This window comes from Acipenser ruthenus, chromosome 56 (genome assembly GCF_902713425.1).
Source record: "Acipenser ruthenus chromosome 56, fAciRut3.2 maternal haplotype, whole genome shotgun sequence".
NCBI lineage: Eukaryota > Metazoa > Chordata > Actinopteri > Acipenseriformes > Acipenseridae > Acipenser > Acipenser ruthenus.
In genome coordinates this window covers 3,422,793-3,494,881 of record NC_081244.1, presented here as the reverse complement: position 1 = coordinate 3,494,881, position 72,089 = coordinate 3,422,793, and the positions used below count along the sequence as shown (strand labels likewise).

Below are 72,089 nucleotides of genomic sequence, written 5' to 3'. Positions count from 1 at the left end.
GAACCAAACTCCTCTCCTCTCCTCCTTCTCCTCTACTAAATGTACTTATTTCCAATCTGTAATCCAAGCCTCCACTAACAACCCACGTAAACGATTCTCTACCTTCTCCCCGTCTCCTCCTCTGATGACTTTGCCTCTTCTCTTCTAAAATCTCAGATATCCGCAAACATCTCTCCCTTCCCCTCACCCCCTCCCGCTCCAACCCCTACACCCACTGCATCCCCTACTAACTCACCCTCCTTCTCCACCTTCTCTCCCCTCTCAGTCTCTGAACTTTCCACCTTCAGGGTCACAAACCCACCACGTGTGCCCTGGAACCCCTCCCCACTCACCTCTTTCAAGCTGCTGCTCCTGCTCTACTTCCCTTCATCTCCTCCCTTCTCAACACCTCTCTCCTTTCTGGTCTCTTTCCCTCTGCCTTCAAACAAGCCTCTATCACTCCCCACCTCAAAAAACCTACGCTCAACCCCACCTCCCTCCAGAGCTACTGTCCTGTCTCCCTCATACCCTTCCTCTCAAAAACCCTCGAGCGGGTTGTACACTGCCTGCTCTCTGCTTTCCTGTCCAACCACTCTCTGCTCGACCCTCTCCAATCTGGCTTCCGCTCTGCTCACTCCACTGAAACCGGCCTCCTGCCTGTCACCAACTCACTAAACTCTGCCCGAGCTGCCTCTCTCTCCTCTGTCCTAATTCTCCTCGACCTCACTGCTGCCTTTGACACTGTCAATCACTCTATTCTACTATCCTCTCTCGCTGACCTGGGAATCTCTGGCACTGCTCTGGCCTGGTTCTCCTCCTACCTCTCCAACCGCACTTACCAGGTAACCTGGCGTGGAGCAACCTCCACACCTCGCCCTCTCTCAACAGGAGTCCCCCAAGGGTCAGTCTTGGGTCCTCTCCTGTTCTCTCTATAAACCCGCTCCCTGGGCCCCCTCATCGCATCCTATGTTTTCTCATACCATTTCTATGCTGATGATGCTGAAATTTTCCTCTCCTTCCCCACCTCTGACTCCCCCACCCCCTCCCTTATCTCTACCTGTCTGTCTCCTCCTGGATGCACTCGCATCACCTCAAACTCAACCTCTCTAAATCTGACCTCCTTTTCTTTCCCTCCTCCTCCCCCTTATCTGATCTCTCTATCTCCATTCCTCTGGAATCTACCACACTCTCTCCCTCCTCCTCTACAGCTAAGAACCTCAGAGTCACCCTGGACCTGTCCTTCTCTTATTCCCAGCAAATCTCCACTCTGGCACGCACTTGCCGATTCTTCCTGAGCAACATACGAAGAATCCGACCCTTCCTCACAAACTACGCCACTCAGCTCCTGGTCCAGGTCTTGGTACTCTCCCGCCTAGACTACTGCAACTCCTTCCTGGCTGGCCTCCCTGCGTCCGCCACCCGTCCATTCCAGCTCATCCAGAACTCCGCTGCTCGCCTGGTGTTCTCTCTGCCTCGCTTATCCCAAGCAACTCCACTGCTCCGCTCACTCCACTGGCTCCCGATCACCGCTCGCATCCAGTTCAAAGACTCTTGTACTAGCCTACAGATGCCTTGACCAGACTGCACCGAGCTACCTCCAGACCCTCATATCTCCCTACACCCCCTCTCGACCTCTCCGCTCCTCCTGCACTAGAAGACTGGCTCTACCTCCTCTACTATCCCCTGCCTCCAGAGCCCGCTCCTTCTCCACCCTCGCCCCCGCAGTGGTGGAATGTCCTTCCTACAGATGTCACGACTGCCCAGTCCCTGACCATCTTCCGGCGCATCCTCAAGACTCACCTCTTCAGACAGCACCTGTAGAACTCTTCTTTCCCCTCTGGACACTTTATCACTCTTCCTTAATGCGCTTTGCTTACACTTATCTGCTCCCTATTTTACTGCATTTAATCCTGTTAATCTGTCACAAGTGTTATTTAATCTGTAGTATTTTGTATTTAATTACATCCTGATGTAACTATCACTGACACTGTTATCTGCTGTGTTATTGAATCGTATTTTGTCATACTTGCACTTGCTAGAACCAAAGTCATTGTATTTTTATCTTGTACTTAATTGTATTATTACTTGTACTGTGATTCTTGAAATGTATTTTTGTTTATGACTGTAAGTCGCCCTGGATAAGGGTGTCTGCTAAGAAATAAATAATAATAATAATAATAATAATAATAATAATAATAATAATAATAATAATAATAATAATAATAATAATAATAATATAAGTACTCTCTGCTTCCTGTGTTTAAACTAATTTTGTATCCACTTGCATGTACTCCCTTGTGTTCCCACAGATTGCAGCTTTAGGATTAGCCTTTCAAACAACACTTTGACAGAGACTTTTTGGTAGCCTGAATATATGATGTCATAGGCTCTTTTTGTGTCCATCCTTTAAGTGACTTCTTCAAAGGAGTCTAAGAGGTTTGTCAGGTAGAAATCATTATACACAGTGAAGCGTGCTGGTAGAGAAAGAGCACACTAGGAGGCAAAGGTCTTGTTTTAGGAACCTGTGGCTTATTACAACAAGCCGCACATGCTGAAGAAACGGTCCTGGTAACGAACTAACACAAATAACAAAATGTTTTCAAATCACAAGTGGTAATGTCTAAACTATTATGCATACATAAAAAAAAACTTCTACATATGTAGACAGTAGACCCTTTTACAGTAGAGCACCGTCTAAACGTCTAAAATCATGAGTCACACCAGTCTACACTGTAGTCGTGTTTGAAAATGTAACCCCTATAGTGTGTAGATACATCCTCAACGACAGGTACAATCAACTCAAACCACATCATGTGTGCAAATTTAACAACCGGTTTAAAACTCTGAAGTTGGCCATTGATACTCTATCATCAGACATCTGACATCATAAAATCTATTCAAATACAGTTACATCACATTATACTGAGTCATTACACTGTGTAGCTTGTAAAGATATGTGTGCAAATGTTAACAATAAAACACAGTCCTTTTGCCAAAATGATAGCAGGAATTTGAATAGCGAGTAGCATATATACCTGGGTGTGGATGGTGAGTGGATACAGAACCTGAGACCCTTCTAAGCACCAGGATGAAGCCTCTCTGCATGCTCCTCCTCATCGCCGCAGCTATGCTGATTGCCTCAGGTAACAGCTCTTTCCTACATGTGTTTGGTGCCTGTCTGTCGGCTGTCTGTCTGTCTGTTGCTAAATGTTGTAATTTTCTATAGGTTTTGTTAATCGTTCCCTTTAAGATGATGTCATTATTTTGCTTAATGGCAGTTTAAACAGGATAATGCGCTGTTGTACATATTCCAAAAATAAAATGCTCCAGTGCAAAGTTCACCCCACTTTCTTCTAAGTGAGATAAAACATAGGCATATATTATCCCAATCCGTTGGTCTACAGCAATCAAACAGGCAGACCAATCAGATGTTATATCTTTGTAAATCAATGACGCTGCTGCAGTCTGGTAACAGCTAATGGTAGCATGTGTTCGCCCCACTTGTGGAATAGCATACAAGTGTATAGAAGACATTGCTCCAGGGTTCAATAGCTTGACAATAACCAACAATTACAGCAGAAGAGGAGACTGGCCAGGAGGAATGGAGAACACCCATTGATCTTGGTCCTCCTGTTTGTTACAGCAGTGAGCTGGAAGAAAACAGGTGTAATTGAACTACCTGGGCACTCTGCATGTAATCAATAAAACTATGCGTGGTTTACTACAGGAACCCCCCAATCAGTGCAGGAAATGACCCCCTTCCTTCTTGTCTCTTCCAGAAGCGAGAAGCAGCATGGATGAAACTCTATCCAAAAGGGAGGCTGTGAAGATGCTGTCAGAGTTCAAGAGAGAACTGGGTGAGTTCACTTTATCTGAATTCAACAAATACAAAGCTTACTGGGGCTATAAAATAGGACAATAAACAGGTCGTTAAAGGAAAATGGTATAATCTACATTTTCACAATATTTCATGTTACCTGTTTAATATCCTATTATGTCTGTTCTCTGTCATTCTTTTTAGTCATTCCCTTTTCTTTCAGTAGGTTTGAAATAAAACAGGAAAAAAACATGTTAAAAGCATGAAATACCACCTTTACCTCTCCTCTACACTTTATAGAGTTCCAGGCTATGATAATAAGACAGCATCTTCTAACTAGGCTAGTAACACAAGCACATTTTTAACAATATTTCTAAAATGATATGTTAATGTAGACGTGCAATTTACCATGACCAAAAAAAGTGTGGAAAATGTTCAGTAACATAGAAATGTTGCCACGTGGCTACAAGCTGGATCTCCAAACCATAGAACAAATTCTATGAAATAAGATGACATTCATTTTGGGCAATATTCTCACATCACATGGTCTTCGTTTTTTGGGGTTGTTTGTTTTCAATATCATAGGTCTTGTTGCTTACATATTGTCAAATTAACTTTGTCTACATTTTTTTTGGTATCTCCCATTCAAAATATAGAGCAGAAATAAAATATTCTTTAAAAATCTTGACAAAAAGGAACTTGAGCCTGGTCAGGTGCACTGTGAAGTACGCATATATCTATAGAAAAAAATCAACAGCCATTCTTTGTATAAAAAATAAGTTTGTTAATAGCGAACGGGAATGTCATTGAGTCAGTATACAATTGAAACTGGGGACCCATTATACAGAACTGTCAAGTGCTTACCGCTAGCTGACATGGTTTGTACATGTGTATTGCACTACAGTCAGGGGAGGAGGCTCATGATAAAGTGTTAAAACATGTGTTACAGATGACCAGGCTGAGATGGACTCTGCTCAGAAGGAAGAGCTCGTCAGGGAGCTTGGTAAATGGAGGAAATCTCAAGTTTACTTTTTATTTTTGAATTGTTTCTCGTACTGTTTATTTTACATTGCATGACTGTTGTCTTGGTGATTTGGAATTAGATGAAAGAGAATGTTAGTAGGTGTAAGATGTATTGCTACAATCAAGGCTTACTGGAATATACAGTAAACCACAGTGCAGGATTACAGAGGTACTGTAAAATCTAACACTGTCCCTAAACAAAAAAGTATAATAGGCAAACTATCTGAACACTTACAAATATATTACAGTGCATAAAGCATAAGTACTGTCTAGGAATACCCTCGAATTCAAGGATTGTATCGATTTAATGTTACTTTCTTCATAATGTAAAAAGTATTTTATTGCAGATGAAGCAAACCTGCATGACAAAGACTTACAAATATGGATCCAGGAATAGACAGGTTCTGGATTGTAGAGGGGTCACGCCATTGATTTCAATAGAGATTTGATCGAGACCCAAAAATGATGTGAATTTATAAATAATGCCGGTTTGCAGAGGGGCTGGATTAGACAGGCTTGAATGTATTTCAGAAATTAAGATACAGTTCAGGATTGTCTTTGAATATATTTAGTGTGAGTTAAACTTGAACATTGCATACTTTCTGTAAAGCACTTTGAGATACCATGATATGAAAGGCGCTATACAAATACAATAAATAAAATAAATAATTAAAATAGATCCTTTTAGATTTCTGGAGTGGCTGAAAATGTGTCAACCACGCCCCATATTTTGTGACTACTGCCCATTTTACAAGCTAGTTACCTATCCTCCAATCCTACTGGTGTAGAAAAGAAAGAGCAGGGGTTCAAGCACTGTTCCCTGAGTAAATGCCTCCAACTGGAAGTGTCTCCACACAGCCCTCTGCTTCATTAGCCTCATCATGTTTTAACCAGTTCTGTAGACACTTTCATGCACTTCTATATATTCACATCTCAATTTAAGGCTATGAATATTACTGATATACAGTTTTAATTGCAGGGCAGTTTATTGAAGATATCGGGAATCAAGAACCTCGTAAGTTAATATAATAAATAAATATTGAATTGATATATGTTTACTGTTGTACACACTTTAATACAAGCTATTATTATTTTTTTCCCAGTTTCCAAAAGATGTAAGTATTTCATTTTCCAAATATGTTTTGTGAATAAATCAATGAGAAATGTATAAGCTAAATACAGGTATATAACGTGTATGCATTTCTTTTCTTTCCTCTAGTTTTTGGAGATTTTTGGCAAAAATTAGGTAAACACATATTTTTTTTTATTGATTCAGGATTCTTTTTTAGTTTTCTCTCATATCCCAGTACTGACTGGCTTTATATTCCTCAGAACACTGCTAAACTGAATTAGCTGTCTGTCAGCTCCCCGTTACAGAGTTCTGTGGATTATATTTGCTGACTCTAGTATTTTCGCCAACAAGTTCTGCAAGGTTTTATCCACCAGAAAGTACATCTAGTAAGATTCCCCACAACTGCATGTTGACTTACTCCAGAAGAGTAGTACTGTACAGTATGTCTTTATATAAAAAGCAGTCATCCAAATCCACCACAGCTCCAGAATTTGAAACCAATGACATATCAGTACAGTTTACGCTCTGCACTCTTTGAGTAGATATTCATGTTTTCATTCACCACAACGTCTGCATCCACATTAAAGCAATTTCAATGTGCTGTTCTGTTTATCACTCAATCAATCAGAACAGATTCTCATTTTCAATGGCTCACAAATCTGCAGCAGTTTACATACAAATTACAAACAGATGTGACAAGACAGAATCCAACATCACAGACACATGTTACATTATGACAGGCATGCAGGTGTCCACCAACAGCAGTCTATATTTTGGCTGAAAAGATCCACAGATACAAAAGCAGTATGTTTCAACCTCCTTTGAAGGGTGTTATTTAAGGCTGCTGAGATTCCAGAAGTCGATTTACTGGATTGCAAATTCAACCAGATCACTGACGTTTATTTTTAAGAAAATGCACAACCAAGGCCTTACAGCCCATGTGATCAGGTCCTAGTAGATGATTGATCTCAAAACTTTGTGAAGTCTTAAAGTATTCCAGTGATTCAGCATCTATAACATGGCTAGCTAATCCATTCCATACCCTCAGCACTCTGTATGAACAAGTCTCTGTTATCCTCTGTCCTTAATCAAGTTAAAGTTGAGTGCAGATTATATTTGTGAGGCAACTGCAGGTTTACAAAACAACAACAGGGTTGGTTACCAGGTGTTTTACTGTGTAGAGAAGTAAATGTAGTTACTGGGGAATTTACTGTATAGAAAACCTGTTTTAAAAATGATGGTAGATAATGTTGACAAAGTTGTTTACCTCAATATTCAATAATCTTGCTTTACTAATATCAGTTTCATTTGTTTTTGTTTCACAAAGTCAATTGACATGATTTCACAAAGTTCCCAATTTGTGTGCAGGGCAAACTCACCTTGTTTAAATGTTATCCATTTGACTGAATACAATCTATTTCTTCCTAACACAGCAACAGTCGTTGGCCACGGTGGTGAGTTGTCTTTCCATTCTATTACTAGCAGCACTTTTAAAAACTTGCAAACTCAAGTTTCGGATCCAGTGGTACACTAGCACTGTATGCATATGAATGCAAAATGACTGTCGTATATGTATTTCACTGTACCAGACCCCCTACTCGCCCCCCCTGCCCTTACCCCCTGCCCCCCGCCCCCACTGAACATCTTGGTGTCTCTCATGCAAAGCAATTCAGAACTTGTTTGTGACCTAATGCATTCTTTTTATTTTCTGACAGCAAAACATGTCATTAACGCAGGTATGTTTTGTTTTTATTTTGTATCTATCCTTACTTAATCATTTGCACAGATTTGTGCCTGATCATAGATATATAAGTGGGTGATAGGGGCATGCCTGAACTCTATACTGAAACAAAAATTATCACAAAAAAGAGGGTTTGTAGTTTCTGATCAGTACCTGAATGGTGTAGAAATATTGTTGGATATTAACAAAGCCTGTCTGATATACATATCACTGTATTGAGCAAGTTTCCTAATAATTTAGCATTAACACAGTGGATTGGTGACCCACCCCATACAACACTAGAGTTTACTAACTCCACCACTTGTCACTCCTTGACTGCAAATGGCTGTTGCCTCCCTCTCTCACTGGGGACCAATTTAATGATCTAGAGTTGTCTAACCTTCCTATCAGGGAGTTACTATCTAGCCATAAAGATTTCAGCAAAAGAAAACAAAGTTTACTTCAGTAAAAAACTGAATAGTAGCAGCTACACTAAGACACTGCTTCAGCAGCCTCCAGCTCAGAAACACGTTGCATCTATCTCCAGTATTTTGACTGTACTTTGCTTCTAAGACTACAGATTGTCATTGCAGTCTTGATAAATCCATTGATTACCTGTTGAACAGCTGATTTAAACAGTAATAGAAACTGTCAGGTCCACTTGTGTTCTGCAATTGACAAAATGGCTCAAAATATAGAGCAAAATGCTCTTTCCACCTCCCTTAAAAAGAAGAACATTTCTTGTGTGGTTCTACTTTATAAAATTATAAATTTTATTTATTGTGGTTTTTTTTCAGTTGTGCCTGATAAATAGAAAGCCAGTCAGTACTGGGGGTCGGGAAAGGTAAGGAGGATTTTTTTTTATTTACTTTTTATTATTATTTATTTCTTAGCAGACGCCCTCACACTTGAATATCTTAATATATATATATATATATAATGTTTAATACTTTTTGTTTTCTGCAGCAGTGAAGAATAATGACTGCGGCACTTCTACAAAAAAAAGTCCAGCTTCAGCTTTCAGCAGCAAACCTGCCTTCTCTCTTCTGAACCACACTTTAGCTTCCAAATCGAAAGCACTACACTGTTGTACTTACTGTAGTATGATTTCATTTGCTTAATAAATGCTTATATTCAATCAATCTGTCCATTTCATTTGAGAAAAACTGTGTGCATGTGACAGAGAGAGAGAGAGATTGGCATGACTGTTGGGGTGGATGGGATGGTTTACATGCAGACACACACATAATGGAAGTGTGCAGTGCAGTGGTATAGTTCAGATCTGCACAGATTACAATTAGGTGTGTTTGCGTGTCAGTATACTGTATGAACTACAAAGACTGTGGACCATACACTTAAATCCCAGGTGATTAATTCTGCAACTGCTGCTAAGCTTTCTGATGTATTGAGCTCATTACCACTCTCTGAGTCCTCATCAGTAGATGAGTGGGTTAATACCTACAACACCACCTTGACTGGTATCTTAGATACTGTAGCACCAATCAAAACTCAGAGAGTGTCTTTTAAAAAAAGCTCACTGTAGTTCAATGATACAACTCATACGATGAAATATGAGGGTCGTAAAATACAACAGAAATGGCGGGAATCTGAACTGCATGTTCATTACATCGCATGGAAGGACCACCTGGTTAAATATAGGAAGGCTCTGGTGTTGGCTAGATCATCATATTATTCCAATTTAATTGAAATAAAAATAATCCTACATTCCTTTTTGCTACCCTAGAGAAATGAATCCTTCCCCTAATAGTCCTACCCTTGACATTGACTACTCTCTCATTAATGACTTCTTATATTTCTTTAAAAATAAAATACTGCACATCAGAAATCAGATTCCACAGACCCCTTCTATTAAAAAGGACTCCAGCACAAATTCACCAACTACACCTATTAAGTCTGCTATGGGGTCTTTTTGGTTAATTACCTCACAGGAACTGACAGAGCTAGTTCAACATATGAGAGCTACTACATGCTCTCTTTATCCTATTCCTACAATAAAACAATTAAATACGTTCTTGGTGTTATTAATACACACATTAAAAAATATATATAAATGGTTCACTTTCCTCAGGTATAGTTCCCTCAGCACTTAAGGTAGCTGTGGTAAAGCCTATGCTTAAGAAATAGAATTTGGACCCTAAAGTCTGCAAAAACTATAGGCCAATCTCCAACCTACCATTCTTAGATAAGGTTCTAGAGAGAGTTTTTGCAATTTAATTATAAAACATGTCTAACTCTTAATGGTATATTTGAGAAGTTTCAGTCCGGGTTTCGTGCTGCAAATAGCACCGATACGGCCCTTATCAGAGTTGTGAATGATCTGCTGATAAGCTCTGACTCAGGCTTTCCATCAGTTTTAATTCTTTTAGATCTGTTAAGCAGTCCTACTGTGCTTTTGAGACAATTCATTAGAATGGAATGGTCTACAGTAAGTGCTGCCTTTGATACTGTAGACCATTCCATCCTACTGAATTGTCTTGAAAGCACAGTAGGACTGTCTGGCCTTGTCCGATCCTGGTTCAAATCTTATCTTTCTGATAGGTTTCAGCTTGTCACTATTGGGGAGGTAAAATCGGCATTATTGGAAGTTGTCTGTGGTGTGCCTCAGAGCTCCATTCTAGGTTCCCTAGTTGTTTTCATTATGTATGCTACCGTTCGGTGACATTATCCGACGACACGGTGTCACAGAAAATAAGTTAGCTGGGAAATAACTTAGCATTTGCCTTTTTGCGCCTTTCTACACATGTGCAAATCTTAGAACTTAAAGGCAAGGTTAAGCCGCGCCATTTTCTGTCTGTGAACTTTAATTCAAAACAGATTGTTATTGCAATCTTTCCAATGTGTCTAGTAAATTGTTTTAAAAATGTTGTCAGGATCATTATTTAAAGCTACATTATACATGGTAAAAATCGAAAAAAACTGGTAATATTAATAACATGTTTTTCATATTATTATTTAATAATAGGTTAATTTTAGGCTACGTAGTTTACAAAGATTACATTTAAGTGCTGGATACTTTATATTATAGGTTTTCTTCATACATGTACTTGCAATATATTTGCAAATATTAGTGAAAGAGAAATAAATACAATACATGCATGTAACAGGGAGAGATCTGGACTGGCTGTCTGACGCATGCACGAGGCTGCATGAAGGGGGGCGGCAGTCCCGTGGGATCTGCCTGCCAGTCATGGCGGTGACACAGACAGGTGGGGAAGAGGGTGTGTGCGCTTTCCCCCTCTTTCAGTGGCTGGGAGGTGGGTTTTAGTGGGATTGCTGATCCTATAAATGAATACTCTGCTGTTTCCTCAGATCTGCCCTTTTAGACCTGAACAATGAGCAAGTGATCTCGCTGCTCGGCAAGACCACAGACAGACAGGAGAAAAGACCAGAAAGAAACTCAAAGAGAAGAAATTAAAGAAATAGAGAGAAAGTGGGGAATCCTTGGGCAGACACCGATATTGTTTTAGAATTAGCTGAGGAAACAGCATGGAGTAGCTCGGAGGCCCGGGTCGTACGGGTAGCGGCGACTGGGGAAAATCACGCTGCGAAGTGCAGCACATTTATTTTGTAGTTTTCATTACTGTGTTTTATTTTCCCTGTTTCTTTTTGCCTTTTTGTTTTTCATTATTTTGAGCACCTGCGAGTGCACCTGAACTGTTCTGAGTACCCTGCCATGGTATTCCCCGTAGGTTCCGGCTACCATAGATGGTAGCCAGACCACGGACAACAGCGCCCTCTGCGGGCTAAAACAAATCAGTGCAACTCACAAGAGTAAAACAAAATAAAACCGAACACCTGTGTGGTGTTTCAATTAAAACCTCTGTCTCCCGTGTCAGTGAATACCCACACCCTTCCACACTGCATTATTTTATATATGGGTTATGACATAAGCAGAAATAATTTATCATTTATTTTTATGTGCAATTATATTTGTGTTTAAAATGCATTTTTGTTTTGTTTTGTTTTGTTTATGATTTATTTTTTAATTCCTCTTCTTCCAAACCTGATATCCTGGTGATCCATGCTGGAGGCAATGATTTAGGTAAATTGACAAGTGTGGAATTAGATAGAAAAATGAAAAGATGATTTAACAAATTTGCATGAGCTATTTCTAAATACAAAAATTATTAAGCGACATCTTTGGAAAGATGTAAAGGCATCTCCAAAAATAAACAGAGCATGTAACTGGGTGAACCATGTAATTGTGGATTTTGTAAGGGGTTTAGGGGGGGATTCAATTCGACACCCCAAAATTAAATATGATCAGGTTGAGCTTTTTAGGGGGGATGGTGTCCATATGAATGACACTGGTAGTGATATATTCCTAAAAACCTCCAGCATGGAATTAAACCACACCTTCTGTAAATATATCCTTCCCTTCCCATACCCACCCTCACACCTTTGTTTTTATTGTATATATTGTTTTGTTGGTATATTTTGATTTGTGTACATGTATTGTGTATATTGTTTTGTTTTAATAAAAGTGCATTTTTAAAATATCTTTGTTACTGGTAAAATGTATATAGACATACGTATTACTGTATGGTATGCAAATTTGTTAAAGTGAGCCTAAACATTTATTAAACACTTATTTGCTGACGCCACAGTATATGATATGTCCACGAACAACATTTTTGAAAGGAATTTGGCAAGTAGTGATTTTAACTATGCATAGACATGAATTATACCGACAAAATAATGTTTTTAAAATATTTATGTTAAAAAAAACTAAAATACAGTTAGCAATTTCCTGAAGATAAAATGTATTTATAATAAAAATTAAACGTAAATACACATTAAGATAAAAGTCACCTTTTTAAACAAAACCTTGCTTTAAAGTTCTAAAATTCACACCTGTGTAGAAAGGCTCAAAAAGGCAAATGCTAACTTATTTCCCAGCTAACTTATTTCCTGTGACAACGGAATGAACTTCCATTGCTATGATAGCCAGCTATATTTGTGCCTAACGCCATGAATTTCTTCTGCCTGGGTGTTATTAGCTTTGCCGTACACACATCAAACATTTGATGTCACAGAATTTTCTAATGTTGAATTCAAAAGAAAACATGGGATTACATGAGCTCGACCCTTGCAGTCTCTTATCAACACTTAAACTAGAAGTTAAGAGTTTGGGTGTCATCTTTGATCCTGATCACTCATTTGAGACTCATATTAGGGAAGTTACTAAATTATCTTTTTACCATTTGAGAAATATAGCCAAACTTAGACCAATTATTTCTGTATCTGATGCTGAGATTAATGCATGTGGCATCCCGCTTGTGGCTTGTTGAGAATACCGCCGCGAGAATTCTGACTAAAACCAGGAAAAGTGAACATATTACCTCTGTTTTGGCCTCTTTACACTCCCTGTGCAGCATAGAATTGATTTTAAGATGTTGCTGTTATCTTACAAGGCCCTGAATGGATTAGCACCTAGTTATTTGCAGGAGTTACTGACCCCTTATCTTCCAAACCGCACTCTGAGATCACAGGATGCGGGTCTGCTGGTTATTCCTAAGGTCAACAAAAGCAACATGGGAGGCAGGGCTTTTTCTTGTAGCGCTCCTAAATTATGGAATGCTCTGCAACAAAGAAAGAAAGTGAAAAAAATAACCAGAAACAATTAATGTATTTTATAACTATTTGAGAACTGCAAAAAATAAAAAAAACAAAAGAAAGTGAACAAATCTGAACCAACAACAATTATAGAACAAATATAACTATTTACATGCTATTCACTGATTTATCTGTAAATATACTTCAATGGAAAGATTCCACGAATTCTAAATACGGTTGAGCTAGAGGGATATAATCCTTGATATATGCCCTTAGAATCTTTGTTACCGCATCACAAAAACAAATCAAACAAGATCACTCCATCAGATATTAACAACATCTTGTTCAACGTAAATTTCAACCTTTTTATTAAGATCTCAATTAAGCAATGGCTAAATCAAAACATCCTGGAAAATACGAACACCTCTACAGTTGCTATAATTAATAGAGAGAGAAGTACTGTCGGACAAACTGAAAAACCTACCATCAGTACTACAAGTAGTGCAAGACATGGGAGTGTTACCCAACAGCCACTTGGTTGAATTGAAATAGAAAGAACTGAAAAAAAATAGAAAACAAACAGCTTGGGCAATTAATGTTTTTCAAAACTGGTTAAAGGGAATGAAGAGAATTTTATGCAACCGTCAAAAGTCAAGAGGAACAACAGTCCGGTACCTCCGTACCGCAATCAAATAAATATACAACACTGCAGTTTTGCATCTGCCAATAATGTCTTTAACTCGACAACAAAACAACTCAGGAGACAGTGTAAGGATGAGAGCATACATCGCCCAGCCATTAATGGATCAGATCTGACAAAAGGAAAGTTTTCTAATGTTTTAAATATGAACACTCCACCTTCATTCGCCACCTTCATCAAGCTCTTCCGAAGGTCACGCTGCTTCTGTTGTCCAAATACAAGGCAACTTTCCTGGAAGCATTTTTAATAGCTGCTCGATATCTGGAAATATTCAAATCAATTACCAGGGAATTCATTATTATTATTATTATTATTATTATTATTATTATTATTATTATTATTGATGGAATTTATAATTAAAGTTCGGGAGGAGGGTCAGACACCAACCTCCGCGTCACCAAACTGAATCATTCAATTTACACATTAGCTAATTAAGATTGTTAGCACTAATAATACCTTCTTCACTTCCCTCTCAGTTGTGTTTCGATATCATCGTAAATGCTCGCATCATGGTCAACAGTCTGGATTATTCCGTTTCGGTGGATGATGATCTGTTTGCCGTTTCCCCAGAGTCGAGATCCACTCAACCAGTTCAAACAGCCCTTCCCGGGCCAACTCCACAACAAATTCGGTCGGCGGTATTACCACTCCAAACTTCTCTGCCCAGATGTCTGCTTCTCCTGTCTGCTGTGGCTCCCGCCTGGCCACTCGTTCCTCAGCAACTCCTGACATCAGAGACTGGACGATCTCCCGGCTCCAGCATTATCTTTGTTGCAACAACATCCCATTCAAATCTACAGCACATAAGGAGAATTTGTTTACTTTATTAGAGAATTTGTTTACTCTATTTCTCTCCACTCTGCAGCACCCTTCCCGTCGCAGGCGCTATGGCGTCAGCACAGATCGTTGCTATACAGCTCGCCCCTAGTCAAAGCGCGTCAACATCTGGAAATCTCCAAAGGCGGGACCACAGCCCCTGGCAATCAAAGGCTCAATCAGCAGTTCCTGAGCTTTCTGGCTCCAACTATAACCTTTCCGGTTACCTCCCCTCACTGCAGGCGTCCAGCAGGCCCCTACAGTGACCTCGCTGGCCACTATGGGCGTCCAGCTGGCCCTCCATAGTGATCCTTTCTCTGTGAAATGCTTTTCTTTCGGATCATCAGCAGTTTTGAGCATTTGTATCCAGAGTCTGTGTTTTACAGTTAGGAGCAGCTGCTCCCGCGATCCATCCCGTGGTTTCGACACCCGCCACTGTTGTCACCATGCAACTGTAGCTTTTCTGGTTACACTCCCTCGTCACTGCAGGCGTCCAGCAGGCCCCTACATTGACCTCTCTGGCCACTATGGGCGTCCATCAGGCCCCCATAGTAGTCCCTTCTCTGTCAAATGGTTTTCTTCCAGCTGCGGGCTTCAACAGGGCCCTGCAGCCCCCTTCTATTCTTTATCTCAAACGGTTGCCCAGCAGGGCCCTGCTTTTCCGTTCACCCTTCTGCCCTTCCCAGTGGTCCTCCAAACGTAACCTTTTAGGTTACACTTCCCTCACTGCAGGCGTCCAGCAGGCCCCTGCAGTGACCTCCCTGGCCACTATGAGTGTCCAGCAAGCCACTGTAGTGGTCGCTCCAACCCCCCCTCCCTCACTGCAGGCCCCTGCAGTTTCCTCCCCGGCCAATATGACCGCTGGCGCGAGTTGGATAATTGTATGGCGATCATTTTAGACTACTCAGTTAGAGGTTCCCGAGGTTCGAGGTTCTCATTTCTTTGAATACTACAAAGCCTTCTCTGCCAAAGCCGCTGCCCGTCTCCAACAATGGAACCAGAGGATCTACTGGGGTACACTGGACCAATCCATATTCTGGTTTTCTGCAACATGGCCTGATCACTCCTCATCATTGTACAAAATGTATCCAGTTCCTGTAGCTGCATTACTTTTGGGGATTTAAAAATTCCCATTACATTCAACATTCCCTTCCCTTCATTTTCAATGCCCGTAGTATCATCCTATATTATGTCACTTAAGAATAGAGTTAGAAGAGTTTCCTCCATCAAAATTTCAATTTCCTGCATCCGTTTTTCTGCAAACTCATTTTCGGCATCCCAGCTCTACACTCAGCAACTCACAAATTTCACTAATCCTGAAAAAGCTTCAATGATTAGAATTTCTTTCTCCCCCTGCTTGCCTACCTATCACCATCAACATACTTTCTTAAGCGTTAGTAGCCTGCCTGGAGGAAGGGCAATCAAATCAGCCATGGATTCCCAGAGGTTTATTTCCCAAAAATGGGTTTTGTTTTCCTCTCCTGCGTGCTGATGATCATTTGTTAAAGGTTGACCAAACCTTCAAGTGGGCTATATTCAATACTAATCGCGGCTTTGAGACCGGCTTGTTCTTTTGGGGGGTCTCAGCCTCGTCCAGTCAGCCAGGCAGCGAACCCTCAAACCAAATTAGGTTTGATGCCAAATTAATGTGTATATACAACATACTTCTCTGTAAAATCGCAAACTCTGCATTCTCCACAATAAATATTTTGTGATTGGTGTTTGTTCCGAACTACTGAACTTTGTCCTCAGTTTATTTTCACAGAAGCATTTTTTAATAACTGCACACTAATAATAATAATAATAATAATAATAATAATAATAATAATAATAATAATAATAATAATAATAATAATACATTTTTTCATAATCTTTTGTTCTCTGTTTGTTCAAATAAAAGTGTACAGTTTTAAAAATATCGTTTTTATGTAGGACTATATTTATAGAACGCTTATTTCAGAGCGCTTATGTGGAAGTATACGTTAAAAATAAAAAGGAAAGACCTGAATAAATTCAGTTAAAATCAAAAACAATTACAGTTAATTGTGCTGTAACACTGAAGTATATAATAGCGCCATTAACCGAACGGTTGTATAATGGCTGGTAATGCCCTCTGTGTCGGGTCTTATTGCTTACGTATTCAGTGTGTGATACTTTTCAAAGCAGACATCTATCTATCACAAAACTATTGGCGCTTACAGGCATTTTTTGAAATAAATACATATATATATATATATATATATATATATATATATATATATATATATGAATAAACTAACTAATAGTTTTACCAGCAAAAGGCAATAAACTCCGAGAGTCCTGTTTCTATACATGCACACACTGAAAGACCTTCATTGTTATTTTCCTTGTTCTGGAAAGTGCAGAGTTCCTCGAATGATAAAGTATTTGCCTGATAATCAAGATTTCCATGAACATAATCAAGACTTCCATGTACATGGTGTGGTTTATGAAAATTAATTTCATGCAAAATACTGCCCTGCGTCAAGTGCAATGTCCCAGTTTGAGTGGGTTGACTTAGATTGGGGGATAACTAGCAAACGTGTCAAATTTGCAAACGACAAAGAGCTTGGAGGAATGACCAAGATACTTACAGCCACCCAGGCAACCCAACAAGATTGATACCACTACAGAACTGGGTAGAAACGTGGCAAATTATATTCAATGTTAACAAATGCAAAGTTTTACAAACAGCAGGGATCAAAGCATGGAGCCCTGAGGCACCCCACTGAGTACATGGCCCCAGCTAGAGGTTTCTCATGTTATACCAGTGTCTGAGGCAGATAGGTAAGTTTCTGCTTCAAGTAATTTTAAACTAACTACATTAAGTAACATTGTAAGGTGGTGTTTGAATTAGGTAAGGTAGCGCGTGATTAGTACCAGGTGAGTGTGGTTAAATTGAATAGAGGTTGATTTGCTATTTGATTGGTTTCCACACAATTTAATTTTTTTTCCCACCCAGTTGTTATATTAGTCAGGCAGGCTATTTGTGTGCCGGCACGAAGCGCCAGCCAACCGAAGAGCCTCAACAAAAGAGCCGGGAGTCTAGCTGTGGGAGTCCAGCGAGGGGAGGCCTGCGCCGAGATTCTGTTGGAATGGATCCAAACCTAACAGCACTCTGGAAGATGCCATCTACTAGTCAGGTCTGTACCCTCCACCCACTCCCACTCCCGCTGTGCCTATTTGTCTCGCCTGTCCTGCTATGTCTCTCACATCCCTGTTCTGTTCTCTCGCCCTCGTCCTCATCCTCTGCCCTCTCTCTGCTGCTGCTCCTCCAACCCCTCTAACCTCATCCTTCTGCCTCTCCCCCCCTCCCACTCTCTCTGGTGCACTCTGGAACTGTCACTCTTCTGCTAACAAAGCTGATTTCATCTCTGCCTTTGCCTCTCACCTCTCTCTCGATTTCCTTGCTCTCACTGAAACCTGGCTGTCCCCTGATAACACTGTAACTCCTGCCGCCCTGTCCTCTATCTACTTCCTGTCCCATACCCCGCGTCTCACTGGACAGGGAGGTGGGACTGGTCTTCTCCTCTCTCCCTCCTTACTCTTTTCTGTCCCCTCCTACCTCTCCTCACTCTCTGCTAACACCTTTGAATTTTATGCTGTCCATCTAACCTCTCCCTGTCAACTCCTGCTAATTGTACTGTACCATCTCCCTGGACCTCTTGCTCACTTTCTCGATGAACTCGACTATCTACTCTCCTCCCTCCCCTCTCTGTCTACGATTGTCCTGTTAGGTGACTTCAATATCCATCTCTCCAACCCCAGCCACTCTGCCGGATTCCTCCCTCTCCTTCGCTCCTTCGACTTCTGTCTCTCTCCATCCCCCCTACCCACAAAGCTGGCAGTCAACTGGACCTCACCTTCTCCAGGGTCTGCTGCCCCTCCACCCTCTCTGTCACCCCCTGGAACTCTCTGATCACTATTTAATCTCTTTTTCTTTGTCTCTCCCCTCTCTCCCTGCTCCTCCTACCCCCACTGTCACCTCTCGTCATAACCTCCGCTCTCTCTCCCCCTCTGTCCTTGCTTCCACTGCTCTCTCTCACCTCCCTCCTATTGACTCCTTCTCTCAATTCTCTGTAGACTCTGCTACCTCTACCCTCTTCTCCTCCCTCGACTCCCTCTGTCCCCTCACCTCCCGACCTGCTCGCCCCTCCCCTCCCCATCCCTGGCTTTCCTCTGCGCTCCACTCAGCAAGAACCACACTGCGATCTGCTGAAAAGAAATAGAAGAGAACCAAACTCCTCTCCTCTCCTCCTTCTCCTCTACTAAATGTACTTATTTCCAATCTGTAATCCAAGCCTCCACTAACAACCCACGTAAACGATTCTCTACCTTCTCCCCGTCTCCTCCTCTGATGACTTTGCCTCTTCTCTTCTAAAATCTCAGATATCTGCAAACATCTCTCCCTTCCCCTCACCCCCTCCCGCTCCAACCCCTACACCCACTGCATCCCCTACTAACTCACCCTCCTTCTCCACCTTCTCTCCCCTCTCAGTCTCTGAACGTTCCACCTTCAGGGTCACAAACCCACCACGTGTGCCCTGGAACCCCTCCCCACTCACCTCTTTCAAGCTGCTGCTCCTGCTCTACTTCCCTTCATCTCCTCCCTTCTCAACACCTCTCTCCTTTCTGGTCTCTTTCCCTCTGCCTTCAAACAAGCCTCTATCACTCCCCACCTCAAAAAACCTACGCTCAACCCCACCTCCCTCCAGAGCTACTGTCCTGTCTCCCTCATACCCTTCCTCTCAAAAACCCTCGAGCGGGCTGTACACTGCCTGCTCTCTGCTTTCCTGTCCAACCACTCTCTGCTCGACCCTCCCCAATCTGGCTTCCGCTCTGCTCACTCCACTGAAACCGCCCTCCTGCCTGTCACCAACTCACTAAACTCTGCCCGAGCTGCCTCTCTCTCCACTGTCCTAATTCTCCTCGACCTCTCTGCTGCCTTTGACACTGTCGATCACTCTATTCTACTATCCTCTCTCGCTGACCTGGGAATCTCTGGCACTGCTCTGGCCTGGTTCTCCTCCTACCTCTCCAACCGCACTTACCAGGTAACCTGGCGTGGAGCAACCTCCACACCTCGCCCTCTCTCAACAGGAGTCCCCCAAGGGTCAGTCTTGGGTCCTCTCCTGTTCTCTCTATAAACCCGCTCCCTGGGCCCCCTTATCGCATCCTATGTTTTCTCATACCATTTCTATGCTGATGATGCTGAAATTTTCCTCTCCTTCCCCTCCCGTATCTCTACCTGTCTGTCTCCTCCTGGATGCACTCGCATCACCTCAAACTCAACCTCTCTAAATCTGACCTCCTTTTCTTTCCCTCCTCCTCCCCCTTATCTGATCTCTCTATCTCCATTCCTCTGGAATCTACCACACTCTCTCCCTCCTCTACAGCTCAGAACCTCAGAGTCACCCTGGACCTGTCCTTCTCTTATTCCCAGCAAATCTCCACTCTGGCACGCACTTGCCGATTCTTCCTGAGCAACATACGAAGAATCCGACCCTTCCTCACAAACTACGCCACTCAGCTCCTGGTCCAGGTCCTGGTACTCTCCCGCCTAGACTACTGCAACTCCTTCCTGGCTGGCCTCCCTGCGTCCGCCACCCGTCCATTCCAGCTCATCCAGAACTCCGCTGCTCGCCTGGTGTTCTCTCTGCCTCGCTTATCCCAAGCAACTCCACTGCTCCGCTCACTCCACTGGCTCCCGATCACCGCTCGCATCCAGTTCAAAGACTCTTGTACTAGCCTACAGATGCCTTGACCAGACTGCACCGAGCTACCTCCAGACCCTCATCTCTCCCTACACCCCCTCTCGACCTCTCCGCTCCTCCTGCACTAGAAGACTGGCTCTACCTCCTCTACTATCCCCTGCCTCCAGAGCCCGCTCCTTCTCCACCCTTGCCCCCGCAGTGGTGGAATGTCCTTCCTACAGATGTCACGACTGCCCAGTCCCTGACCATCTTCCGGCGCATCCTCAAGACTCACCTCTTCAGACAGCACCTGTAGAACTCTTCTTTCCCCTCTGGACAATTTATCACTCTTCCTTAATGCGCTTTACTTACACTTATCTGCTCCCTATTTTGCTGCATTTAATCCTGTTAATCTGTCACAAGTGTTATTTAATCTGTAGTATTTTGTATTTAATTACATCCTGATGTAACTATCACTGACACTGTTATCTGCTGTGTTATTGAATCGTATTTTGTCATACTTGCACTCGCTAGAACCAAAGTCATTGTATTTTTATCTTGTACTTAATTGTATTATTACTTGTACTGTGATTCTTGAAATGTATTTTTGTTTATGACTGTAAGTCACCCTGGATAAGGGTGTCTGCTAAGAAATAAATAATAATAATAATAATAATAATAATAATAATAATAATAATAATAATAATATAAGTACTCTCTGCTTCCTGTGTTTAAACTAGTTTTGTATCCACTTGCATGTACTCCCTTGTGTTCCCACAGATTGCAGCTTTAGGATTAGCCTTTCAAACAACACTTTGACAGAGATTTTTTAGGCTGAGTATATGATGTCATAGGCTCTTTTTGTGTCCATCCTTTAAGTGACTTCTTCAAAGGAGTCTAAGAGGTTTGTCAGGTTTGTCAATCATTATACACAGTGAAGCGTGCTGGTAGAGAAAGAGCACACTAGGAGGCAAAGGTCTCGTTTTAGGAACCTGTGGCTTATTACAACAAGCCGCACATGCTGAAGAAATAGTCCTGGTAAAGAACGAACACAAATAACAAAATGTTTTCAAATCACAAGTGGTAATGTCTAAACTATTATGCATACATAAAAAAAACTTCTACATATGTAGACAGTAGACCCTTTTACAGTAGAGCACCGTCTAAACGTCTAAAATCATGAGTCACACCAGTCTACACTGTAGTCGTGTTTGAAAATGTAACCCCTATAGTGTGTAGATACATCCTCAACGACAGGTACAATCAACTCAAACCACATCATGTGTGCAAATTTAACAACCGGTTTAAAACTCTGAAGTTGGCCATTGATAATCTATCATCAGACATCTGACATCATAAAGTCTATTCAAATACAGTTACATCACATTATACTGAGTCATTACACTGTGTAGCTTGTAAAGATATGTGTGCAAATGTTAACAATAAAACACAGTCCTCTTGCCACAATGATAGCAGGAATTTGAATAGCGAGTAGCATATATACCCGGGTGTGGATGGTGAGTGGATACAGAACCTGAGACCCTTCTAAGCACCAGGATGAAGCCTCTCTGCATGCTCCTCCTCATCGCCGCAGCTATGCTGATTGCCTCAGGTAACAGCTCTTTCCTACATGTGTTTGGTGCCTGTCTGTCGGCTGTCTGTCTGTCTGTTGCTAAATGTTGTAATTTTCTATAGGTTTTGTTAATCGTTCCCTTTAAGATGATGTCATTATTTTGCTTAATGGCAGTTTAAACAGGATAATGCGCTGTTGTACATATTCCAAAAATAAAATGCTCCAGTGCAAAGTTCACCCCACTTTCTTCTAAGTGAGATAAAACATAGGCATATATTATCCCAATCCGTTGGTCTACAGCAATCAAACAGGCAGACCAATCAGATGTTATATCTTTGTAAATCAATGACGCTGCTGCAGTCTGGTAACAGCTAATGGTAGCATGTGTTCGCCCCACTTGTGGACTAGCATACAAGTGTATAGAAGACATTGCTCCAGGGTTCAATAGCTTGACAATAACCAACAATTACAGCAGAAGAGGAGACTGGCCAGGAGGAATGGAGAACACCCATTGATCTTGGTCCTCCTGTTTGTTACAGCAGTGAGCTGGAAGAAAACAGGTGTAATTGAACTACCTGGGCACTCTGCATGTAATCAATAAAACTATGCGTGGTTTACTACAGGAACCCCCCAATCAGTGCAGGAAATGACCCCCTTCCTTCTTGTCTCTTCCAGAAGCGAGAAGCAGCATGGATGAAACTCTATCCAAAAGGGAGGCTGTGAAGATGCTGTCAGAGTTCAAGAGAGAACTGGGTGAGTTCACTTTATCTGAATTCAACAAATACAAAGCTTACTGGGGCTATAAAATAGGACAATAAACAGGTTGTTAAAGGAAAATGGTATAATCTACATTTTCACAATATTTCATGTTACCTGTTTAATATCCTATTATGTTTGTTCTCTGTCATTCTTTTTAGTCATTCCCTTTTCTTTCAGTAAGTTTGAAATAAAACAGGAAGAAACATGTTAAAAGCATGAAATACCACCTTTACCTCTCCTCTACACTTTATAGAGTTCCAGGCTATGATAATAAGACAGCATCTTCTAACTAGGCTAGTAACACAAGCACATTTTTAACAATATTTCTAAAATGATATGTTAATGTAGACGTGCAATTTACCATGACCAAAAAAAGTGTGGAAAATGTTCAGTAACATAGAAATGTTGCCACGTGGCTACAAGCTGGATCTCCAAACCTTAGAACAAATTCTATAAAATAAGATGGCATTCATTTTGGGCAATATTCTCGCATCACATGGTCTTCGTTTTTTGGGGTTGTTTGTTTTCAATATCATAGGTCTTGTTGCTTACATATTGTCAAATTAACTTTGTCTACATTTTTTTTGGTATCTCCCATTCAAAATATAGAGCAGAAATAAAATATTATTTAAAAATCTTCACAAAAAGGAACTTGAGTTTGGTCAGGTGCACTGTGAAGTACGCATATCATGTCATTGAGTCAGTATACAATTGAAACTGGGGACCCATTATACAGAACTGTCAAGTGCTTACCGCTAGCTGACATGGTTTGTACATGTGTATTGCACTACAGTCAGGGGAGGAGGCTCATGATAAAGTGTTAAAACATGTGTTACAGATGACCAGGCTGAGATGGACTCTGCTCAGAAGGAAGAGCTCGTCAGGGAGCTTGGTAAATGGAGGAAATCTCAAGTTTACTTTTTATTTTTGAATTGTTTCTCGTACTGTTTATTTTACATTGCATGACTGTTGTCTTGGTGATTTGGAATTAGATGAAAGAGAATGTTAGTAGGTGTAAGATGTATTGCTACAATCAAGGCTTACTGGAATATACAGTAAACCACAGTGCAGGATTACAGAGGTACTGTAAAATCTAACACTGTCCCTAAACAAAAAAGTATAATAGACAAACTATCTGAACACTTACAAATATATTACAGTGCATAAAGCATAAGTACTGTCCAGGAATACCCTCGAATTCAAGGATTGTATCGATTTAATGTTACTTTCTTCATAATGTAAAAAGTATTTTATTGCAGATGAAGCAAACCTGCATGACAAAGACTTACAAATATGGATCCAGGAATAGACAGGTTCTGGATTGTAGAGGGGTCACGCCATTGATTTCAATAGAGATTTGATCGAGACCCAAAAATGATGTGAATTTATAAATAATGCCGGTTTGCAGAGGGGCTGGATTAGACAGGCTTGAATGTATTTCAGAAATTAAGATACAGTTCAGGATTGTCTTTGAATATATTTAGTGTGAGTTAAACTTGAACATTGCATACTTTCTGTAAAGCACTTTGAGATACCATGATATGAAAGGCGCTATACAAATACAATAAATAAAATAAATAATTAAAATAGATCCTTTTAGATTTCTGGAGAGGCTGAAAATGTGTCAACCACGCCCCATATTTTGTGACTACTGCCCATTTCACAAGCTAGTTACCTATCCTCCAATCCTATTGGTGTAGAAAAGAAAGAGCAGGGGTTCAAGCACTGTTCCCTGAGTAAATGCCTCCAACTGGAAGTGTCTCCACACAGCCCTCTGCTTCATTAGCCTCATCATGTTTTAACCAGTTCTGTAGACACTTTCATGTACTTCTATATATTCACATCTCAATTTAAGGCTATGAATATTACTGATATACAGTTTTAATTGCAGAGCAGTTTATTGAAGATATCGGGAATCAAGAACCTCGTAAGTTAATATAATAAATAAATATTGAATTGATATATGTTTACTGTTGTACACACTTTAATACAAGCTATTGTTATTTTTTTCCCAGTTTCAAAAAGATGTAAGTATTTCATTTTCCAAATATGTTTTGTGAATAAATCAATGAGAAATGTATAAGCTAAATACAGGTATATAACGTGTATGCATTTCTTTTCTTTCCTCTAGTTTTTGGAGATTTTTGGCAAAAATTAGGTAAACACATATTTTTTTTTATTGATTCAGGATTCTTTTTTAGTTTTCTCTCATATCCCAGTACTGACTGGCTTTATATTCCTCAGAACACTGCTAAACTGAATTAGCTGTCTGTCAGCTCCCCGTTACAGAGTTCTGTGGATTATATTTGCTGGCTCTAGTATTTTCGCCAACAAGTTCTGCAAGGTTTTATCCACCAGAAAGTACATCTAGTAAGATTCCCCACAACTGCATGTTGACTTACTCCAGAAGAGTAGTACTGTACAGTATGTCTTTATATAAAAAGCAGTCATCCAAATCCACCACAGCTCCAGAATTTGAAACCAATGACATATCAGTACAGTTTACACTCTGCACTCTTTGAGTAGATATTCATGTTTTCATTCACCACAACGTCTGCATCCACATTAAAGCAATTTCAATGTGCTGTTCTGTTTATCACTCAATCAATCAGAACAGATTCTCATTTTCAATGGCTCACAAATCTGCAGCAGTTTACATACAAATTACAAACAGATGTGACAAGACAGAATCCAACATCACAGACACATGTTACATTATGACAGGCATGCAAGTGTCCACCAACAGCAGTCTGTATTTTGGCTGAAAAGATCCACAGATACAAAAGCAGTATGTTTCAACCTCCTTTGAAGGGTGTTATTTAAGGCTGCTGAGATTCCAGAAGTCGATTTACTGGATTGCAAATTCAACCACATCACTGACGTTTATTTTTAAGAAAATGCACAACCAAGGCCTTACAGCCCATGTGATCAGGTCCTAGTAGATGATTGATCTCAAAACTTTGTGAAGTTTTAAAGTATTCCAGTGATTCAGCATCTATAACATGGCTAGCTAATCCATTCCATACCCTCAGCACTCTGTATGAACAAGTCTCTGTTATCCTCTGTCCTTAATCAAGTTAAAGTTGAGTGCAGATTATATTTGTGAGGCAACTGCAGGTTTACAAAACAACAACAGGGTTGGTTACCAGGTGTTTTACTGTGTAGAGAAGTAAATGTAGTTACTGGGGAATTTACTGTATAGAAAACCTGTTTTAAAAATGATGGTAGATAATGTTGACAAAGTTGTTTACCTCAATATTCAACAATCTTGCTTTACTAATATCAGTTTCATTTGTTTTTGTTTCACAAAGTCAATTGACATGATTTCACAAAGTTCTCAATTTGTGTGCAGGGCAAACTCACCTTGTTTAAATGTTATCCATTTGACTGAATACAATCTATTTCTTCCTAACACAGCAAAAGCCGTTGGCCACGGTGGTGAGTTGTCTTTCCATTCTATTACTAGCAGCACTTTTAAAAACTTGCAAACTCAAGTTTCGGATCCAGTGGTACACTAGCACTGTATGCATATGAATGCAAAATGACTGCCATATATGTATTTCACTGTACCAGCCCCCTGCCCCCCGCCCCCACTAAACATCTTGGTGTCTCTCATGCAAAGCAATTCAGAACTTGTTTGTGACCTAATGCATTATTTTTATTTTCTGACAGCAAAACATATCATTAACGAAGGTATGTTTTGTTTTTATTCTGTATCTATCCTTACTTAATCATTTGCACAGATTTGTGCCTGATCATAGATATATAAGTGGGTGATAGGGGCATGCCTGAACTCTATACTGAAACAAAAAATATCACAAAAAAGTGGGTTTCTAGTTTCTGATCAGTACCTGAATGGTGTAGAAATATTGTTGGAAATTAACAAAGCTTGTCTGATATACATATCACTGTATTGAGCAAGTTTCCTAATAATTTAGCATTAACACAGTGGATTGGTGACCCACCCCATACAACACTAGAGTTTACTAACTCCACCACTTGTCACTCCTTGACTGCAAATGGCTGCTGCCTCCCTATCTCACTGGGGACCAATTTAATGATCTAGAGTTGTCTAACCTTCCTATCAGGGAGTTACTATCTAGCCATAAAGATTTCAGCAAAAGAAAACAAAGTTTACTTCAGTAAAAAACTGAATAGTAGCAGCTACACTAAGACACTGCTTCAGCAGCCTCCAGCTCTATCTCCAGTATTTTGACTGTACTTTGCTTCTAAGACTACAGATTGTCATTGCAGTCTTGATAAATCCATTGATTACCTGTTGAACAGCTGATTTAAACGGTAATAGAAACTGTCAGGTCCACTTGTGTTCCGCAATTGAGAAAATGGCTCAAAATATAGAGCAAAATGCTCTTTCCACCTCCCTTAAAAAGAAGAACATTTCTCGTGTGGTTCTACTTTATAAAATTATAAATTTTATTTATTGTGGGGTTTTTTTCAGTTGTGCCTGATAAATAGAAAGCCAGTCAGTACTGGGGGTCGAGAAAGGTAAGGAGGATTTTTTTATTTACTTTTTATTACGATTTATTTCTTAGCAGACGCCCTCACACTTGAATATCTTAATATATATATATATATAATGTTTAATACTTTTTTTGTTTTCTGCAGCAGTGAAGAATAATGACTGCGGCACTTCTACAAAAAAAAGTCCAGCTTCAACTTTCAGCAGCAAACCTGCCTTCTCTCTTCTGAACCACACTTTAGCTTCCAAATCGAAAGCACTACACTGTTGTACTTACTGTAGTATGATTTCATTTGCTTAATAAATGCTTATATTCAATCAATCTGTCCATTTCATTTGAGAAAAACTGTGTGCATGTGACAGAGAGAGAGAGAGATTGGCATGACTGTTGGGGTGGATGGGATGGTTTACATGCAGACACACACATAATGGAAGTGTGCAGTGCAGTGGTATAGTTCAGATCTGCACAGATTACAATTAGGTGTGTTTGCGTGTCAGTGTACTGTATGAACTACAAAGACTGTGGACCATTCACTTAAATCGCGGGTGATTAATTCTGCAACTGCTGCTAAGCTTTCTGATGTCTTGAGCTCATCATTACCACTCTCTGAGTCCTCATCAGTAGATGAGCTGGTTAATACCTACAACACCACCCTGACTGGTATCTTAGATACTGTAGCGCCAATCAAAACTCTGAGAGTGTCTTTTAAAAAAAGCTCACTGTGGTTTAATGATACAACTTGTAAGATAAAATATGAGGGTCATAAAATAGAATGAAGATGGAGGGAATCTAAATTGCATGTTCATTACCATCACCTACCATGCAATGTACTTGGAACTGCAAACACAAGTCAAAAATGAAGTTAGAAAGGCCAAGACAGAGATAGAAATGAGCATTGCTAAGGGGACTAAAACCAATTCCAAAAAGTTTTTCCAATATTATAACAGCAAGAGAACATTAAAAGGAGGTCAAATGTCTAAGAGTACGTAATACCAATCCACAAAATGGGAGACAAAACTGAACCAGGTAACTACGACCAATAAGCCTGACTTCTATTACATGTACAGTTATGGAAACTATAATAAGATCCAAAATGGAAAATTACCTATATGGGAACAATATCCTGTGAGACGGTCACCATGATTTTAAGAAAGGGAGATCGTGTCTAACTTAACTAACCTGCTTGATTTTTTTTCAGGAGGCACCATCGACAATGGATAATTGCAAAGCATATGACATGGCTTATTTAGTTTTCCAGAAAGCTTTTGACAAAGTCCCGCATAAAAGATTAATTCTCAAACTGTAGAAAACAGAAAGTACTGATTAGATGAGAAACCTCAAAATGGAGCGAGGTAACCAGTGCTGTAGCACAGGGATCAGTATTAGGCCCTCTGCTATTCCTAATGTACATTAATGATTTAGATTCTGGTATAGTAAGCAAACTTGTTAAATTTGCAGACCACACAAAAATAGGAGGAGAGGCAAACACTGTTGCAGCAGCAAAGGTCATTCAAAATGATCTAGACAGCATTCAGAACTGGGCAGACACATGGCAAATGACATTTAATAGAGAAAACTGTAAGGTACTGCACGCAGGCAATAAAAATGTGCATTATAAATATCATATGGGAGATACTGAAATTGAAGAAGGAATCTATGAAAAAGACCTAGGAGTTTATGTTGACTCAGAAATGTCTTCATCTAGACTATGGGAAGGTATAAAAAATGCCAACAAGATGTGCGGATATAGAGTGAAAAGTGTTGAATTTAAATCAAGGGAAGTAATGTTAAAACTTTACAATGTATTAGTAAGACCTCATCTCGAATATTGTGTTGTTCTGGTCACCTCGTTACAAAAACAATATTGCTGCTCTAGAAAGAGTGCAAAGAAGAGAAACCAGAATTATCCCGGGTGTAAAAGGCATATCGTATGCAGACAGGCTAAATGAATTGAATCTACTCAGGACCGGAATTGCCCACCCCTGTACAAAGCAGTGATTTATTATAATATCAAATAAAGCTCATTCTAACACAGCTACAGCAAGCGTCTTCTTCCTGTTAAAAAAAAGAAAAATGTTAAAGATTATTAATGATAATGATTATATATATATATATATATATATATATATATATATATATATATATATATATATATATATAAGATACAAGAAGATTTCCAAGCATCTGAGTAACCCAATTTCAACTATTGTTTCTATTATCAAGAAGTACAAGACTAATGGTACTGTCACAACGCTCCCTCGGTCTGGAAGAAAGAATGTTCTTTCACCAAGAACACGTAGAAGAATTGTGAGGAAGGTTAATAACAATCCGAGATTGACTGCCAAAGATATTCAAAGTGAATTGGCTGCAAGTGGGACTGGGGTTTCCATTTCAACCATAGGTCGAGTATTGCATTCCACTCTTAGGAAAACGTCACAAAGATAATCGCTTAAAGTTTGCAAAACAGCATTTAAATGATGGATATGAGTTCTGGTCAAAGGTCAAAGGTTTTGTGGAAGAATCAAGCTATTTGGTCACGCTGGTAGTCGTTATGTTTGGAGAAAGTCAGGTGAGCCGTACAAAGAAAAGAACATGATGCCTACTGTCAAGCATGGAGGTGGTAATATCCTTCTATGGGGCTATTTTCCTCTAATGGCAGAGGAAATTTAGTTCCAATGCATGTGTAACAGGGCGAGCAGCCCTGTACATTGATTTGTTTATTTTATTTTAGAACAGAGTCCCCCTCCGCCCCTGTGCAGTGTGTTTTGTATTTGTTTTGTTTTACGATTTATTATTGTATGTAAATATGACGGCGAAACGCTGTGCGGTTTTGTTTATTTTTAAAACGTTTTTCTGGCAGAGGCGAGATTGGTGCTCGTCCTCTGCCAGGAATAATTAATAAAATCGTGCAGAAGGTGGCCATCTCCTGAATTAATTAAGTGATTAATTTTGTTGCTAATCGGGAGATGGTCACCTTTTATAAAAGCCTGCAGCTCGCTGCACTCTGTGTGGGTGTTTTAGGAGCGGAGAGAGCGAGAGAAACAAGAGAGAGTGAAAACGAAACTTAAAAATAACTCCAGGATCAGTGAAAGCTACTGCCCAGCCTGACCTGGATCATTTATTGTTTATTTTGTGTGCGTGACTTGTTTTTGTTTACTGATTTATTTTTGCTCTGTGAGCAGTGTTTTTGTTTAAATATTTATTTTATTTTTGTTATTTAAAAATAAAAAGACGCGCCGCGTCATTTACTTTAACTGCAGTACTTGCCTGGTGTGTGTTTACCTTCCTCCTTCTGGCCTGAAGTCAGACGACTCAGCTACCCTGCCACAACATGGTAAAATGGATTCCATAGCATACAAAAAGATATTGGCCAATCATCTGAAACCCTCCGCTACAAACTTGGTTTAAAGTGCAAATGGACATTCCAACACGACAACGATTCAAAGCACACATCAAAATCTACTTCAGAATGGTTAAAGAAGAATAAAATCAATGTTCTGGAATGGCCTAGTCAAAGTCCCGATCTAAATCCAATTGAGAATCTGTGGACAAGAGAAGTTCTCTGAATTTGAATGAACTGGAACAATTTTGCGTTGAAGAATGGTCAAAATCACTAAAGAATCATGCTGTAGCAGGGCGGTAGTAAGCCCTGCTGATTAAATGTATTGATTTATTTTTAGAACAGGGTTTTCCCTGTTTTACCTCTTATTTAGAGAGGGCATTAAACTTAAATTTGATTACTAGAAATCAAGCAGAATGAACCATCTTTTGACAGAGTAGGTAGTAGGGTGTTAACTAATGCTTAAGTCTGAGTTTATTTTCTTTGCCTATGTGATGTGTGATTTACGGATACAAACCCAGGGTACTATCAAAAACTTGGAAAACTATGGAAAACTTTCATTGATTCTAGGGTTCAGTTTTATTATTATTTTTTAATATTCTAAACCAGACCTAAATACTGCTGCAATTTATTGACTGACCTACTGACATTACAAACAACATTTAAACAAACACCAACAGACCAGGTCCTCTGATAGTCAGGTTTATCAATCTGAGGGCAGTAATGTTCATATCCCTGTTAATATTAATGGTATTGTTAAGCAACAATTTCAGACCCTCCCCCCTTTAATAATGTTATGATCTTGTTGCAACTTCAGTAAAAACTGGGACCACTGTTTATGTTCGTGGGCTTCCAGTAAGAAGACAAGTGAGATAAAAAAAAATACAATACCTGTGAAAGAGGTCTAGAGCTCTGTCTTTCCAGCTGTTAACAAATTGAGAAAAGAAGTGAATGTAAAACAAATCCACAGCACAAGCCTTTACAGTGAATTACCTGAGTGCCAAATACAGTTAATGATATTGAGAAATAAAATAGTTTTTCTGTCATGCTATTGAAAGGTGTATGCACTTAATTATGTACTGGTACAGTTTACTGTTTCTGATTCATCACACTTAACAATGTATTTGGTAAGATATTTCAAATAAAAACGTGTTTCACGGTGAGCTTGTCTAATTCGTTATTCTTATTTGTACTAGTAATAGTAATAATGGTGTGTGCACATACCTGTGATGATATTCCTGATTGCTTTCTCCATCTTCCCCTCTTTGACTTTGCAGATGTAATGCTGGTGAAGATCACTGGCTCTCAGAACAGACCTCACTCTGTACACTCCACCCTTCTGCTCTGCTGGTGCTGTCTCTGACAGCTCAGTCAGGTTCTCTCCTTTCTCATTGGTCCACTGGACCTCAGGCTCACGATACCAGCCAGTCGAAATACAGGTAAAGATGCTGGTCTCTGGGTCGAAGACCACTTGGGGTACCTCAGGCTCTGATTGGGTAAGAGGGGGAGAAGTATTTTGTTATTTACAGAAAACAAACCAAGCATGAAAATGTACAAAAAAAGGAAATCATAGGAGCCAGGTGCTTACTACTTACTATAGTAGCACTGGAATATAATGGTATAATGGTATAATGATGGTATGAAAAAGCAGGTTGGGTACAATGTAATTGCTAGGGCTGTGCGGTTATGGAAATTTCAGTTCAGTTTCGGTTCGGTTTCACTTTTAAAAGCTCGGTTGTCGGTTCGGTTCTTGGTTTAACAAGACAACAAAGAGGTTATATTTTTCTTAACATTTTTAACGAAAATAATCAAATGCAACTGCAAGTTTTGATCATATACAAATAGTTGTAATAAAATGAATTATACAAAAATTATTTGCATAACTTAGAACAAATCAGTCACAGACACTAACAATACAATAAACACATCCTTCAATGACTAAAAGACTCATCATTTAAAATAAAAAAAAATGTCACTGTTTTGGGCAACAATTTGACACCGACATATCTGTCACTGTTCAACCTGAACATTTCCCTGCTAATCATTTAAAAAAAAAACTTTATCTTTATTTAAAAACAATCTTATTGCTGGTATTGCTGGAAAGCTGAGATTCTAAGCTTTCCGACGAGATCGCCCCATTCAGTGTAGCTGCTACATGACTGAGCAGTCGACTCAAAATGAAACCTAAGCTGTGAACTCTGTCATATGATGAGAGGCTTAACTTCAGGCGATCGTAGTTCCGGCTAGGAGTACCGCACACACGCACTGAATACGTCTTTGGAAAGTCCCAGGTCTGTACTTAAACAAGCTTTTACAGTGCCCGAGTAATATGTGCGTAACCTCCGGCACCCCGAAATGAATGGGCCAGTCACATAGGTCAGTTTTTTGACAGTGAATTAAAATAAAATGTGCTTTCAATTCCTCTTCCGATCACACCAGAAAAAATTGATCAGCTGTTCATTCAGTCAGTACATTGTTTGTAATGCACTGCAACAATATACCAATATACCAAAATTCATCTTGGCAAATGTTATTAATATTGTACATATTGCAATTGGTATTCATCCAGTATACTTTTAGGTCTAGATCTGGAGTTGTACGATAGTTACCTGTGGAGTGGTCTGTGGCACGTCTTCTTCGACTTCAACGTTTCGCTTTTCTTCGTTACACAGGGTTTCAAATTCTGTTTTGTGTCAAGCTTGTAAATATCTTTTTAAGTTACTTGTATTTCTGTAATTTCTGTATTTTGCAAGTGAACAATTGTTTATCAACCTGTATTAAATATTTGAAAACTAAACCTATGTTTAGCTGCGGGAGGGGTGCTGCTAGCATTGTCAGACATTTTCGGGTATGGTAAAAAATGTCGGGAAACAGACACGGTTTTAATGCTCCAACTCGGTTTCGTTTTTTCTCAAAAATTTAAACCGAACCGACAAAATCGGGTTAACCGCACAGCCTTAGTAATTGCATTACTTAACTTAGATACATTTCTTAAAACTCACAATTCCTTGGAGTGCCATTATCAAAGCATAAACCATGTTGTGTCGCATTGATTTCTTTATTTGATTTTTAATCTCAAATAGCTTTTATTGCCACCATGGTCAGTAACTGCTGCTTGATTAGCCATTGCATAGTTTAAAAGTTGAATTCTGGAATAAAGGAGACAGACCGGGAGACAGTACAGACTCACCCTCGACAGACAGCTTGACAACGCCCTCCCATTTCCTGGAGCGTGTGGCGACTGTGCAATGATAGGAGCCCTGGTCTGCGTAATCAACATCTTTGAGGTGCAGAGATACGTCTCCTTTCTGAAGCTCTTCCTCAATGAGCTCTGCTCTTGGATCTCCTGCTACTTCTCGCTTCCACCTTTGTTTCCCCGAGACAGCCTGAAGACAAAAGATACATTAGCAACTGACCTTCTGGTCAGATCTCAGGTAGCTCAGTTCATAGTATTCATTAATGATCAAATTCAGAATGGCAAGGAAGATAAGGCCTATTGTCCTCTGATCAGATTTCAGGACAGGTTCACTTCTTTTTAGGTAGATATCTGGTAAGTTCAAACTCTAAACATGGTAAACTGGGTTGGTACATAGCATTGTGATATGGACCTATTTCAGAGTGATAACTCAGGGCTTCACAACAGGGTCAGACTTGGGTTTGGACGATAATTAAATTTTCAGATATCGATTATCATCTGTAAATTATCATGATAATCGTAATTATCGGCTGAATAAATAATAATTATTGTAATTTATACTTGAGCAGCATGACCACCACCAGTCTAAGGCCCTGTCCACACTACATAACCGATCTGGAGAACGGTACTCGAAACCGTTCTAATTAATCCAGCTCAAAGCGTCCACACTGAAGTACCGTTTCATGCTTAGTCGGTTACAGTTCCTAGCAGCGTAATGAACCGTGGAAATGAATACGACAGTGTGCCACCATGCACTGTAATTTATTTTACAATAATGCCCCATATTAACAGAAGTCCATATTGCTAAAAAGAAATAAAGTGTGCCAACAGTGTCTGCTAAGAAATTAATACAGTGCCTTGCGAAAGTATTCGGCCCCCTTGAAATTTGTGACCTTTTGCCACATTTCAGGCTTCAAACATAAAGATATGAAACTGTAATTTTTTGTGAAGAATCAACAACAAGTGGGACACAATCATGAAGTGGAACGAAATTTATTGGATATTTCAAACTTTAACAAATAAAAAACTGAAAAATTGGGCGTGCAAAATTATTCAGCCCCTTTACTTTCAGTGCAGCAAACTCTTTCCAGAAGTTCAGTGAGGATCTCTGAATGATCCAATGTTGACCTAAATGACTAATGATGATAAATAGAATCCACCTGTGTGTAATCAAGTCTCCGTATAAATGCACCTGCACTGTGATAGTCTCAGAGGTCCGTTTAAAGCGCAGAGAGCATCATGAAGAACAAGGAACACACCAGGCAGGTCCGAGATACTGTTGTGGAGAAGTTTAAAGCCGGATTTGGATACAAAAAGATTTCCCAAGCTTTAAACATCCCAAGGAGCACTGTGCAAGCGATAATATTGAAATGGAAGGAGTATCAGACCACTGCAAATCTACCAAGACCTGGCCGTCCCTCTAAACTTTCAGCTCATACAAGGAGAAGACTGATCAGAGATGCAGCCAAGAGGCCCATGATCACTCTGGATGAACTGCAGAGATCTACAGCTGAGGTGGGAGACTCTGTCCATAGGACAACAATCAGTCGTATACTGCACAAATCTGGCCTTTATGGAAGAGTGGCAAGAAGAAAGCCATTTCTTAAAGATATCCATAAAAAGTGTAATTTACAGTTTGCCACAAGCCACCTGGGAGACACACCAAACATGTGGAAGAAGGTGCTCTGGTCAGATGAAACCAAAATCGAACTTTTTGGCAACAATGCAAAACGTTATGTTTGGCGTAAAAGCAACACAGCTCATCACCCTGAACACACCATCCCCACTGTCAAACATGGTGGTGGCAGCATCATGGTTTGGGCCTGCTTTTCTTCAGCAGGGACAGGGAAGATGGTTAAAATTGATGGGAAGATGGATGGAGCCAAATACAGGACCATTCTGGAAGAAAACCTGATGGAGTCTGCAAAAGACCTGAGACTGGGACGGAGATTTGTCTTCCAACAAGACAATGATCCAAAACATAAAGCAAAATCTACAATGGAATGGTTCACAAATAAACATATCCAGGTGTTAGAATGGCCAAGTCAAAGTCCAGACCTGAATCCAATCGAGAATCTGTGGAAAGAACTGAAAACTGCTGTTCACAAATGCTCTCCATCCAACCTCACTGAGCTCGAGCTGTTTTGCAAGGAGGAATGGGCAAAAATTTCAGTCTCTCGATGTGCAAAACTGATAGAGACATACCCCAAGCGACTTACAGCTGTAATCGCAGCAAAAGGTGGCGCTACAAAGTATTAACTTAAGGGGGCTGAATAATTTTGCACGCCCAATTTTTCAGTTTTTTATTTGTTAAAAAAGTTTGAAATATCCAATGAATTTCGTTCCACTTCATGATTGTGTCCCACTTGTTGTTGATTCTTCACAAAAAATTACAGTTTCATATCTTTGTGTTTGAAGCCTGAAATGTGGCAAAAGGTCGCAAAGTTCAAGGGGGCCGAATACTTTCGCAAGGCACTGTATATACACACATACACGAGGGTGCTGAGCTCCCACTGCTTTTTCCCCATGCGGTGCAAAGGATGCAGTACAGTACTCATGTCTTTACTGTAGTTTAAAATAAAGAAGCAACACAGTTGTTAGGGCTATATTATAGGTGTGCCATATGGTTGTTTTATTTTTGCAATGTTTAACAGTCAAAAGATCCACTTTTCTACATAATTTTACAGTGAGCTAGCTTATTATTTATTTTTTTACAAACAACATTTGTGTTTTTTATGTTAGAAAACCAGTCATGCTTTACCAGTGTACAACAATTATCAAAATGAAACCATGACAAAGTTAAAAGCCAAAGCATATTGTTTAAAATCAATACTTCACTTCCCAATGTATGCAGTGCTCAATGTTTTGCGCCTCACACAAACAGTTCAGTGCCGCTTACTGCTCAATGCAGAAGCCCCTTCCTGCTTCATTGGGTCATGGACAATAATTATGATTATCAATAATTTTTCGACGCGATAAAATTATTGCTGCAAAAAAATGATCATGATTATCGATATTAACAATTACTGTTCTAATCCAAGTCAGACTTAGCCTTAACCTGGTCCTGTCTCAAAGATGCAGGACGCATGGTCAAGCTTGGAAAGTATTTTTTCATGTACTGTAATCGAGTCAGACCCCAGGAAGAATTAGAAAGGTAACCAATGTGATGAGGCCAGCTCAGTACCTGTTTGTTTATGCTCAGTCTCCAATGATGAATCTCAAGATGTCTGTCACATACTCATAAATTAGGCATCCCATGGCTCACTGGCAACAGTTCAATAACATCTAGTCACTCAATGAAACTTCCCAGCACTTTAGACTATGAAATCCGGTAAACATGATCTGTTGTTTCAATGTGACCAATATTGGTGACCTAGCAGCACCAATATAATGGCCTGCAGGTGGACACACTTGGAAGGGGGTTTTAGAACTGTGATTGGATGAAATCCAACAGAGTGTGGGCAGTACAGTGGGCTGCTGTTTTACCTGAGCAACAATGTCATCGCCTTTCTTCCAGGTCACAGCAACGATATCTTGGGGACGGCCCCCGCCCAGGTGACAGGTGAAGGTGACAGTGCTGTACGGTTTCCCCTCCACATTCCTCTCACAGAGCAAACTGGACTCTAATGAGAACAAAACAAGGATCAACAGTATATTCAGAGGAGTATAGAGTAAGAAATGGCAACGAAGAGTCACCGACAGTAGATGTCATTGGGTAAGCATAGTAAAGTAAAAAAAAGAACTGATGGAAAAACCTCTTATGTTGTCAAGATACATGTAAAAATAAATTTGACATAGATGGAGGATGTGCAGTCAGAGACATTGATATATCTCCATAATCTGATACTCGCAGTAACTTCTGCTGAATAATGTGAACGTTGATTTCCATCACAATATAATAAGCATTTCGATGTATATCCAAACATTGAAGTGTGTGTGACCGAGACAGAAGGGATCTGAACTGTCAATCTCCCTCCCGGACAGAATTAGAGAAGCAGTTTTCCTCATATACAAACCCTCCTCAACTACATCTCTGTTGTGAGGGATTTCATACTCAAATTGCACACAGTCATGTACTCAGGCACTCAAATGGGCTGATTTGGGGTTTAAGTAAACAACACACTGATTTGCAGACTATCACAAATCCATAGCAAGGAAACTCAATTTTCCACTTAAAAGTTGTGTGAACCTCCAAATTCAGCACAATATGTAGTTCTGGAGGAGCTTTAAAATGCGTTCAAAGAAAATAACTACAGATCCAAGCATGCAATGGACAAAGTAGCATTTAGGTGTACGAGAATAAATAAATAAATTTAAAAAAAAAACATTATTACTGGATTCATTTTACAGCCACTACATCAAAGTGTATTAAAAAAAAAATACAATAAATAAAAATTAGATTTTAGTTTACCATACATTTACTGTTTAGGTAACTAAAGTGATGCGCTACATTAATACATTACAGTTTATCATTCCACTGTAGTATCAGGGCCAACAATTGTATTGTATTTAATCAATTATTTAGTTTATTTATCATACTATTACCAATTTTAAGAGCTTCTCATGATTTGTGTAAAACTTTAAACATATTAAAAGTTAAACTATACACTCAAATTCAATAACACACACACACACACATGCACACGCATTCATTCAGAAGTGCCTGGCACACTGCAGATTTAACACCAATAGGTACATACCTGCTGCACCACACAGTAAAAATGCAACAAACAGCTGTCTCAATTGTGCCATGATCTAGAAAACAAACACAAAGTTGTAAGTGAAATGTTTGGCTAAGGCATCAAAATACATGTTTTTAATAAATGCTTTAAAGTGTCTTTAAGCTTGCCTAAGTTCTTCTTGACTGAACTGACAAGTGTTGTGTAAAGAGTGAATGTCACCTTTGTGTCTCCAGGTAAACGTTTGTTTTCTTTAGTTGGCAAATCCCTTTCAATGTAATCGACATCAACAGAAAAGGCAAGGCAGCTTTTAAATGATTGGCGATTATAGGGTGCTATTATATTGGAGCCCTCCACAATGTATTTATTTAAGACATCGCGGTCACTATCAGAGTTCATCCAATTCCCCTAGATAGAAACCTGCATAATACTGTTCTCTCCAGCAACCGCTAATAGACGGACATGAACGTACTGTACACGTGATCGGAGGTTTCTTATACTTGACTGTTTGCTTTTACTTTCTTTCAAGGTGTACATTACAGTTGCACACCTACACAACATTGCCTACCTAGCAACCACTGAGGAAACAATCGATCTTAAACATGACTGGAGAGTTTTTATATTTGTGCTCAGTTCAATAGCAGGGAGGAGCTTGTGTGCTGAACCATTCACGAAACAAAATGGAATATCAAGGCCTGTTGTATTAATGGTGGCCAAAGATTGGTAAAAAGGATGTAGGGCTACAATGCTGTTCTTTTTATATTGTTAATAATATTGGTATGGTATGATGCTGCCCTAGTAGATCAACACTTCAGTCTGTCTACTGGGTAAAATAAATAAGTAGACAACATCTCTATTGTAACCAATTACTAAATTATTATAAATACTATTTTCAGAACAGAAAATAGATGTTTTTTAGTAATTTATTTTATTTATCTATTTTTTAAATTCATTTTTTGTTTGTTCTTCCATTCATTTCCATATTACTATATTATTTCTACATTACCACTTTGACTTTTACGTTTAAAAAACAAAGTGTTCATTTAAAAGTGTGGCAATTAATGTACATATAGATAAAAAAAAAATACATTACATAACTGTATTAATGAAGAAATAAATAAATAGACATTAGTTAATACCGTCAATAAATATTAAGGCACGACCCATTATAGCCAAACTACACCACACATTTCCAAAAGAAAAGAAACACATGACTTGTAAGTTAAAGTTTTTTTGTGTGTGTGTTAGTAGTTTTTAAATTAACTTTATATCTACAAACAACCTGACATTATCTAACGTCTAAAAATCAAGTACTAAGAAACTGCTCGTTTGTTCATCATTTCAAGTATCGTGTAGTAAAACCAACGACACCAACCTGCTCAGCACAGTTCTCCCTAGCAACAGATGACTCTGGGATAATTCTAAAATGTAATTCGTGTTTTGGTAAATTTTCATACAGGCACCAATAAAAACGTGTTTCAGGAATATATATAATAGACCTTCACTGTATCTTAAAAAACGTATTTGCATTACCGCTTGCAGTAGGCTACACAAACACCGACTTTATTACAATTTAAAGTGTTCACATACACAGGCTACACATTTAGAAACAATGCAGTTATATCATATTATGTGTGCTTATTTATTCAGACATTTGTAATTTTGTCGTAATTTATTTTAATTGTAACTGTAAGACATTCAGGCTTCGATGTTGTAGTAAGTACACTGCGAAGCAACTGCCACACAATATTTATAACGTCGCCTACTTCCTTATTTCTTAAACATAATCACCTTGTTATTACTGTACGTTGTTTTAAATTTTAAAACACAAAACCCGTTTCTGCAGTATTAACATACCTTTAGCTCAAACCTATAACACAAATAGGTTATTTAATCCAGATTTCCGTACTCCGAGCCTTCCAACGCTGCTCAGGTTGCTGTTCACAGAACACTAAGCTTTTCTAAAAAACGAAACTGAAAGCATAGGAATGAAAACTTTATCCCACACTTTCATTTCTCTAATGTTGAAATGAAACGAGGACATTTTTTTGCCATAAATAAATAAAATATAAATATAAATACATGAAATAATACATGAATAAATCTTTATTAATTAACCATTTAATTTATTTCCACGTTACCACATTTGCATTTCATATTCCACATTTTCAGCTGTTACATTTCAACAGTGCCTTTTACATGTTGCTCCGGCATTCCAGTTGTGTTAAAGTCAAAAGATGTAAAAAAAACTGACGTGGAACTGTAAAAATAAATATAGGAGTGTGGAAATGACATAGAATATTGAAATACATTTTTTTTAAAAAATTAGAAGTAGATGAATACATAAACTGATTGTTTATTCACTAATCGTTTTCAACATGTATTAATTAATTAGATTATTCGACAGTGAAATGAACACAGTGTGCTATTAAAAGACCTGATTCACGTGTGGAATTCCCCCTTCGATCAAAACTGTTCAGATTACATCATAAAATTGTGGAACTGTATCCAACACACATCCGATACACACTAAAAGGGCAATCCCAAAGGGTCTAGGAATAAGAATACGAAGAATTTGCTCAAAAGAAAGTGACTATGTAAAACAAAGAAATGTATTAAAAACAAATCTTAAAAAAAGAGGATACAAAGAAAGAATTATAGAGACGGAGTTAAGAAAAGTGGATAAACTAAAAAGAGATGATCTACTAGATTATAAAAATAGAGATAAAAAGGTCAAAAGAGTCCCATTAATAATGACTTACTCTAAACTTTTGCCCAATATTTCTAAAATAGTTTGGAAACACTTGCGGATTCTACATAATTCAGAAAAATTAAAAAAAAAGTATTTCTTAAGGCCCCAGTTGTAGCATTCAAAAGAGAAGCTAATTTAGGTGATATTTTAGTTCACAGTAAACATAAAAGAATAATTGACAAAATAGGTTATACGAACATATGCACTAGTAGATGTAAAGTGTGTAAATACATAGACAAAAGTAAAAATATAATTAAACACAAGAACACCACATATCCACTAAAAACTAATACCTACTGTAAAAATAGCAATGTTGTTTATGGAATAGCCTGTGAAAAATGTGATGAAATCAAATATGTTGGAGAGACTGGAACTACTTTATATAAAAGAATTCAGAACCACCTTTCATTAATTAGAAATAAATAAAAAAATGAATGAACCAATAGTACAGCACTTCACCAGTCAGGGACATGACATAAATGATGTAAAGTTTGTAGTATTAGAACAGCTCAAATTAGACAATGTGACATATAGAAGAATAAAAGAAAGTAAATGGATAAATAGACTGAACACGATTATGCCAGCGGGACTCAACAGAAAAGAATGAACTAATTAACTTCAATAAATATATAACATTTAAATAAACAAAATTCATTCAAAAGTTGTGCATACTGATGCGCTGAGGAGGCCAAATCTAGACAGATCCTCAGAGCCAGCATTGCATGATATAATAAAAATATAAGTTTATATAAAGTAGTGTTACTTAGAATTAATACAGATTCAAAGATAGAAGTAAAAATGATGTCACAATATATAGAACACCATTACATCATGTAAGAATAAATCATGAATTTGAATGTAAACAATAACAAGTAGTTGTCATGCCGTCAAAAACCTATAAATACCTCCAATGTTTTGATTCAAACACAGGCTCCCTTGAGAAAGATATGTACAACATATCGAAACGTTGGGCAGCTGGCTCTTTGAGCTAATATATACACACTTCAATAATAATAATAATAATAATAATAATAGTAATAATAATAATCCCAGAATCAAAAACAAGGTTAAACAATACACCAGGAAGGATAACTAATATTATGAAGGCTCAATGGATTAAAAGATGATTCTGTGGTTGAAGAGTGTGTGGTTTCTATAGGGAAACCACATCCCATGATTGTTTAATTCCCCATGTTAATGTGATAAACTACAAAGGTTTGGGGTATCATTTAATTTGTGCTATATGTGTTATTTCAGAAACATAAATGGATCTGTGAAATGGGGAAAAACAAGGGGAATACATGGGCTTTTTTTAAAAAAAAAAAAAAAGAAAAAAACTTTAGAAAAATAAAAAGTTTGAAAACATGGTGCGACAAGGTGACGTCAGACAGAAACAGGAACGTAAATAAACTTACACCAATACTGCAGTTTCAAAAAGAAAGACGCGGCTGGCCGCCGTTTTATTTAAATTAAAAAAATAACAAAGGTTTGAACGAAAAGAAACTTGCTCACAGAGCAAAAATAAATATTTTAAATAAAACAAATCACGCACAGAAAATATAAATAACACAGGTCAGGCTGGGCAGATTGCCTTCACTGTTCCTATGCCTATTATAAATTTAAGTTTCGTTCCGTCTCGTTCCTCTCGCTCTCTCCAATCTCTCATACACCCCACCCCGAGCTGGAGAGCTGCAGGCTTTTTATACAGGTGACCATCTCCCGATTAGCAACAAATTAAATCACCTAATTAATTCGGGAGATGGCCACCTTCTGCACGAGCTTTCTAATTACTGTGTGGGGGCTTCCCAGCCACGCTACTTAATACAAAAACAAACAAACAAACAAACGGCTACGCCGTCATCTATAAATACAATAAACAATAACAAAACCCGCGGCGCTTCGCCGTCTTTATTATTATTTATTTCTTAGCAGACGCCCTTATCCAGGGCGACTTACAATTGTTACAAGATATCACATTATACATTTTTTCACATTATACAGATATCACATTATTTTTACATACAATTACCCATTTATACAGTTGGGTTTTTACTGGAGCAATCTAGGTAAAGTACCTTGCTCAAGGGTACAACAGCAGTGTCCCCCACTGGGGATTGAACCCACAACCCTCCGGTCAAGAGTCCAGAGCCCTAACCACTACTCCACACTGCTGCCCACCTTCTGCACGAGCTTTCTAAATAATAATAATAATAATAATAATAATAATAATAATAATAATAATAATAATAATAATAATAATAATAATAATAATAATAATAATAATAATAATAATAATAATAATAATAATAATAATAATAAAAAATACACAACAAATACAAAAAAAAAAAAAAAATACAGGGGCGGAGGGGGTAAACCTCGTTGTAAAAATAAATAAATCCGTACAGGGCTGCTCGTCCTGTTACAGATGGGTATACAATTTATGTTCTTTATTTCAGAAAAATAAAAATTAGTAAAATGGGAAAAACAAAAATATACAAAGTGTTGACAAATTAAAGGAGCAGTAAAATAAAATGGTTGAAAAACGTTAAACAGGTACACAGTTTGTTTTGTTCTATTTATTTTATGAAAAATAAAATGAGCAGTAAAATGGGTGAAAACAAAAAGAGTATAAAGTGCTGAAAAAAGAAACTAGCTTGAAATTGAGGGAAAACAAAATGTATAGTGTTGAAAAATAAAGCAAGCTTGAAAATGGTAAAAACAAATTAAACTGCAAAAAAATTTGAAATTAAAATTAGTAAAAATATGTAAAGTTCTGAAAAAATAAAGCAAGCTTGAAAACGAAGACAGTGTTTTAAAATTAACAAGGAACAGATGTTAGTAGCTTATTGATCCCAGAATCTCATCAAGCAGCTTCTTGAAGTATCCCAGGGTGTCAGCTTCAACAACATTACTGGGGAGTTGGTTCCAGACCCTCAATTCTCTGTGTAAAAAAGTGACTCCTGTTTTCTGTTCTGAATGCCCCTTTATCTAATCTCCACTTGTGACCCCTGGTCCTTGTTTCTTTAAGGTTGAAAAAGTCCCCTAGCTCGACATTGTCAAAACATTTTAGAATTTTCAATGCTTGAATCAGAACGCCGCGTAGTCTTCTTTGTTCAAGACTGACTAGATTCAATTCTTTTAGCCTGTATGCATATGACATGCACTCTTTATAGAGCAGCAATATCCTTTTTGTAGCGAGGTGACCAGAACTGAACACAATATTCTAGATGAGGTCTTACTAATGCATTGTACAGGGTTTTTTTTTGTTTTTTTTTTTTTTTAATTTAGTCGTTGCCAATTAGTTTTTATTATTTTCTCCCCAATTTGAAATGCCCAATTTGTTTTTTTTAGGCTCAGCTCACCGCTACCACCCCTGCGCTGACTAGGGAGGGGCGAAGATGAACACACGCTGTCCTGCGAACTCACCGTGCAGCCGCCTCAGAGCTACAGCGCCGGAGGACAACGCAGCTCTGGGCAGCTTACAGGCAAGCCCGCAGGCGCCCGGCCAGACTACAGGGGTCGCTGGTGCGCTGAGGACACCCTTGCCGACCTAACCCTCCCTCCCCCTGGGCGACGCTCGGCCAATTGAGCGCTGCCCCCTGGAAGCTCCCGTCCACGGTCGGCTGTGGAATAGCCTGGACTCGAACTCGCGACGTCCATGCTATAGAGCGCATCCTGCACTCTAGAGAGTGCTTTTACTGGATGTGCCACTCGGGAGCCCGCATTGTACAGTTTTAACATTACTTCCCTTGATTTCAAATAGGAGGCACTTTTTTTACACAGAGAATTGTGAGGGTCTGGAACCAACACTTTTCATAATATATCCGAGCATCTTGTTGGCCTATTTTATAGCTTCCCATTGTTTAGATGAAGACATTTCTGAGTCAACATAAACTCCTAGGTCTTTTTCATAGATTCCTTCTTCAATTTCAGTATCTCCCATATGGTATTTGTAACACTTTCACTATTAAATGTAATTTCCCATGTGTCTGTCCAGTTCTGAATGTTCTTCATTTTGAATGACCTTTGCTGTTGCAAGTGTTTACCACTCCTTCTATTTTTGTGTCATCTGCAAATTTAACAAGTTTGATTACTATACTAGAATCAAAGTCATTAATATAGATTAGGAATAGCAGAGGACCTAATACTGATTCCTGTGGTACACCACTGGTTACCTCGCTCCATTTTGAGGTTTCTCCTCTAATCAGCACTTTGTTTTCTACATTTTAACCACTCCCTAATCCATGTGCATGGATTTCCTTGAATCCCTACTCCCTTCAGTTTACGAATTCATCTTTTATGTAGGACTTCGTCAAAAGCTTTCTGGAAATCTAAATAAACCATGTCATATGCTTTGCAATTATCCATTGTCGATGTTGCATCCTCAAAGAAAACTCAAGCAGGTTAGTTAGACACGATCTCCCTTTCCTAAAACCATGCTGACTGTCTCCTAAGATACTGTTACCATGTAGGTAATTTTCCATTTTGGATCTTATTATAGTTTCCATATAATAGAAGTCAGGTATGTTTGTTCGAAGGCAAGAAACGGGTCGTGTGACACAACCAATGGCGAATCGTTGCAGTAAATGGTAAAAATAAGGTTGCAATGCAGTTACTTAAAATGAAAAACAAATTTGAAAAAAAGGGAGGAATGTGAATTGTTAACACATGTAAAGGCTACATGTCCAGATGTATATAGCCCCGATACAGAAGGAAGCAACACAGGATGGCTTTAAACAGAGACGTGTGTATATTTAAAAGACAAAGTGTTTTAAAATTAACAAAGAACAGATCAGAAGTAAAGCAACACAGACTGGTCTTAAACAGAGAAGCGTGTCTGTTGAAAAAAGACAATGTTAAAAATAAGGAACAACCTGTTTAAGAAATGTAAATACTTAACCCAACACATAAATAAATAAACAAACAAATACACAAATAAAATGTGAGAACCTGTATACATTGTTAAGTTAACATTTTAAAAAGCCTTATTGCATTTATTTATTTTACACAGCTTGAGAGCCAAGCACATGTAAAGGCAACACACAGAGCTTCTGAAATGTCCCTAAAAGTGTCTTGAGTTTAAAACATTAAAAAGTCCAATAAAAAAGAAATAAAAAAAATACAAACCTTGACTATCGGCAGTCGTATTTTAGTCAACTCCCAACTTCGTTAAAACGTATTTGCTTAAAGAAAAAAACTTAAAATAAAATGCTACAAACCTTAAATGTGTCTGAGGCAAACAGAACACTGTTGTACACTAAACTGTACCTCGCATGGAGCTAAGGGCGTTGCTCGAAGATAAGAACCCCCCCCCCCCCCCCCCCCCCGAGCACTGACTAACAGCATCGCTGGTACGTTTGTTCGAAGGTAAGAAACGGGTCATGTGACAGAACCAATGGCGAATCGTTGCAGTAAATGGTAAAAAATAAGGTTGCAATGCAGTTACTTAAAAATGAAAAACAATTTTAAAAAAAAGGAGGAATGTGAATTGTTAACACATGTAAAGGCTGCATGTCCAGCGCTATATTGCCCCGACACAAATAAAAATAAAGTAATATGAGACTCTGTATACATTTGTAAGTTAGCATTTTAAAAACATTATTGCATTATTTACATGTGTAAAACAGCATGGCCTGCTTTTGAAATGTCCGTACCAAGTGTCTAGCGTTTAAAACATTAAAATGTCCAATAAATAAAATAAAAAAAATAAAATAAAAAAAAGAATACAAAGCTTGACTATTGGCTGCTGCTATGTTAGACTTGTTACAATGTATGAACTTAAACTGAAGAAAAACGCTTCAAAATAAAATGCTACAAACATTTTCAATGTCAGTGCTTGTCTGTGACTGAACAAACAGAAAGAATTGCGAGTGTGGCTGGCAGCAGTGGTTAGGGCTCTGGACTCTTGACCAGAGGGTCGTGGGTTCAATCCCAGGTGGGGGACACTGCTGCTGTACCCTTTAGCAAGGTACTTTACATAGATTGCTCTAGTAAAAACCCAACTGTATAAATGGGTAATTGTATGTAAAAATAATGTGATATCTTGTAACAAGTGTAAATTGCCCTGGATAAGGGTGTCTGCTAAGAAATAAATAATAATAACACTGGAAGTGCCACTACCTCTTCCTGTCACATGTTTGTAGTTTTTACAGAAGTTTTACCTCAGTTCAGGGCCATGTGTGTCGTTTTAAAGCAACAGATTTAAAGATTGTAGTTTCAAGATAATTTTGATCTTAAGAAAACGAATTGCAACAGTAAAACGGTAAATAAAACGAAAGTATAGAGTTGTTATTATAGAAGTACATGAATACAGACTGAAGGATTATCAACGGAACTAAACAGTCTTTATGGACGTATTTAAACACTTTGCAATGAGGCGTTTCTGCGGAAATGAACAGATCAGGAATGTCTAGTTAAATGTATTTAGTTTCAAGCATAAAAACGTCAACAAAAAAAATATGCTCCAAACATTGTCTGTCAGCAGCCGTATTGTAGACAATGTCCAACTTTGTTACAACGTATTTAAAACGAAACAGTTTTAAAACAAAATGCGACAAACATAAGCTGTGTACTTGTGTGTGAGCATGACAAACAGAGACAACTGTACCCCCCCCCCCCCCTCCCCCTCCCCCTCCCCCTCCATTCCTGTATGCGCTGGAATCCACACAAAAACCACATACAAGAGAATTAACCTCCCTCCCTGCTGTGTAACAGTAGCTGACATTTTATTTTTTACTTTATCTAACATTAACTCCAGCAGTTTCTCATTTGAGCCTCTGTTTTACACACTACCAACAAATCACCTCCCTGCATTTTCTTTGCCTTTTCAATGTTCTCAACCGTACTTTTAATCCACTTAGCAATTTTGAGCGGATTTATCTCTCCAATTGGTTTTTCTTCCTCTAAAGCTTTCATAATAACTACATATTCTTTAACATTACTTTCAGCATTCCTCCTACTTTCCTTCATTTCATCTTCAGTCTCACTTTCTGTACCACTTTTCTTTAACTGATTCTTTTTTTTCTTTGTTTCCTTTTCCCCCACCTTCTCCTGCATATTTTTATCCTCACTTATGTTTGTTTCTGCCCACAATGACGTTTACTTTTAATGTTGTTTTCCCTAAACACGTCTCCAGCTCCTTCCGTGACTGCTCTTGCAACCAGCAAAATGTCGTCTTTCTTCCTCTTCCTCTTCCTCTTCCTCTTCCTCTTCCTCTTCCTCTTCCTCTTCCTCTTCCTCTTCCTCCTCCATTACGTCTGTCCGACCTGCCGTCTGTAATCACGCCTCTGTGGTTGTGTTTTTTCCCTGTGCAGGCAACACACCTTTTATAGACAGTTAGTAACGGAATGAGGTAATGGGTAACAGGTGATGCAATTAGGTTCCTCACAATATCAATCAGTTCCACCATTTGGTCACCAGTGTACTAATAATAAATACAACAAAATAGCAAAACACACTAAGCAAAAACTGAACATAGTAAGTAATACAAAATGAAACAACCAAATAAATAAGCACAGCAAAATTATAACAAACAGTGCAAATCGATCAATCAGTGAAAACTGAAAAAGTGCAGTGCTCAATTTCGTCACTTCTGACAGCTTTTCATGCAGTTTTATTTAAATGCATAATAACCATATGTATGGAAAAAACCTTTAAGCGGTTAGTGACATGCTGTGTAATGAGAAGTCTATGTTATTGAGAGGGGTTATCTATACGTTAAAGGACGGGCTTTATGTATTTAACAAACACCCACAAAGCCAGTTGTTGTTTTACTTAATTTACAAATGGTTTATGATTCCCTTCTTTGAAACTGTTCTCATTCTACCTAAATGAATTACAGCAAACTCTTGAACAGCGTCTCAAAATAAAACACAACCAGGCACTTATCACCTATAGCCTATCTGCACAGGCCAGTGTAATCCCCAGCCCCTTGGACATGAGGGAGGGGGGCTGTCGCTTGTACAATTGTCTCTCAGTTTTTCATGCTTACACAAGAATAGACACAGCCTATGTTTGTCACATTTTGTTTTAAAACTGTTTTTTGTTTTAAGTAAATACGTTGTAACAAAGTTGGACATTGTCTACAATACGGCCAATAATAGTCAATGTTTGGAGCATATTATTTTTTTTGATGTTTTTAAGCTTGAAACTAAATAAGCTTAACTAGACATTCCTGATCTGTGTGTTTCAGCAGAAACGCCTGATTTCAGTGTTTAAATACGTGCCTAAAGACTGTTTAGTTCAGTTGATAATCCTTCAGTCTGTACTTTTGAAAACTTTTGTATTCATGTACTTCTGCATAAGCTTACAGGCTGCTCCAGCATCGCCAAGAGAGACCCAAACTGGTGTCTTCCCACACGGCTGGGTCAACATATGCCTTATTTTATTTGTATTATTTAAAAAAAAATACAACAACTCTATACTTTAGTTTTATTTACCGTTTTTCTGTAACAAATAGTTTTCTTAAGATCAAAATTGACTTGAAACTACAATCTATAAAACTACACACGTGGCCCTTAAGTGAGGTAAAACTGAAAGGTAAAATTGTAGCGTTTTATTTTAAAACTTTTTTTTCTTCAGTTTAAGTTCATACATTGTAACAAGCCTAACATAGCAGCAGCCAATAGTCAAGCTTTGTATTCTTTTTTTATTGGACATTTTAATGTTTTAAACTCTAGACACTTGGTACGGACATTTCAGAAGCAGACCGTGCTGTTTTACTCGGGGCGTTTCTTTACAATATTTGCCAGAAGCCCCGCCGACTATTGAGACCCAGCGTTTACTATGTAACATCACTAACATCTTCAAATACTTCAGATGCAATCATGGAGAAGCCACTAACATACAACCTTATAGCATTAACATAACTAAATTGCAACATTCCAGCAACATCGTTAAAAGGTTGTGTGAGTGAATGAGTAACAGTTTTATTTTATAACACAATGCCATTGTATTGTACAAAAATATAAAGAAAAAGTAAACAAGGATATGCAAAACGTTTGAAAATGTACAAGCAGAAGAACGAATCCGCATTGAAAAACTGAATTGCATCGACCACTGTTAATAATAATAAAAACAATCAAATCCACTATAAAGACCACATCTAGTATATGACGTGCATTGTATTATTATTCATAACTCGCCGTTTAAAAAAGACTCGGTGATTATTGGAATTTGTAGGTGACAGAAAAAAAAACATAATACAGGAAAAGTAAAGGCATATAAAAAACATTGTGCAAACAGAAGTTAAAAAATTGGACAGGCAAGTTTAAAAAAGTATGTTTTGAGACGGCTTTTAAAAATAGTCAAAGACTCAGATTCCCAATCACTTGGGAATGGAAAATGCGAGGCGGCTTTTTATTGGATTGTTTAGTACACATACTAATTTCTTTAAATTCATTGGCTCATATTTCATTTCTAAAGAACGGATTGGCCCACATTTTTATGTGTAGCTAACAAAATAGAATGCGTAGTGTATTGCATGTGAAGTATTTGAAGATGTTAGTAATACATAATGAACGCTGGGTCTCCATAGTTGGCGGGGCTTCTGGCAAATATTGTAAAGAAACGCCCCCGGCGCTATACAAAATATTTTTTTATATAATAATAATAATAATAATAATAATAATAATAATAATAATAATAATAATAATAATAATAATAATAATAGATTGTGAAGACCCTTACTGTTTTTGATGGTAAAGCAGGAGACTGAGAGATAACAATTATTTACAAATGTATTATATTTGATAATGAACAAGGCCCCTTATTCCTTATTTTATATTGATGTCTTCTTGTCTAAATTGATACACCAAAGGTTATTGGCTACTGTGGCCAATTACATTGTGCATAAGAAGCAATTACAAATTTCAAGAATCACAGTACAAGTAATAATACAATTAAGAGCAAGATAAATACTAATATAAAATGACTAGACACCAACATAGGAAATAAGTAGCTTGTGTCATTTTTTTTTTTAGAAAACGTGCCAATTAAAGTTGGTACATGTAGTAATTTCTGTGCTCTTATTGGTCCAAATGAGTATGTGTAGCGAATATTTGAAATTTTGTGGTCCAGTGGTTAAAGAAAATGGCTTATTAGGCTGGGAAGCCTAATAATAATAATCAGCCTGTCAGTGACATCTCCTCTCTGCATCAACAGATCCCTATATAAACTACAAGTCCCGTCATCCCTCCCTGTTGCTGCCAATGCAGAGGTATGCTGGGAGCTGTAGTTTCCATTTGGATTATTTTAGTCATGATCATTTCAATAGGAGCACTTTGTGCCGTAGTGGTGGGCGGTCAAGGCTGGTCAGCGGCAAAAGTAGCACACCTCAGACACAGAATTGCAGTTTTAAGCACTTCCATGCACTTTATTAATTCACAAATAAAATATTTAAACAAAACTCTTACATCAAACAAACTATTCTCACCAACAGCTGTCCTAGTGCAGGGTGACATGCACAACCCACTTCTCTCAGCCCTGCTGTCAATCCTGCTCTCAACCCTGCTCTCAGTCCTGTTCTCTCCATGTGCTGTCAGCCCTGCTGTCAGCCCTGCTCTCAACCCTGCTCTCAGTCCTGATCTCAGCCCTGCTCTCAACCCTGCTCTCAGTCCTGCTCTCTCCATGTGCTGTCAGCCCTGCTGTCAGCCCTGCTGTCAATCCTGCTATCAGCCCTGCTCTCAGCCCTGGTCTCAACCCTGCTTTCTCCATGTGCTCTCAGCCCTGCTCTCAACCCTGCTCTCAGTCCTGCTCTCTCCATGTGCTGTCAGCCCTGCTCTCAGCCCTGCTCTCAACCCTGCTTTCTCCATGTGCTCTCAGCCCTGCTCTCAACCCTGATCTCAGTCCTGTTCTCTCCATGTGCTCTCAACCCTGCTCTCAGTCCTGCTCTCTCCATGTGCTGTCAGCCCTGCTGTCAGCCCTGCTGTCAATCCTGCTATCAGCCCTGCTCTCAGCCCTGGTCTCAACCCTGCTTTCTCCATGTGCTCTCAGCCCTGCTCTCAACCCTGCTCTCAGTCCTGCTCTCTCCATGTGCTGTCAGCCCTGCTGTCAGCCCTGCTCTCAATCCTGCTCTCAGCCCTGCTCTCAGCCCTGGTCTCAGTCCTGCTCTCTCGATGTGCTGTCAGCCCTGCTGTCAGCCCTGCTCTCAATCCTGCTCTCTCCATGTGCTCTCAGCCATGCTCTCAATCCTTCTCTCAGCCCTTCTCTCAGCCCTGCTCTCAACCCTGCTCTCTCCATGTGCTCTCAGCCCTGCTCTCAGCTCTGCTCTCTCCATGTGCTCTCAGCTCTGATCTCAGCCCTGATCTCAGCCCTGCTCTCTCCATGTGCTCTCAGTCTGTTCTCAGCTCTGCTCTCAGCCCTTCTCTCAACCCTGCAGTCAGCTCTGCTCTCAGCCCTGCTCTATTCATGTGCTCTCTACCCTGCTCTCAGCCCTGCTCTCAACCCTGCTTTCTCCATGTGCTCTCAGCCCTGCTCTCAATCCTGCTCTCAGTCCTGCTCTCTCCATGTGCTCTCAGCCCTGCTCTCAATCCTGCTCTCAGCCCTTCTCTCAGCCCTGCTCTCAGCTCTGCTCTCTCCATGTGCTCTCAGCTCTGATCTCAGCCCTGATCTCAGCTCTGCTCTCTCCATGTGCTCTCAGCCCTGCTCTCAACCCTGCTCTCAGTCCTGCTCTCTCCATGTGCTCTCAGCCCTGCTCTCAATCCTGCTCTCAGCCCTCTCAACCCTGCTCTCAGCTCTGCTCTCTCCATGTGCTCTCAGCTCTGATCTCAGCCCTGATCTCAGCCCTGCTCTCTCCATGTGCTCTCAGCCCTGCTCTCAACCCTGCTCTCAGCTCTGATCTCAACCCTGCTCTCAGCTCTGATCTCAGCCCTGATCTCAGCCCTGCTCTCTCCATGTGCTCTCAGTCTGTTCTCAGCTCTGCTCTCAGCCCTTCTCTCAACCCTGCAGTCAGCTCTGCTCTCAGCCCTGCTCTATTCATGTGCTCTCTACCCTGCTCTCAGCCCTGATCTCAGCCCTGCTCTCAGCTATGCTCTCTCCATGTGCTCTCAGCCCTGCTCTCAGCCCAGCTCTCAACCCTGCTCTCAGCCCTGCTCTCTCCATGTGCTCTCAACCCTGCTCTCAGTCCTGATCTCAGCCCTGCTCTCAATCCTGCTCTCAGTCCTGCTCTCTCCATGTGCTGTCAGCCCTACTCTCAACCCTGCTCTCAGCCCTGCTCTCTCCATGTGCTTTCAGTCCTGCTCTCAGTCCTGATCTCAGCCCTGCTCTCTCCATGGGCTCTCCACATGCACACATTTAATTTACTTTTATATAGGGTGTGGCCAGGGGTGATTGGACAAGCAATAAATCAATCACCACCTGGCCACATTACACACTTTTCAATGATCTGATAAAACAACTGAACAATCATACAATTAAACTTGTAATCAACAAACACATATTTTGCTTGTGCGGTGCCTCTGCCCTGTCACACACATATTCAGTTGCCTGGATATGAAGAATTACAGTTTTTTTTTATACTACAGATACAGACAGACAGGCAGACAGAGAGACAGAGAGAGTCCCACAATATTGTTAAGTTTGACACTACAATATAATTGCTTGTTCTTGGTGCCTGTGTTAGTTTACTACATTCTGAAAAGAGTTTAGAATACAATAAAAACAGCTATTTAAGCAATGCTTTGCCTGCCTGGAACTAGAATGGGGAATTTAAACTAACTGGAAAGTCATCAATCTAGTTTCTGATGAACTGGTTATGCACAGAAACCTGAACTCTGGTAAAAAAGTAGCAAACATTCACCCAGGAATAAGATTGTAGTTTCTGTAGAAGCACTTATTCAATTGTAGATTCAGTGGTTTCCCACGATTGATTAGACTGAAACAAAACTACTGTTAAACTGAAGTCTAGTGTAACAACTTATTAGACATGCACCCATGCAATCGTATTTACTGTGAAACTGCGCACAGATTTGTTACACCGGCGCTGTGTCGTTTGCCTGCAGACAGTACTTGCGTGGAAGCCTGGTGCCATCTACTGAGAGACGTGAGAACAGCAGGGAATGCTTTTTCATTCATTTCAATGGGAGAGAAACTATTGTGTCTCAAAACGGTATCTAGAAAGTTAATACTCGAATTAAAATGTATTAGTGTATTAACTCGTGTGTTTGTATTATATATGACAGCAATTAAAAGTATTATTAGCCATTTGCAACTTTATAAATGAACCGGCTATTCTATAAATTAACCAACATTTCCTTGTCATTTTTATTAGCTGACAGATTAGCTTTTATCCACTTTTGATAAAATGAATAAAGCTAATAGTGCTTGTTTTAAATACATGAATGCATCTGGTAAACTGCAACAGAACTAATCCTCTATTGGTTAGGAGAGCCCCAGGGCGTCCAATCACCGGAGGGCTCCTCGGCTCAGAATGATGCTTCAACCAATGGCAGGCAAGAGTGGGGGAGAGTTTGTTTTTGCGTCGTTTCTCCTCAATATTTTTTTTTTTTTAAAAAAATATCTGAAGGAGAGAGAGGAGACTGGCGTAGCTGAATGAATGAGTAAGTTTTTTAATATAAAATTGTTTGATCACATTTGTTAACCGGTACAGACACTTACATGCATTAGTTGTACTGAAAACAATTTGCTTCATCTAATACTATTTAAAGAAAATAATTGTATATACACACAGAGGCCCACCTCGAGGGCGGGGAGGCCGGGGGCATTTCTGCTGCCCTCTGCACCTGGCCAAACAAACAAACAAACAAACACAATTCTGATAAATTAATACCCAACATTTATACATTTTTTTAAAAACAAGTAACAGCTCCAGCCGTCAGCCCTGCACGGGACCGATTGCTTTCGCGCGCCGCGCACCACCACATAACAAACACAGGTATTTTTTAGGGTAAGGTCACGCTCCACTCCACTGCAGACTCTGCAGTACTGTACACTGAACTTGCATGAAGAAGGACGCTCGATTTCACTCAGTGTTTTTCCTTCTTTATCATGCAAGTCAAGGTTGTTGTAGAAAACACTAGTGGAGGCTTATCAGAGTAGAACAATGCAACATGTCTAGCACAGCAGTGTGTGTGTGTGTGTGTATATATATATATATATATATATATATATATATATATATATATATATATTCTGATAACACGATATATTATCTAGATAGACATGTAAACGTAACATTGTATTGTTTAGTCAGTGTTTCTTAACAGATGTTACTAGCACAGTAGTATTTTATTTCGCTCTTGCAAGTAGTTACTCTAATCAAAATAATCACGTACAATGTGAATACTTCTCATTTGGCCCTGTTGTTTCACTATTGGCAGCAGAATTGCATAGTTTAAAAGAAAATGCGTATCGAAACCATACCGTATTTGTAGTTAAGTATCAATTTAGTGCTTCTCAATAGTTTACTCTCAATATAATCACACTAGTTTAAAATGTATAGTCAAATGTCACATTATCAATAACTTCATAAATGCATACCAATGGTCGCAGTACAAATGTTTTAAATGTGTGTGTGTGTGTGTGTGTGTGTGGAGAAACTTTATACAAAAACGTGAGAGTTGGCTTTACCTTCGCATACCAACATAAAGAATTGGTTGTGGAGAATCTCCAGGAGCAGTCACTGGTGGCACAGAGAGTCATTGATGGTGATGTTAAAGCTGTTGGAGGAGTTAGACATGTAGAGATGACAAAAGAGCGCCTGATGTCAACCTCAGGAGCCAGACAGAAATATCATGACTATGTGAACAAGCAAAAACGACTGAAACAGAAGCAAACTGTGGGCATGGAAAAGACATCTCTGATGGATGAGGTTGGACTTAAAAAAGAAGCAAACAAGAACAGAAGCATGAAACATAGAAATCACACAATTGTCTCATTTGCTTGTGCAAGTGTTTGCAGTAACACTGGTAAAACACTTTTGATCAAATAAGCTTATTCTTTAAAATCCATTTCTTTAAAGCAAAATTACAAATCAGGGCTCCAGACACAGTTTTTGCCTTTAGAGCCAATGGCCTTCAGCCAAATCCAATTGCTGGTGCCGCTTCAGGAGCAAGCTGGTTGCTATCATATTCAACTGCTTAAAATACAACAACGTGCTCAGACACTAAAGTGATACTGGAAACAGCGTGCTGCAGCACCCATGCTCAGTGTTAGTGAAGTCCTAATCTGACAGCATGTAACACAGACAGCTCTTATGATTACATAGCCGTTTATTGTTCAGTACAAACAAGTTTAAATTGCAGTGAGTTCGTTGTGCTATTTACGATATTAAATACACCGCAGGAAGTACATTGTCATATATTTGAGATATTTTCATTAACACAATCTAAGAACTAAATTTAGTGAATAGCAGGTTTCTTTTACTGCAACCAAGCAAGCTGCAGTCCATTTCATTTTCCTTAATGTTTTTTTTTCTCTCTCACCAGTACACTTCCTAATTACAGCCCCAAGTAGTTCTATGCATACTGCTTTCACCTTTCTTAAAATGGTCAGTTTGAGAAATAAACTTTGTTTTCCCTGCAGCAGCTGATCCTGCTTTAGTACAAAACTCACACTACATTACTGTTTTTCATTGAGGTAATGTCTTAAATTACTATGCCTGTTTCTTTGGCTGAAGAGAGATTATCAGCACATCATCTAACTGGTGAATCTGCTGCGCAATGAAATCATCCTTAAACTCCTGACAGTAAACAATATTACTAATTCTATTATATCTGCGATGGTGCGGTTGCTAAAGAAGATGCAACAGATGAAAAAAATCTATTCGTGTTGACTCAAAACTTTATTTAGGCACCCTACAATTTAACTGGTGAAAGATAACATTGGTTTATTGGAGTTCACAAAGATAACGTTTTTTTCAGCTTGATACAGTAACCTTTTCACTTCCTTTGTTTATTGAGCTCTTTCCTGTGTTTCAGCCCTTCGTTATAATTATTTTCATTATTTTAAGTTTTCTGGACATTTTGTTAATGGCACGTGTGCAACATTTTTTTGTGTCTATTATTTTTAATTTTTTTTTCATTGACATCCTGACAACTTTTTACACTTATAACTTTAAAGTCTGTTTCAAAGCTCTTTTCAAAATGGGCACTAACTAGTACACTGATACTGTAAGGGTTATTGCCTACATTCTGAAACAGATAGCACAGCAATAACGATCCTTGATCGGAACAAAAAATCCAGAGCACTTATGTTTTTATTATAATAATTCCTGCTGATTAAGAAGACAGATCTCAAACCCCAGTGCACTAGAGCAGACCTTTTGAAAAAAGCTTTGAAACATACTTTAAAGATTTAAGTGTAAAAAGTTGTCAGGATGTTAACAATGAAAAAATAATTGACAGGTACGTTATTTAAACAGTTGTAGCAACACATGGGGACTTGTAACATTACATTTTTCTGAACCCTGCTACTTATGCTTTAACACACAGTGACTGGTAGGTGAGGTTGCTAGAGTACATGCTAATAAATAGTATTCTTTAATTATCAGTGTAGACACGAATCAATGCATGCTCATGTTTATGTTAGCAGATTACAGTCCCGATCCCAGGGTCACTGTATCGATAATCGTATCATCAAGAAAAATATCAGGGTTCACTATGCGGATCGATGAATCGGCACACCCCTAGGATTTTACTGGAATGCTTAGTTTGTTTGCATTTTGTGAAAAGCTGCCTGCGCATTTAATTTATGTGTGTGTTGTTGACCTCACCTGGGCAACGGAACTGGCAGAAAACTTACAGATTCATTAATTTACCGGTTAAAATGTAGTTTGTATGCATGTATAAAAGTTTGACTTGTTTACATCACTGTATTTCTTGGACAAGGGATGGTTGTTTGTGCAGAAAACATTCATGAATAGGGTTAAATGCATCTGATGATTGTAAGTCTTTCACCATTGCAGCTTTTGTGCTTTTAAAAAAGTCAAGTTGCATAAATTATAGCGATAATTAAAGACGGACCAGCAAAGAGAATACAAACTAAATCATATATATATATATATATATATATATATATATATATATAAAATGATACCCAATGTTTCTGTATGGTTAACACCTTTGTGTGTTTGAAAATAAACAGTGGAGGTACTTGTCATTTCCTGTGATGTAACGATCTACTGTTCCTTTTTATTTAAACCTGCAGACATTGTGGTATTGAGTCTATGTATTTATTTATTTTCCTTTATTCTTCTGTATTGTACATTATCTCAATTGTCGGTCATTCATGTTGTGTTCATTTTTTGTAAAGAGTTGAACTATTGGTTAATTTACTTTTGTATTATGTTTGAGAGGTGATTCTGTATTCTTGTCTCTAATGCTGTACCTGTCCCTCCTACAGGTTTTATTTTGTTAATTTTGTTTGCAAAATATACCATAAACAAGATTGCTAGTTTTGCATGCTGAGTTACTTATTATTGAATATCTATTTTCTCTATTTGCGATTTCACTTGTATCTTTACAAATATTTTCATACATTAGGCTACATGAGCTTTTACAGGTTTTAATGTCCTTTAATGTGTCTCTTTACGTTTACTGTGGACCAAAATGTCAGCTAAATTTGCATCTCTTCTAAAAGCCACTACCAGCGCTTTTAGATTTTTTTTTTTCATTTAGTCTGAATTATGAAGTATACGTAAATGCTTCCAAACTATTTTTTAAATATTGGGTAATAATTTAGAATATGTAGTTATTGATGGTATTCTTTCAACCTTCTTTTCTCTCTTATTGTACTCAAGTAGTTTATTTCTATTCAGTTTGTCAACTCTTTAATTCTCTCTCTTAATAACCTGTTCTTTATGCCTTCTTTGTTTAAGATTTATTTTCAATTCCTTTTTCTGTTTGTTATAGTCATTTTCATCAGAACAGATTCATTTAATTCTTATACGCAGTCCTTTAGGCACGGCTTTATTTAGTATGGATCGGATGTGCAGATGACATATGTAGGTACTGATGCATATCAGTAGGTTTCCAATAAAGATCTGTTTTAATAGATCCTTGATCAAGTTTAACCAAGGTATCTAAGATTTCAATTTCACATTTTGTCCACCGTAGATCCACTGAAATGTTAGGCTGGATATTATTTGCTACTTTATGAAACTGGAAAACAGATTATTCTCCATGTGTCCTGTGACCCGGATGGCTTGTGTGGTGACATCTGACCTGGAAGAGACACGACACAGTTTGGTGAGTGAATGTGCTGTTGCACTGGTTTATTATAAAACAAAAAGGTTTAAACAAAAAATACTTCACACAAAAGAACCAATACATACACACCAACAAATAACACACTACATACAACAGAAAACAGAAACTACGCACAGGGGTGGGGCACCCCACCACAGTCCATAGTTCAAATATGTCCTCCACATATATTATGTATTCTAAAGGTTTCTTGTCTAGTTTACTCAATAACATTTATTCCCATTTGTCCAGATATGTGCTTGCAAAATGCATGCCTTGTTTTGAGCTGGGCCGTCATTCTGCGTGCATCTTTTGTTTCCAAATGTAAAATAACTTTTTTTCTATCATGTTTAATATTTCTCCTGTAGGTATTGTGTTCTCTTTTCTGTTATTTGATCCTTCTTTACATGCCTCAAACGTTTCATTCCTAAGAACACTGGGGTACAGGGATTTTACATCCATGCAAGATAAAACAGCATTCTTTGGAAGTGTAGTCTTTATTCTATTCATTATTTTCAGAAATGGTGTTGTATCTTTAACATAGCTATACTAATAATAATGAGACCCATGAAATTCATTTTATTTTTTAATAATTTTTCGTTTTACTTTTCACAAATTTTGTTTTATTTCGTTTTATTACAGATAAATAATAATAAAACAACTCAAATGGATGTATATCAATAATAGTATAGTAAACATCATGTTTTAACTACATATATATTTTTTGTTAACATTATCTGCATTTTTTAACATTTTGACATACAGACCTCGCACAGAAAAATAATTGAGTTACCATAATTTGTCTATAAAACCCAATATATATATATATATAATATATATATATATATATATATATATATATTAAGTATAAATATTTATATGTAGATTTTAAAATAACAAGTCTTAGAATACTCCCAATCTGTTTCAATGCATCACATCTGTATCAGAACAGGAAAGCATATTGAGAGAAGGATTATACATGGTTTATCTATATTAATATCTCTGTTTTGTGACAAGAATGCTAGCAGCTGGGGATTGGCTGAGGAGTTGGGGTCAGTGTTCTTAGCACTCCCAGACCCAGGGGTTGAAGTAGTCAATGTGGTGCAGCGGAGTCCACATCTATGAACTGTTGCTGTTGCTTTTAGATGCCTGTTTACCTGGGAAGAAACAAGACTGCCAGAGCCGTGCTGCAGATATCCTGCTGACAATACCAGAAGTAAGTTCCTTATTGTTTTACTCTTCAGTCCTAATTCAGCTTCACCTCTCTGTTTTTGATTCTGTGTTTCTAGTCTTATCAGTTTATTTAATACCGAACACAAGTCTGATCTAAGTTGTAGAAGTTGAAAATCAAAAGAGTCTCCAAGTTGGAGAAATTTTAGACAAACATAGCCACAGCTGCATACTCAAGTTAGATGTTTGTTACCACCCGGGAGGCAGCAATTACCTACCTTAGACAGAGGTCGATCAGTGGGTCATGTGTCAACTTCTGGATGCAGAAGGGCTGCTCTAACGGTTTACAAGTGCAAACCAAGAAAAAAAAAAAAATGCTGAGCACGCTTCATCCATCCGTTGCCATTGGGAATGACGCAAAGAAGATCCCAAAGGTTGTACAGTTTTATTATTCCATGAAGTTTGGAGTTGATATAGTAGACCAGACAAATGACAGTTGTGCCATGTACAGTAGGCAGTGTGTGGCAATCACTGCACATGTCTGTGTTGATTGCACAAACTAAACTCCACAAAGTACTTTTTTTTACATTCCACATTTTGAACAGTTATAAGTTTCCATCTTTTTAACAGTTGTACGTTCCATCTTTTGAATATATGAACAATGCCCATTTTTATCAGTTTTACCATTCCATCTTTTGAACAGTTGAACAATCCACATTTTAAACAGCTGTAAGTTACATCCTTTGAAGAGTTGTAAGTTCCATTCTTTGAGCTTTTGAACACTTTTTAATGTAGTCCTGTTGTGCATGATTATATTACAAAACAAAAATAAAGTTAGGAATAATAGTGTAGCAAGCCAGCTGCTGCAAGACTGGAGATGGAAATTACTGTTGAATAGCCAACAGAACTCAAGCAAAATAAGACGGGTAAACAGAAAATACTTGTATAAAATAAAACACTCAAATAAATGTGGGCACTGTAATTCTCTACTGCTCCGCAGTGTGATAAGCTCCTGCTGCATCTCAAAAGTCGTCTCTAAGCTGCTAAAACCACCCCATTTTATAGCCCAGCATTTGCATACATGTGCAACATTTTGCATAATGCAACCAATCAGAACTCCCCTTCCAACACTACCCCCAAGCCTGCTGTCCATCACGTGTACCAAGCAGGCTGCAAAAACAGTGTCACAAACACAATCCGAAATGATTGCGTTTGATAGTCCTATCTGTACTTCTAATTTTGTTTAACACAGAACAGTTTCGTAGCATGCAACGCTGCTGTAGTTTTATACACATTTTAATATAGCAGTTAAAAAGACTGCTCCGTTAGTTCTGGGTATATATGTATGTCCGGTAGTTCTAGTGTTAAAAAAAATCTAATGTGGGGGTTTACAAACTTTATATACTGATGCACAAAAGAAATGCAACATTCAGGTCTAATGGATTTAATCAAATATTTTAAACATAGATATCAAACAAAATCACAGAAAATGTGAACAAAAATACAGATCAAAGAATCATGACACGTTTTCAGTATGAAACTTGACACTGTCAAAATGAAAGCATTACAAAGTTAGTATCGGGTATGACCTCCCTGAGCATTAACACAATCCTGGCAGCATTGACACATAGACCTGATCAGCCTCTGGATAGACTGCTGTGGGATGTTACGCCACTCTTCCTGTGCAGCTCCAGCCAGCTGGCGAAGGTTGGCTGGTCACAGTTGTCTCCTGTGGATGGCAGTGATGATTTGGTCCCACAAATGTTCAATTGGAAGGTCAGGAGAAAAAGCTAGCCATGGCAAGACCTTGACATTGTTTTCTTGAAGTCATGCAATTGTAATCCTAGCACTGTGTAGTCTTGTCCTGCTGGAAAATTGACACTTCCGGATTGGCTTGCAGGAAGGGAAAAACTGTTATTATTATTATTATTTTTATTATTATTATTTATTTCTTAGCAGACACCCTTATCCAGGGCGACTTACAGTCATAAACAAAATACATTTCAAGAATCACAGTACAAGTATTAATACAATTAAGAGCAAGATAAAATACAATGACTTTGGTTCTAGCAAGTACAAGTATATGACAAAATACGATTCAATAACGGAGCAGATAAGTGTCAGTGATAGTTACATCAGGATATAATTAAATACAAAATACTACAGATTGAATAACACTTGTGACTGATTACAGTACTCTAAAGTACAGGATTAAATGCAGTAAAATAGGGAGCAGATAAAAGCAAGTAAGTTGCTGTTGACTCAAGGACTTCGTCACTGTATCGTTGAGCAGTATTGTTACCCTCAATCTGCACCAAAGTCTTTTCTGTGTTAAAGGAGATTCCTCCCCACATCATCACACTTCCATCGCCCCAACGGTCTGGAACCAACTCCCCAGTAATGTTGTTGAAGCTGACACCCTGGGATCCTTCAATAAGCTGCTTGATGAGATTCTGGGATCAATAAGCTACTAACAACAGTCAGCATAACGCTCACCACGATGTGGTCGGCCGATGTGGTGACCCTCTGTCTTCCATAGACGTGGCCTGTCCCTCACAGAGCCGGTTTCCTGGTTTCTCTAGACTAGTTTGCTGATTGTTGAAGCAGAACATCTCATTCTCCGGGCAACTTCTCTCACAGACAGGCCACCTTCAATCATGCCGATAGCAACCAGGCGATCTTCATTGCTCAAGCGGGGCATGGTCGTATCTTTCGCTGTTCTTGCGTTAATTAAAATCATGTCTTTTTGAATGGCTATTTATACAGATTTTTAATCAACTCATTTTGGCAATTTTAAATCAACTCAAATACCAAAAACTGAGCACCTGGCGTTTTCATGAAATCACGTGACTTGAGCTCTGTATTTTGTTATCCCAAGGCACAATACTACTCAAACACTCAACAATCTGCTCACTGTTTATAATGTAAATAACATTATGTATGTGCCCAATGAGCTATTGATGTAAACTTAGACTGTTGCATTTTCATTGTGCATCAGTATATTAATGTTTATTACATCTCTTGCCTGGATAGTTCTGTGGGTGCTTACAAGCACCAATAAGTATAAATGCAAATCTTTCATAGTACTAAAAATAAACTTCATTATAAAATCTGTCAAACTTTTCAACAATACTGTATGCTGTCATTTTATAAGAAGTATTCCTGAGGATCTTATGCTTGAGAGGTTAACTGTGGGTGTTTTTTTTTTCATATTTTGATATATTTTTTTTTTGTTTAGTACTGTCTTTGTTTCTGTGATTTTGGTCCAGCTCTCCTTCCTCCTTGTTATAGAAAGTCTCCTTCATCTCACTCGGTACAACACATTTGTGAACTGGTTGTATTTCAACTTTTTTTTTTTTTTTTTTTTTTTTAGGATATTTGTTCAGAAGACAAACCTGGATTATCCTTGTAAAGAGAAGATTCACTGATGGAGCCTGTCCATATTAAAGAGGAGAGTCCTGTATTAGAATCAGTCCATATTAAAGAGGAAAGTCCTGTACTAGAATCAGTCCATATTAAAGAGGAGAGTCCTGTACTAGAATCAGTCCATATTAAAGAGGAGAGTCCTGTACTAGAATCAGTCCATATTAAAGGGGAGAGTCCTGTACTAGAATCCATCTATATTAATGAGGAACTTCCTAAAGTAGAACCTGTCCATATTAAAGAGGAAAGTCCTGTACTAGAATCAGTCCATATTGAAGAGGAGAGTCCTGTACGAGAATCAGTCCATATTAAAGAGGAAAGTCCTGTACTAGAATCAGTCCGTATTAAAGAGGAGAGTCCTGTACTAGAATCCATCTATATTAAAGAGGAGAGTCCTGTACTAGAATCCATCTATATTAAAGATGAACTTCCTAAAGTAGAACCTGTCCATGTTAAAGAGGAGGGTAACCATTTTAAAACAAGAGGCTTGCAGGGCTCTCTGTCCTGTACAGAATGTGGGAAGAGTTTCAGTCGGTTACAAAACCTGAAACTGCACCAGCAAATCCACATTGGAAAGAAACGACATGTCTGTGCTGACTGTGGGAAGAGTTTCAGTCAGTCAAGCAACTTGAAAAAACACCAGAGAATTCACACTGGAGAGAAACCAAATGTCTGTGCTGACTGTGGGAAGAGTTTCGGGAGATTAGGATCTCTTAAAGACCACCAGAGAATTCACACTGGAGAGAAACCAAATGTCTGTACTGACTGTGGGAAGAGTTTCAGTCAGTCAAGCAACTTAAAAATGCACCAGCGAATCCACACAGGAGTGAAACCACATGTCTGTGCTGACTGTGGGAAGAGTTTCAGGAGATTAGGAGAGCTTAAACACCACCAGCGAATTCACACTGGAGAGAAACCAAATGTATGTGCTGAGTGTGGGAAGAGTTTCAGTCAGTCAAGCAATTTGAAAATACATCAGCGAATTCACACTGGTGAGAAACCAAATGTATGTGCTGGCTGTGGGAAGAGTTTCAGGACATTAGGACATCTTAAAGACCACCAGCGAATTCACACTGGAGAGAAACCAAATGTCTGTGGTGACTGTGGGAAGAGTTTCAGACAGTCAAGCAACTTGAAAATGCACCAGCGAATTCACACAGGAGAGAAACCATATGTCTGTGCTGACTGTGGGAAGAGTTTCAGTAAGTCAAGCCATTTGAAAATACACCAGCGAATCCACACTGGAGATAAGGCATATCCGTGTATTAAATGTGGGGAAGGTTTCAATCACTTATCAAATCTTAAAAAACACCAGTTAATTCACACAGGAGAGAAGCCACTGTAATGACTGGGAAGTGTTTCAGCCGGATAGACAAATTGAAACTTCACCAGCGAATTCACAGTGGAGAGAAACCAAATATCTGCTGACTAGTGCTGCATGAAACGATTATTAATGCAATTGATTAATCTATGGACTGTTGCTTTGATTAATCGATGTCTTGTTATTCATCCGACTAATCACTCAATAGCTAGCAAGTTGAACCATTTTAAACAGATTTTTATGTACCCAGTACAGTATATGTCTCGAGATGATTGCACATGCTTTGCTTCTCTATTTCAGCAACACAAAATACTCTACAATATCTAAAGTATGTAAAATATAGTAAAGTATTAAATAAAGTAGCCTTCTGAAAGCAACTGCCAAGGTCAAATGATGGCAGCTAAATGACGCATTGAGACCATTAAACAAATTATCTTTATAACTTTACAAGCAGAAACTATTTATTTTTAAGTTGACCACATAAGACAAAAAACAACTACTGTATATATGTTAATTATTGCTTTTTCTAACAACAACAATATATGTTAATTATTGCTTTTTCTAACAACAATGGGATGACATGAAAAAAAAGTAATTTTCTTGTAAAGCAAAAATGACCTAACTTCTCTGTACAGTATTGCATTTCGCAGCAGGATGTACTTTAATCCTTTGCAGTCAATTTATTAAGGGCACGTCAGGTCCAATTTATTTTCACACGCGCAGTTAATTTTAGACGCGCTGTTTAAAAGTATTTTTTTTCCCGCAGTCAAACGGGTTTAAATGGCCCTGCATATCAACAAAGCACTCACTAGGCATCTCCAGCCCCACCCCACCCTTTTGTTTGCTATAGCTTTCACATATGCAAAGAAATAAATAATAATAATAATAATAATAATAATAGTCATACATACCGATCAATCATCTCCTGATCACTCGTTTTTATCACCAAACGCCTCAATAATGCGATCCAAGTCATTATGTTATTACTGTAATATCTGAAAAAAGCTCTGCAAATGTCCGGGATATTCTCTGAGCGCTGATGCAGTCACAGCCAGCTTGTTTCTTTATGGACTCCATTATCAGATGCCAGGAGCAAGTATGACTAATCATGAGATTTTTTTTTTTTTTCCGGCTTGTCTCGGCCATTGAATGGTTTTCTCTGCTTTTCCGGAGAAAAAAACGACTAAAAACCCGTTTTTTTGCGTCTTTTTGATGATGTCGGACTGGGTCCGACATTGGACCTGATAGGAATAATTGCAATGTTGGACCAGGTCCGACATAGGACGGCAAAGGGTTAAACAAATAACCTGTTTTGTTCTGTTTTGTTTTCAAATATTAATAGCCCTTTTAAATAATAATTTTTTGAGGAAATTAAAGATATTCATTATATTTGGTCTCTTCAGGTGTCACTTTGCAATACAAAGTTGCATTTTTCGTAGTCCGCAGTACTTGAGTGCAAGAACACCAGCATGTCAACATGTTCTGGGTTTAGGCTTGTCCCCTTCCTTGAGTCTATAGAGCCTGCTACTGAAAACAAACGCTCGAGGACAAAGACCCCCCTGTAGTCCTAAATGAGTCACGTAGCGACTTTTTTTCGCTATTCATAGTGAACAGAGTAAAAACAAAAAAATATTTTTTGCGTTTTTTTATTGGTATTTAACCACTTCAACTCCAGATGTAAAAATGAAACCCCTTCCCAGGTACAAGGTTTTGAAAATAATAATAATGTTTTCAAACCTGTAATTGTATAAAATGTTAACACACGATGAATAAAACACAAATAAATGACTTAAACTGTGTTTTTCATTAACCCTTTATGCCGCTGTTTACTACATACCCATATTCAATATATAGATAAAAACATCATTCTCTTTTAAAATGTCCCATTTGAACTAGGTTTAATACATAGCCTGTTGTCTTTCCTGCTAATATCTGTTTAACTTCCTAACATAATAAACTGCATTTGAATGAAAATAAGAAGCTGTTTTAATCAGTAAGAAGGGTTTCTATTAGTATGATTAGTAAGCTGTGTGTTAATTGTGTTCAGATGAACTTCAAGATTGAGAGAAATAATCTGAGTAAACCCTGTCTTTGTGACACTGAATTCATTTCATAATGTGTCTAAAGAGACTAGAAGACTCTGACAGTGTATTTTGTGTAGGACACCAATTTCAAAACATTGCCTCATATTTCTTTTTAGTTCTAGTGTAACATTGTGCTTGAGTTTTTAAATGTTGTATGTAACTTCCAGTTACACATAAACCCAGAATATGAAAGAGAAGGAGTTGCTGCAGTATCAATGGAAAGCATCTGAACAATAGCGTTCATTGTAGAATGTAATGTGCGTGTTTGGAACTAATAAATGGTAAGCATTGTTAAGATTTGAAACATGGTCTGGTCTTATCCTTATAGCGTAACAAAGTCATTAATTCCATGTTTACCTGAATCCACAAACCTTACAGGCTACAGTGTTAGCCTGTAATTTAAAGAGACAGGGCGGTACACCTGCCATACACACAGCATGCAAATACACACAATACAGCACTGTTCAAAGAGCTAGCCCATTTACAATAGGAACACCTGCCATACACATAGCATGCAAATACACACAATATAGCACTGTCCAAAAGAGCTGGCCAAAACATTAGGAACACCTGCGCTATGTAGTGCACTTTCTTCCTTTCTGCATTTTAAAAGCATGTGCAGTCTAAGCATTAAAATATCAAGTGTGCTTTGTTTTTGTACAAATTGCATTGCAGTTCTCATGTTATGCATCGACAATTATTTACACAGACCTGCCAAGTCTCCCTCATTCAGCAAAGATCTCCAGCTCTCTCTCACTGAGGGAAAGAGAAAACAGTTTCTACCTGAAGACTTCATTGACTTCTACATTCTCTGTGAGTGAGAGAAAGAACTGAGTTTGAGGCAAGAAGGAGGGTTCAAAACACAAAGCCTCAACTTTGCCTTCAATGAGCGGATCTGCCTTCCCCACTCAACACTTACCTGGGTGACCTCCTGTTCATTTAGAGAGAGTGTTCAATGATCAGGAAGTCATTTCAAGGAATCTCAAAATGAATTAGAGATATCTAAATGAAGAGGTTATTTTGAGATATCTTCAAATTAACTGGCCTCCGGTCAAGGGTCCAGAGCCCTGAGCCCTAACCACTACTCCACACTGCTGCCCCATGAATCTTTCCTTTCTCAAATTAATTGAATGACAAACATTTACTGTAACAATATATTTTATATTTTAACATCTAGGAATAAGAAAATTACTTTTAAATTTTTTTTAACAACTCAAATAGCAAAAAGCCAGAAAACCAGCGTTCTTAGCAGTGTCGTCGATCCTGTTCACCAGATTAATCGGCCCATCACTGGTATTGTTCAAACCTGAATGTTAAAACACAAAGGTGGACATGCAACTACCGACACCAACAATAAGACACAACCCCAGTACGTTAGATTTGGAAACAAAAATGCTATTTCCTTAATAATAACATCCGGTAACTTTCTGTGTACAAGTGAACCCCTGTTTGTTTTTTAACAGTAAGTTTGCCTTCTCCATGACCAGCACGCCACTTATAGGAGTGCCTATCTGTGTAATTGACTCACTGTGTGTGTGATCCTGAAGAAGTCACTTAACCTCCTTGTGCACTGTCCTTCGGATGAGACGTAAATCAAACACAGTCCTAAAAGTGGCTCTGCAGCAGAAGTTATTGATGTATAGTTCAACCCCTAGTCTATGTAAGTCCCTTTTTTTGATAAAAGTGTGTGCTAACATCGTACTGTAAATAATCATATAGAGTCGATGGAAAGTGAACAGGGTGTTTTTTAATGTAAAAAAGTCTAATAATAATAATAAAAAAGTTTGTCTAGTGTCTATATTTCTTCACCTGAAAAACAAACCAGCCTGTCAGTGACATCCATCCCCATGGCTGTACATTAATAATACTACAACTAATAATAATATTAAATAAGAACATAAGGAGGCCATTTGGCCCATCTAGCTCTTTTGGTTGTTAGTAGCTTATTGATCCCAGAATCTCATCAAGCAGCTTCTTGAAGGATCCCAGGGTGTCAGACCTTCAACAACATTACAGGGGAGTTGGTTCCAGACTCCCACAATTCTCTGTAAAAGAGCGCCACCTATTTTCTGTTCTGAATTACACTTTATCTAATCTCCATTTGTGACCCCTGGTCCTTGTTTCTTTGTTCAGGTTGAAAAAGTCCCCTGGTTCGACATTGTCAATACCTTTTAGGATTTTGAATGCTTGAATCAGATCGCCACGTATTCAATTCTTTTAGCCTGTCTGCAATACTTTACACTTTTCTATATTAAATGTCATTTGCCATGTGTCTGCCCAGTTCTGAATGCTGTCTAGATCATTTTGCATGTTGCATCCTCAAAAAAATCAAGCAGGTTAGTTAGACACAATCTCCCTTTCCTAAAGCCATGCTGACTGTCTCCCAGGATATTGTTACCATATAGGTAATTTTCCATTTTGGATCTTATTATAGTTTCCATAAGTTTACATATAATAGAAGTCAGGCTTATTGGTCTGTAGTTACCTGGTTCGGTTTTGTCTCCCTTTTTGTGGATCGGTATTACGTTTGCAATTTTCCAGTCTGTTGGTAAAACCCCTGTGTCAAGATACTGTTGCATGATCTTGGTTAGCGGTTTGTAAATAACTTCTTTCATTTCTTTGAGTACTATTGGGAGGATCTCATCCGGCCCAGGGAATATGTTTATTTTAAGAGCTCCTAGTCCCTTTAACACTTCTGCCTCTGTTATGCTAAAGTTATTTAAAACTGGATAGGAACAGGTCGACATGTGGGGCATGTTGTCCGTGTCCTCCTTTGTAAAAGCCTGTGAAAAGTAATCATTTAATATATTTGCTATTTTTTTCATCGTCTGTGATTTTGCCATTTGTGTCTCTTAGACCTTTAACCTCCTCTTTGAATGTTCTTTTGCTGTTATAATATTGGAAAAACATTTTGGAATTTTTTTTAACCCCCTTAGCAATATTGATTTCTATCTCTCTCTTGGCCTTTCCAACTTCCTTTTTGACTTGTATTTGCAGTTCCAAGTACTCTTTCTGTGTACTTTGTTTTTGGTCCCTTTTAAACACTCTGTAAAGTGCCTTTTTGCTGAATTTTCTTTTTAATTGATCTATTAAACCATTTGGGCCATTTTGTTTTAGATTTAGATTTGTCTACTTTTGGGATGTAATTGTTTTGTGCCTCTAGTACTACATTTTTTAAAAAAAACAGCTATCCTTTTTTCTGTGGATGTTTTCTCTATTTTACTCCAATCTACTTCTGTTAGTCTCTGTTTCATACCTTCATAGTTTGCTTTTCTAAAATTGTAAACCTTAGCTTTAGTCATTGCTTTTGGGGTTTTAAAAAACACTTCAAATGAGACCATGTTGTGGTCTGAGTTTGCCAATGGCTCTCTGACCTCTGTTTTTGTTATTCTGTCTTCGTTATTTGAAAAGACTAAATCAAGGCATGCCTCCACTCTAGTCGGTGCCTTGACAAATTGCGTTAGGAAGCAGTCATTTGTCATTGCCACCATTTCAATTTTATGTGGGGGAAGTTGAAATCCCCCATTAGGATGGCTTCTCCTTTTCTACACGCATTTCTAATGTCATTGTATAACAGATTATTTCGCTTGGCGTCTGAATTTGGCGGTCTATAGCATGCTCCTATTATTATGCCCTGAATTTTTGTCCATTATTCTGACCCATATTGATTCGGCGTTGTTTTGTTTGTCCAGATTTAACACCTGGGCTTCAAGACTATTTCTTATGTATAGCGCTACCCCTTTGCCTCTTCTGTCCTGCCTGTCTTTCCTATACAGTGTATACCCACTAATATTATATTCGTCTCCATCACTCTCAGACAACCACGTTTCTTTAACACCTATCACATCATAGTTGCTTGTTGGTGCAGTAGCTTTAAGTTCCAACATTTTGTTATTGAGAATTCTAACATTAAGATAAATACATTTAATAGCTGTCTTTCCTGAGTTGTTGCCTTTGTTCTGATGTCGTCTCCCTTCTGTTTTTTTGGTTTTCTCTAGCTTAAATGCTTCTGGACCTCCTCAAGGATGCTTTCTCTGAGTAGATTGGTTCCCTTTTCGTTTAAGTGCAGTCCATCCCACTTATATAGATAGTCCTTGTTGTAGAATGTGCTCCAATGTTCAAGAAATGTGAAGCCTCCCTGTGTGCACCATGATTTCAGCCATGCATTTTGATTTTGTTTTTCCAGCTGTCCATATGGTCCTTTGCAAGGTGCCGGCAGTATCCCAGAAAATACCACAGTTTTGGTTTTGTCTTTTAATTTCCTTCCTCTGAATGTGTTTTGCAGGGATCTTGGCCTATCTCTTCCAATGTTGTTTGTACCGATGTGGACGACTACTACCAGGTCGTCTCCTGTTCGTTCTAGGAGCCTGTCCACGTTCTCAGTCATGTGCTTGACAGAGGGTCCTGGAAGGCAGCACACTGTTGTAGTAAGGGGGTCCAAACTGTTAACTGAACTTGCTGTGTTTCTCAATATGGAGTCCCCATCATGACCTCCCTTCTTTTTGCTTCCTGGCAAACACTGTTTATAGGGTCCTGGATGTTGTTCCTTTCTTTCTCTTGATGTTGGTTTTGGTCATCAAAATTTTGAAGTGGCTCAAATTTGTTGGATGTTTGGATTTCTGGTGGTTGTGTTTGACGAAGTTTCTTTTTTTCCCTGCTTCTGCCTATCCGAACCCAGCTGTTTCATTCCTCTTCC

At 38.6% G+C, this 72,089-nt stretch overlaps 2 protein-coding genes across 2 annotated transcripts; one reads left to right on the top strand and one right to left on the bottom strand.

Annotated features, from left to right (window-relative positions):
* Window positions 1–28,776: 28,776 nt before the first annotated feature.
* LOC117404372 (butyrophilin subfamily 1 member A1-like) lies at window positions 28,777–40,415 on the bottom strand. Its single transcript, XM_034007231.2, has 7 exons — window positions 40,301–40,415; window positions 38,465–38,519; window positions 37,251–37,387; window positions 33,759–33,954; window positions 31,793–32,056; window positions 31,460–31,492; window positions 28,777–29,283 (listed from the first exon to the last, which is right to left on the bottom strand). The coding sequence occupies exons 2-6, from the start codon at window positions 38,514–38,516 to the stop codon at window positions 31,473–31,475; spliced, it is 669 nt and encodes a 222-aa protein (XP_033863122.1). The 5' UTR covers window positions 38,517–38,519; window positions 40,301–40,415; the 3' UTR covers window positions 28,777–29,283; window positions 31,460–31,472.
* Window positions 40,416–54,568: 14,153 nt separating this feature from the next.
* LOC117404235 (zinc finger protein 135-like) lies at window positions 54,569–67,669 on the top strand. Its single transcript, XM_059017419.1, has 4 exons — window positions 54,569–54,751; window positions 59,267–59,398; window positions 60,541–60,611; window positions 63,939–67,669. The coding sequence occupies exon 4, from the start codon at window positions 63,993–63,995 to the stop codon at window positions 65,331–65,333; it is 1,341 nt and encodes a 446-aa protein (XP_058873402.1). The 5' UTR covers window positions 54,569–54,751; window positions 59,267–59,398; window positions 60,541–60,611; window positions 63,939–63,992; the 3' UTR covers window positions 65,334–67,669.
* Window positions 67,670–72,089: the final 4,420 nt, after the last annotated feature.

Coding starts and splice junctions, on each gene's coding strand:
- LOC117404372 (XM_034007231.2), bottom strand. CDS start 38,516: ATGGCACAATTGAGACAGCTGTTTGTTGCATTTTTACTGTGTGGTGCA. Junction 37,388..38,464: donor TTTACTGTGTGGTGCAGCAG/GTATGTACCTAT, acceptor TGTTCTCATTAG/AGTCCAGTTTGCTCTGTGAG. Junction 32,057..33,758: donor TGTCAAGCTGTCTGTCGAGG/GTGAGTCTGTAC, acceptor TTACCCAATCAG/AGCCTGAGGTACCCCAAGTG.
- LOC117404235 (XM_059017419.1), top strand. CDS start 63,993: ATGGAGCCTGTCCATATTAAAGAGGAGAGTCCTGTATTAGAATCAGTC.